Below are 71,355 nucleotides of genomic sequence, written 5' to 3' on the forward strand. Positions count from 1 at the left end.
TTTTCTACTTGCGCTCCTTTGCATTAATGTGATGGAGTAAATTGATGTTGTATAATGTGCCCTGGGAAGTGCATATTAACCGAGATGACTCTGTTGCTTCGTTCCTATACTATCAAGGTTTACATGGAGTTTAATATGCTTCAACTGGACTGAGAATTGTTTAATGCATTCTTGGAAAAATGTGAAGTTATGAAGATGACAAAGCTTCTGAGCTCCACCGCAAAGGATCTTCCATGTAGATAGGATGAGAACCACTTTAAAGCAACCCTGTCAATCCCACTCCTGCGAATGCTCAAGAAAAATCGCATTATCTCCACGGTGTCAAACGTGGATCCAGAAGCACCAAAACAGCACAATTCCCAGCGTCTACAGATAACAAATCAATATTGACTACCTTTTTGTTCAGGGAAGTTTGTTCTCTTAAGATTGTACATAAGTGCTCAAAGTCGTGGTGTTGTTTTCCCAAGTAACTTTAATCTACAATGCTTTGACTTAAGCTTTCCTGGAAAACGGGAAGTTTAACGCTTCTCTTTTTGCCCGTCCATGTTGAGTTTTTGGACATGACGAGACCAAGGTCCAGTTACTATGTGTGTTTGGGTGTTGAAGTTTCCCTCCCTCAGCTTTTTCACCAGATCGACGGGTGAGTGTAATGCCAATCTCTATCCAGTTAGTCTATTGTACGCCATCCCTAATGCTTCTATACCACTGTTTAGATGCCCTTACCAGGACGACCGTTACCTGACTACACTGGTTCCAGTGACTGGATCGTCTGGTCTTCAGTTCCCAACCCACTACAAGCGTTTTGTTGTCAAGATGTTCACATTTGTAGATCCGGCCTCGCTCACTCCTCTGCAGGAAACGGTATTGGTACCCACTTTACCAGGTTTACACTCAGCCTCTTGACGCTTTTGTAATGGGTGGTTTTGCTTCTCTCAGATCTTCATCCACTGCAGTACAGAGGTGTGTCATCCCTCTTCTGGCTCCTGTGAGCAAAGCTGCACCAGGAAAAGTGAGTACTTTCTATAATTTTGCTTAATCTGTGACTACTAGTTGTGGGTTGTTTCACTACTTTCCACCTTTCCCTTTAGGAAGAGATGTTGCTGTGAAGACTGCCACTACTGTGGTTTCTAGTGGAGAAGTGAGACTGATTCTATGATTTATTAATCTTTCAATAAACTGTCTGAGAATATTTTGTGCAGCGCTACCCAACCTGAAGTTGCTCCCATGTTGATGTAAGGGTCAACTGACTCCCAGGTGTTGCTACAAATCTCCCTTCAATCATTTGCTTTATCAACTCTTGGACCTGTTTGGGTTCTCAAAGGAATTTCTAGAGACCCTGAAGGTTCCATGTGTTGAGACTTTCAAAACTAACATTGTGCTGAACAATCTTAAGTAAATCCAAGTTCTCAGTTTATTTAACCGGGACACACTAGGCATTGTCACAGACAACCGACGCAGTATACATGGGGCATAAAGCAAGTTTGCAACCCTCATCCCTGGTTAGGCTTTTACATAATCAAAACCAAAACAACAAGCACTTTCATCACAAGAAACATGTACAAATAAACAACTAGGTGGTACGTTGTCATACTAAAGCCCGTATGCAACTTTACAGTCATAAACCCCAAAATGTAAATCAACCTGCATACAGAAATAAAATGTAAACTAACCAGCACTCAACGTTCACATTGCTGTAACGATTTTGGGTTTAAGTTTTGGTTGTGACTTTAAATCAACAGGCATGGTATTCCATAAATGTGAGCCTTTTGCTGAGAAGGATTGACCCACAGTAGTTCCGCAACTCTACAATTCCCACTTGCTGCCCCTCTGGTCTTTGCCCCATCTCACACACACTACAGTTTTTGTATCAACTGACAGACTATATCAGGGGCAAGGCCTTGTATACTGTTTTTATAAATAAACTTTTAAGAGATTATCAACTTAATAAACTATACTTTTGAAGAATTTGATGCTACTTCATTGGTTTCTGATCCATTACTTTTAAAGTTTGTTTATATAGTGACCTCACATGCTTAACAACTGATTGAGAAGCTTGACCCCAAATTATCGCACAATAGGTCATATGTGATGATATAGTATGAATAAACACTTGAGCTGCTTTAAAAGATATACATGGTCTTATAAGAAAAGTTCAAATTATTCTTAATAGTCTTAGACATTTTCTTAATATGGGTATCAAACTTGAGCTTAGTCGACTATAACACATTTAAGTTTACTCTCTTTCCTTTTGGTTACTTTTGATTTTAAATGCATTTAGTGCTTTGTTCTTTAATGAAAAAAACATTGAAACTGTTTTAAACAGTTATCCTGCAGCCACTGGAAAATACAGACCAGTTGCCTGGTTAACATTTCTGCAGCCATATGAGAAGTTTCTGCGGTTACATAAATGGTCACCTGCATACATTTGACAATCAATCTCCTTGCAACTTTAAGGTAAATCATTTATATACAAACAGAAGAGCAACGGACCTAATATTGAACCTTGTGGTACACCTAGTTTGCATTTTTTTTAATCGATGACTTCACACCATTCATTTTAACACATTGCTGTCTACAATCCAGGTATGATTTGAACCAGTTTAGAGCTTGTTGAGAAAAGTTAATTTGTATCAATGTATTTATTAAGTAAGTTTATATGGTCCAGTAAGTTAAATGTGCTTCGTAGTAGAAATTACAAGTGGCACAAACAGTGTTGGCATGATGTGTTTCGAAGTTTGCAGGTTGAGTTTATGGCCAGGTAAACAGGCCTATTTATAAAATCTAGCATCCAATAGCACTGCAAGCCTAAACAATAAACATTTATATGCAGATGATACTCAGTTATATATCCCAGTAGATCCAAGTGCATCTCAATCTTTTGAGGAACTTGTTCAGTGTTTAGGTGAGATAAAAGCCTGGTTGGCAAGCAACTTTCTTCATCTTAATACTAATAAGACTGAGTGTGTTATTTTTGGACCTTCCTCTGCTTCCAAGGAAATTATAAGTAGGTTGGCCTCTATGAAGATAAGTGTTTCAGATCATGTTAAGAATTTGGGTGTTACAATGGATTCAGCTTTAGTTTTAGATAAACAGGTTTTTAGTGTTGTGAAGGCTGCCTTTTATCAACTTAGAATTATTTCTAAACTGAAATCTATTCTTTCTTTTAAGGATCTGGAGACTCTTATTCATGCTTTTGTGTCATCACGCATCGATTACTGTAATTCTGTATATATAGGTATCTCACAGGGTCAGTTATCTCGTCTTCAATTAGTACAAAATGCTGCTGCCAGACTTTTGACGCATACAAAGAAGAGAGAGAGAATTATTCCAGTTTTGGTTTCTTTACACTGGTTGCCTGTAGAATTTAGAATTGAATTCAAGGTTTTGTTGATGGTTTTTAAAGCGTTGCATGGCATTTCTCCAAAATATATCGCTGACCCTTATCAAAATTCAAGAAACTTGAGATCTTCGACTCAGATGATTCTTCATGTTCCTAAAACGAGATTAAAATCTAAAGGCAATAGGGCCTTTTCAGTGGCTGCTCTCTGTTTATGGAACCCTCTCCCAATGCATATTAAATCTTCCCCATCTGTGGATGCTTTTAAGTCTAGATTGAAATCGTACCTTTTTAGTAGAGCTTTTGGAGTTGATTAGAGGGATCAGGTTGTACTTTTTAATGTTAAATTTAGTTGAATTGTTGTTGAATTTAGTTTCTGTGACTGTATATATTACATTTACATTTATGCATTTAGCAGATGCTTTTATCCAAAGCGACTTACACTGCATTCAAGTAACAGTTTTTACATTTTATCAGCTCTTGCTTTCCCTGGGAATCAAACCCATGATCTTGGCGTTGCTAGCGCCATGCTCTACTATTTGAGCTACAGGAAAGCTGTAAGATTAAGTAACACTTTACAATACAACCAATACAACCTGCATATTGATGCTGGTAAGCACTTTGGTCAACGGCAGTTGTTTTAAATGTGCTATAAAAATAAAATTTGTATTGTATTGTAATAGAGCCTATTAGTTGTGTAAATGTGGTCTTGGAGGGTAAAACACACAAGCATTATTTTAGTCAAGCTAAAACTGTTGTAATATTACAACAGTGGGCCTTACAGGTTAAGCTACAAGTAAGTTCGGTAACACTTTACAAACGGTGCACAAAAGCATTAAATAATGCTTAACTAATGCACAGATAATCATGAGTTAATGTGCAACTCATGAACTAAACCATTTAATGATTACTGCATATGAACATTCTATGTGAGTCCTAGATTAAGTAATCAAATTGTTATTAGTTAAATGTGTCAATGTATTAATTCCCTAATATAGTAACTAATGAAGTAAGTTCATATGTTAATTACCACACTGGGTCGAAGCCATGCCTTTCAACTTCCAGTTGTCTGCTTTAATCATTAGCTAATGATTTGCAAAGGTATCATGTTATGACTTTACTTGTTGAGGCACAGGACTATTAACTAATTAAGTAATTAAGTACATTGTGGTTATGGATTTTGAATTAGTCATGTGCCTCAACAAGTAAAGTCGTAACATAACGATGCCTTTGCAAATCATTAGCTAATGATTAAAGCAGACAAGTGGAAGTTGAGATGCATGCTTCAACCAATTGTGGTAGTTAACATGAATTTACACTATTAGTTAATACATGTTATTAGGGAATTAATACTTTATGACACATTTGATTTAAAAATAATTTGATTACTTAATCTATGAATCATATAGAATGTTCATTTGTTGCTGATGCAGTAATTATTAATAAATGGTTTAGTTCTTCATGAGTTATATATTAACTCATGATTATCTGTGCATTAGTTTAGCACAAATTAATGCATTTTAGTGCCACCGTATTGTAAAGTGTTACCGTAAATTCTCCAAAAGTAAGTTTATACGGTCCAGTGTGTTAAATGTGCTTCATAGTAGAAATTACAAATGACACAAACTGTGTTGGCATGTCTTCAGTGGTGTATCTTTTTCTGAATTAGGCTTAATGGTGTGTGCTGCAGTAGCTTTTTTGTTGTTGGTGAAACTTTCCAAACATATATGCCACAATATGGCAATGTTCTAGTTTTCTGGAGTTTAATAGGAAGACAAGTGGATCATAAAGCACATGTCAGTCATCATAGTGAAACAGCCAATCCAATGCATGCACTGTTGACCCAATTATGCGGCATTGCTCATGTGGTGGGCCAGTAGAGGGGTCGAGCACAGGGTGGGCTTAATTCACTGCGAACAAACAACATTGATCCTATTGCCAAAAGGGAAAAGTTTCTTCGGATTTCTTTGACACTTGTAGATTATTTTAAGGAGTTACTTGGATTATTCGAGCGCCACCTAACTGAATGGCTGTTCAGTGGTTGATGCATTAAAATGCAGTGGGCTCTGGAGAAAGTGCATGTGTGCAGCGGATGGACAGCGGCTCTGGTTCACTCTCGACATGAAGAGATTCATCCGTGTGTCGCAGCTGGCCGTGATTCTGCTCTACATTCCTCTTGTACAGGTAACTTCATGAGTTCCATTGTAAACCGTTGTTACTACAGTTATTCAAGTCACTGGCTTAGAAGTCAGTTAATGTGATACATTAAATAGTGTTTTTAAGAGTGTTCCTGTCATTCTAATTAATGCAATTAATTGCAACTACTTCAGTTTTATTCTTGTTAGTGGTGGCTTATGCTGAGTTATAGATAACTAAAGTAACGTATTTGCACTGCAAAAAGTGATCCTCTTAGTATTTTTGTCTTGTTTTCTAATATAAACATCAAAAAATTCTTGAATCAAGATGAATTTACTGTACAAGTAAAATGACTTAAGATATTTTGTATTTTTTTCTGTAAAAAGAAAAAATTCAGTATTTTGTTCATTTTTCCTTAAAACAAGCAAAAATATCTGCCAATGGGGCAAGAAAAATTATTTGAACAAAATTTTGATAATTATTATTATTTTTTTTAGAAAACCTCTTAATATCTTAAATCATTTTACTTTAGTAAATGCATCTCGATTCAAGAATGTTATCTATACTAGAAAACAAGAAAAAAAAATAAATACTAAGAAAATAATTTTTTGCAGTGTAGGAGTTGATAAACACTGCGAAAACAATTTTTTTCTTGTTATCCAGTACAAATATCTAAACGTTCTTTAAACAAGATAGACTTACTTGAGAGATGCCTTAAGATATTAAGTCAAAATGAAGTAGTTTTTACATAAAAGAGAAAAATATCTTCTAATGGGGGTCAGAAAGCAAATTATATTTTTGACCCTATTGGCAGATATTTGTTCTTATTTCAAGCAAAAAAAAAAAATAAAACCTCAAAACAAAACTTAATATCATGCTTCTCAAGTGAATGCATCTTGATTTAAGAGTTTTAGATATTTGTAATGGAAAACAACAAAAATACAAAGTAAAAACATTCTGAAATTAACTAGTTATTGTAAAGTATCACCTAAATTTAGCTAATTGTATTATCAAAAATTGTTAAAAATAACACTTTCATACTTCTTTAAGAGCTTGCTCGTTCATTTACATAAATAGAAATGACAAAAGTAAAATTGAACTACAGCAACTGTTCGGTCCTCTAGATATAAGAATGAATCTTTAAATAAGAGGCCTGACGTTTATAAGAAGGGTGTGTGTGGCAGGTCTCTCTCAGGTCCAGTGTTTTGCAGTGAGTGTGCTCATTTGGCTCTTATCCTCCAGTGTTTAGTATCTGTGGTAATTAAGCAGCCGTCATGCTGATCAGAGCAAAACATTCCTGGAAATATTGGTTACAGTCAGGGGCGTCGCTAGTTGGGGGAAAAGGGTGACAGAGTGCATAGGGCCCAGAGATCTGGGGGGCCCGCAATTGCCTACTGACATTCCATTCATTTAGTGGGCCAATCGGCGAAACGAGGGAGACCTCCCTGATATTAGACGCTGTTTTTAAATTACAGTGCATGTAAAACCGCATAAAGTAAATTAGTGGTCGACCGATATTGGTTTTTTGACAGCCGATGCAGTTGCCGATATCTTGGAAAGCAGGGTGGCCAATGGCCGATATAATTAGGACAGTGGACAAATGCATAAAGCGCAGCATAATTTGAAATCATGAGTTTAAAGTTTGTCGATCACTCTCCTCCTGTCATCATTCAACTCGCAAGGATCGACCGTCACGCAGAGAACACGCGATTTTGTGTTTGGCCAAACAGAAAAACTTATCGGCCAATGCTGATATATTAAAAATTCCAAATATCGGCCGATATCAGTCAAGCACTAAAGCAAATACTCCAAAAGTGTGAAGCAGCGCTGCCAAATGCATCCACCAGCAGCGCGTCAAAGCAGAGCGCGATCAGCGCTGACGAACGTGCATTTGTCGTGAATTCAATAATATCTATCAGTATTTGTTTCTGTCCTGACTTATGTATTCATTTATGTACTACAATTGAAGGCCCTATGACCCACCATGAGCAAATGTTTTCTGCTTTTACTGCATCCGAACAGACACTATATATATATATATATATATATATATATATATATATATATATATATAGGAGTTAACCAGACAGCCTTAGTGCGTTTGCAGGCAGTTCAAAATGCGGCAGCTAGGCTGCTGACAGGAACACGCAAGTGTAACCCTGCTCTCAGGTTAGTGTAACCGATAACTAATTGAATTAGCTATAAATTGGATTTGGGCTAATATCAGAAACTCTAGGTACGACTATGGAGCCTGAAATATTAAAAGGTCAGCAGAGAACAGATAACACAAAACAGGTAAGTTTGAGAAATGTATTATACAAAATTAAAGACAATTACATACATTCCCTGCCTACCTAAGCCGGCTTCCTGAGTGCTCAAGTGCACAATAAAAAACCCCAAAATAAACAAACTCAAACAAAGAAAGAGTCCATGAAAGTTCTTGGTGTGTGTGTGTGTTTTTCTTGGAGTATGTACGGTATGTTCTTTTCACTACCGGGTAGGTTTATGTGTGTTCTTATCTGTTTTTCAAATGGAGGCACGGGATGATGATGGTTCCAAAGATGCCACGGCTGGCCACACCAGGCTCTTGGTCCGTTCTCTGACTTCTGCGGTTGGCTCGCCACTGACCACCAGGGTCAGATTCAGATGATCTATCCCTCTCTTAAAACCAATCTGGTATTTTGCGCCATAACGGAGCTAAAAGTCAGCATAACACTCGCATTAGTATTATCATCCTTACCGGAGGTATCTTGAGGAGCTCGCAGTGTCAACGCGGCTTAAAAGTTTTCCATAGTTGTTCTCTCAAAGCTTTCAACCTAATGGACACACACTATTTTAATATTTGTTATTCAATGTTATTTAAATTCCTATCCCTCAGAGGATATTTCCATACCAGTCCTTGATGCTTTCTAGCAGCGTCTTCACCGGAGGAAAGGTGTTTTTATTTTCTTATTTAGAACATTTCCTGGGGTGTATGCGCCACCCTCAGGCAGAGTAGAGAATTGCACTCCAGTACCCTTATGTGGGTTACACTCTCCCTTCAAACTTATGCACGTCCCTGTGCATGGCAATGTTCACACGGTTATAACCGGAGGGGACAGAACAGGGAATGAGTTGACGCATCACTCTCACTTATAATGTCGTTCCACACAGTAGTCAGCCCTTGAAAGAGTGACTTCACCACTGTGACTAAGGGGGTTCCCAGTTCAGTGTAATCCAGCCGCCTAGGTGGCTGACGATTCCTCTCAGATCTCCTGACTAGGTCATCAGTATGTGCTTGTTCCTCCGTCTCCTTAATCTCCTCTTCTCCTTCATTTTCATAGACATTTGTCTCATCACATTCTGGCATATCGGAGGGACTGGAAGTTGTTCAGGACAGTCCTCATCCGAGCCTTCCACAAGATCATCACTGTCAGGTAAGTTTGTCTCTCTTTCCACAGGTTCATTTCCAGGTAAGTTCAGGTCCAGTGTTACTCGGTTGACTGGAGTAACATCAGGTAGGCTACTCACATTATCTGGAACATCATCAGTCACCTTGTTGAGGTCTGTCATCAGATTCTCTTTAGAATGGCTTGGACCATGGTGTCTTGGAACATCTCGCGAGACAATATATCTGGTTACCTCTTGAACTGGTTCTCCTTGGGACCAGGTAACAGGAATAATATCATCCTCATCTGAGGACTGATCAACTTCTCTTGGGTCACTGCGAATGTTCTGGCGTGTCTTGCGGCGCCGAGTGGTTTGGGTTGCTCTTCTGGTGTTACATGGAGGAACCCACATGGGAGCAAGAGGTCTCGATGCAACGTCGCCAGGGCCTTCTCCGGTCTCTGGTTTTACTGTATAAACGGGGAGGTCTCCAGCTTTCCTCACTACCACATGGACAGTGGACTCCCATTTATCAGCGAGCTTGTGCTTTCCACGAATACGTACATTCCTGACAAGTACTCGGTCTCCAATGTCCAGAGCAGAAGGAGTCACACGCTTGTCAAACCTCGTTTTGTTCTTTTCAGCTACCTTGGCAGCACTCCTTGTAGCTATTTTGTAGCTCTCCTCGAGGTGGGATTTGAGGTGCTTTACATACTGGGAGTGTGACTTCTGTTGCTCTTCTTTGACAGGTAAGCCGAATGCAAGGTCAACCGGCAGGCGTGGCTGGCGTCCGAACATTAACTCATACGGTGTGAACCCAGTCACTTCACTCCTGGTACAATTGTACGCGTGGACCAAAGGCTTTACTGAAGTCCTTCCAGTGTGACTTATCCTGGTTTTCCAGAGTACCAAGCATGTCTAACAGAGTGCGGTTAAAACGTTCCACCGGGTTGCCCCTAGGGTGGTATGGAGTTGTTCGAATTTTCTGTATGCCTGCAACTTCACACAGTTGTTTGATTAGCCGCGACTCAAAATCAGGACCTTGGTCACTGTGCAGTTTCTCTGGAATACCATAATGGACGATGAAATTGTCCCATAAGCATTTTGCAACTGTTTGAGCCTTTTGGTTTGGTGTTGGGATAGCCACTGCGTACTTTGTGAAGTGATCTGTGATCACGAGAATGTCCTTTGTGTTACTTCTGTCCGGTTCAATGGACAAGAAGTCCATGCAGACCAGTTCAAGCGGTCTTGTTGACATGATGTTCACTAAAGGTGCTGCCCTCTCAGGTAAGGATTTCCTGAGCACACACCTGTTACACTTTTTGACTTTCCTCTCAATGTCAGAGGCCATCCTCGGCCAGTAGAATCTGGCTCTGACCAAGTCCAGCGTGCGGTCTTTTCCCATATGACCCATGTTGTCATGCAGGCTCATTAAGACTGTCTCACGAAGTTCTTCAGGTAAGACTAGCTGGTACTGTATGCAACCTTCTTCTTGGCGTGTTCTATAGAGGATGCCGTTCCGCAGTTCAAGTCTGGTCAACTCTCTCAACAACAGAGGTAGGTCCGGAAGCAAAGCTCTCACAGCGGGTGGTGGTTTCTCGTCACGCTCAATCTGCGAGATGACATGTTTAATGCACTGGTCAGCTCTCTGTTTGTCTCTGAGATCTGCCTCTGATAGGTGCGGACGATGGGAAGCCCTCAAGCTCATCTTCCTGCTCAAAGCTGTCAGGTACAGCCTCCCAGAGATGGCAAGGCTCTCGACGAGGAGATACTTCCATCACTACCCATTCCATCATTGGCACAATAAATAAGTTGTCTCTCACAGATGGCACGAACGACCCCCTGATCCACAGCCTCAATGTTACCTGGATCTGATAGATGGTGTTGTGTGAACTGGCGGATCCTATCCCACTCTTTTTGAGATGAGGGGTCATCACGCAGGTCGCCATGGGGACGTCGTGATAGTGCGTCAGCATCTCCATTCTGCTTTCCGGGGCGGTACTGAAGCTTAAAGGAGAAGGTAGAAAGAGCAGCTAACCACCTGTAGCTGGTTGCATCGAGTTTGGCTGAGGTAAGTATATACGTAAGGGGATTGCTGTCGGTGACTACTGTGAACTGATTGCCATAGAGGTAGTCACTGAACTTCTCTGTAACAGACCATTTCAGCGCTAAAAACTCAAGCTCTGCTCGCGTAAGCGATGACACGCAGCTGTCCCTCCTGCTCCTGATATAAGGCCGCTCCGAGGCCGGTGGAACTTGCATCCGTGTGAAGGATATAAGGGAGTGCAGGATTTGCGAAGGCCAGAACTGGGGACGTTGTCAACTTTCCAATGATCGTCTCGAATGCCTGTTGGCAGGCGGGAGTCCAACGGTTCAGAAATGGAGTTTTGGGGTGGTAGTATTGGCCACTCCTTTCTTTGGATTTGGGGTGCTTCCCTAGAGGTGGGTAGCCAGATGTTAAGTCGTTCAGGGGTTTCATTATACTTGAATAGCCTTTAATGAACTTCCTATAGTACCCACAGAATCCGAGGAAGGCTTTCAACTCTTTTAGATGCTGAGGGACTGGCCAGGTCTTTAGCGCCGCAATCTTTTCCGGTCGGTCTCCACTCCCTGCTCTGAGACGACATGCCCCAAGTACCGGACTGAGGACTGAAAGAATCTACATTTTTCCAGGGACAGCTTGAGCCCATACTCCTTCAGGCGGTTGAGAACCTTGGTGAGTCTGGCTTCATGATCTTCTAAAGTTTTTGAGAAGACTATCAAGTCATCCAGGAAAACGACAACTTCCTTCAAGTTCATGTCTCCCATGCACTTTTCCATCAGTCTCTGGAAAGTACTTGGGGCGTTTGTCACTCCCTGAGGCATTCGATTAAACTCCCAGAAACCAAGTGGGCATACAACGCGGTCTTTGGCTTGTCAACCTCGTTGACTTCGATCTGATAGTAGCCAGACTTTAGATCGAGGACGCTGAACCACTTGGAACCGGAGAGTGCTGTGAAAGTGTCATCCATCCTTGGGAGTGCATAGGCGTCTTTCACTGTCTGCAGGTTCAGTTTCCTGTAGTCAATACAGAGGCGTACCTGGCCATTCTTTTTCCTGACTACAACAATTGGAGAGGAGAATGGAGACTCACTTTCACGAATCACCCCAGACTCAAGAAGCTCTTGAAGATGTTGACGAACAGCTTCTACATCGTGTGGGTGTATTGGCCGAGCTCTGAGTTTGAATGGGGTTTCATCGGACAGTTTGATGTGATGCTTGACTTTGTCTGTCCTTCCAAAGTCAGTGTCGTTCTGGGCGAAGACCTCAGGCATGCTATTCAATTTTCGGGTAATTCTGTCTTTCCATTCTGGAGGGACCGGGGACTCACCAAAGTCAAAGGCTAGGTCAGCTGCCTTGGAGGGTTCTGGTTCAGATGGATTGGTCACGCTCTGTTTGTGAGACAGAATGGCCTGGATTGAACTGAGCTCAGCAATCACACTCTTAGCTGGGATAATAATGTCGTGTTCTGACTCATTTGAGACCACAACTGGTAGTCTGACTGGTAGATCAACAAGACAGGGCTTTACAAGCAGCCCTCCAGGCAGAGAAGAGGATGAAGGGTACTCCATGATAGCGGACCTCTCAGTATGGAACTCTTTCACTGATGCCACACCCTCCAGAACAACTGTTCGTCCAGCTGGAATGAGTTTTCTGTCTCGGCCTTGCATCCTCACCAGTCCGATGTTACTGTCATGGCTTTGTTCCTGTCGTAGTTGAAGTACTTTCAGCACCGTCCTGTAGCCGTTTGGGACAGAGTGGTAGCTTGCTGGACTTTTCTCTTTGCACATACCATATGCTACATCGAGTGTGTTTGTACCAACCAGTATCTGGTACCCTGAAGTGCCGGTGTCTGGAACAACCAAGGCCAATGTTGGGACTTCATATTCGGCTCCAAGGAACTGTTTTGGGAAGGTGATTGTGACTTCAACATATCCAAGGTAGGGCACAGATTGACCATTGGCCCTTCAACTTCCAGCAGGTTATAGAGTGGTTCGATCTGTTGCTCAGGTAGGTATTCTTCATAGAAGGACTTGGTGACTGTAGTTACTTGTGAACCCGTGTCGAGGAGACAGCTGAACTGCTTGCCTTGGATGGTAACTTGGGCGGTACTTTTCGTGCCTATAAGTTTTGCGGGACTCTGAAGGGTGTTTTCTAACACTAGACTGGTTCAAGGCAGCACTGAACTTGGGTTCGGCATCACTTTTATTCTTAGCAGGGCGTTGGTGAACTGCTCCAGCCTCAGTTTGCCCTGCAACTGAGACTCCATCTAAAAATCCCTATTGTCTGGTGAATGTTCTTTAGCCTCCCAGAGGCGCTGCTTTTCTCTCAATTGATCTCTTTTTTCATTGACGAGAGTGGGGTTTGGATTGTTACTGCAAGCTGAGGAGATGTGACCGTCTTCGCCGCAGTTGAAACAATACCAAGGTCTTGGTTGGGTGCTTGTTTTTGAGTTGGTAGGTTTCCAGCTTGGTGCTCTAGGGTCAAGTCTAGAAGCTGGCCCACCTGATGGCTGCTCAGTGTTCCCCTTGGTCTTGAGTCTTCTTGGCTTTCTTAGACATCAGCGTGGTGAGTTGGCTCTGCAGCGGCGCCACCTGCTGTTTAAGCTCTGTCAATGGGTCAGACTCAGGCTGGAATGCTGCTTGTTGACTGCAGATGCACACCCTGAGAACTTGCCATAACCCGCTGCCGGTGTGAGCCAAGGTGCTTCTTCATACGTGTGGCTTTAGCTGCCTGCCTATCCTCCTCAGTGCGGATTAATAACAGGAGCTCTGAAAATGCTGATGGGTGACTTTTCTTTTCTTGAGGTTGAGGTCAGAGAGCAAGTGGTTGTCCCAACACCCGCGACAAAACTGTTTGAGAATGTGTCTATCTGCTTCTCCGGCAGCAGCTCCTCCTCTCTTAACAGCAAGGTTCAGGGCAGCTTGAAGGCGGCAGAGGTGCGTGAGGCCTTTTCACCAGGATCCTGAAGAGTATTCATAAACTGGGCGAAGCTCCTCGCCGTCTTCGACGGTTCCAAAGGCTGCGTCCAGCAGTTGAAGGTAGGATTCAGGAGTAGCTTCAGGGCTTAGTCTTTTGACAATATCTGCTGCAGGGAAGAGCAAACTTTCAAAGATTTTACGTGATTTCTGAAGATTAGACAGGGTGGGGTCTTTCCTGAGAAGCTCAACATGTGAACGCCATGTGTCGTAGTCTGTCTCACCATTGGGTCTGGGGAGCTTGCCTGAGAATGAACGAAGCTTGATGGGAAAGTGTGAATGTGTGTTTAATTCATCTCTCCTCACAATGTGCTCAACAATGACCTTTTGAATTTCAGGTGGATTCAGGTTGCTCTCTACAACAGACAGACTTCGCTTCACATCAGCTCGTGGGCATGGCTCAGCACCACTATGAACGAACCTTTCCCGAGAAGAATCTGGGAGCAGCTGGGGATGTGGGGCTCAAAAGTGTCAAGAGACGTGCGGAGTTGTCTGGCTTCAAACTCATTATCACCACTGCCATCAGTCTCGATTGTCTCACTGATCTCTGACATCATGTCTTTCAGCACCTCTTGAGCCTCGTCCACTCAATTTCGCTAACTTCTTTATTTCATCAAGGTAGGCTTTGGTAACACTGCAGCCAACTTTAGTGGTGTACACACTTGCTAGAGCTTGAACATAATATTTTCCGTCTGGATGGTCCTTAAGTTCATGTGAGTAGGGCAGAAGAGGGGCTAAGGCTTCAATAGCAACAGCATCTTGATACTCAACAATCAGGTTTTTATAAAACTCTGAGTTAGTATCAGTAACTGGGACAAGTCTCGTGGAGCCATACTTCCTAAGGAAGTCTATGATCTCCTCATCTTCTGGTGATTCAAGCAAACCACTCACCATTACTGCATTGGGGACTTTGATTCCTGAGCTCGTTATAAACTCCATCTTTAGTAAAGAGTGATCTATAAACAGATAACAAAGAGCTTACACACGTTCGCTCGTTAAATCGTTTCACACACTTGTAATGTGGTTCACTGCTAACATATAACCAGACTCCTGGCTGGCTCGCCACTTGTAACCCTGCTCTCAGGTTAGTGTAACCGATAACTAATTGAATTAGCTATAAATTGGATTTGGGCTAATATCAGAAACTCTAGGTACGACTATGGAGCCTGAAATATTAAAAGGTCAGCAGAGAACAGATAACACAAAACAGGTAAGTTTGAGAAATGTATTATACAAAATTAAAGACAATTACATACATTCCCTGCCTACCTAAGCCGGCTTCCTGAGTGCTCAAGCGCACAATAAAAAACCCCAAAATAAACAAACTCAAACAAAGAAAGAGTCCATGAAAGTTCTTGGTGTGTGTGTGTGTTTTTCTTGGAGTATGTACGGTATGTTCTTTTCACTACCCGGGTAGGTTTATGTGTGTTCTTATCTGTTTTTTCAAATGGAGGCACGGGATGATGATGGTTCCAAAGATGCCACGGCTGGCCACACCAGGCTTTTGGTCCGTTCTCTGACTTCTGCGGTTGGCTCGCCACTGACCACCAGGGTCAGATTCAGATGATCTATCCCTCTCTTAAAACCAATCTGGTATTTTGCGCCATAACGGAGCTAAAAGTCAGCATAACACTCGCATTAGTATTATCATCCTTACCGGAGGTATCTTGAGGAGCTCGCAGTGTCAACGCGGCTTAAAAGTTTTCCATAGTTGTTCTCTCAAAGCTTTCAACCTAATGGACACACACTATTTTAATATTTGTTATTCAATGTTATTTAAATTCCTATCCCTCAGAGGATATTTCCATACCAGTCCTTGATGCTTTCTAGCAGCGTCTTCACCGGAGGAAAGGTGTTTTTATTTTCTTATTTAGAACATTTCCTGGGGTGTATGCGCCACCCTCAGGCAGAGTAGAGAATTGCACTCCAGTACCCTTATGTGGGTTACACAAGCATGAGCATATTACACCGATTTAGTTTTCTCTCAAATGGTTGCCGGTTTGTTTTAGAATAGAATACAAACTTTTAGTGTTTGTTTTTAAATCCTTAAACGGTTTGTCTCCCTCATATCTTGATGCCTTAGTGAAACGTCACACTTCTGCTGGATCCTTGAGGTCTTCTGATCAGCAACTTTTAACACTTCCCAGATCTAGATTAAAACTTAAGGGTGATCGCGCTTTCTCAGTTGCTGCCCCGAAACTGTGGAATTTGTTACCTGTGAATATTAGATCAGCTCCGACTATCTCTAGTTTGAAATCATTGTTAAAAACTTTTAATTTCTTTGGGTGCTGAGATTTATGTTCTTTATGTTTTGTGTTCTTTGTGTCTTTTCTGTGTGATGTTATTGTCTTTTGTATATTCATGATTTTTTTTTTATCTATCTTTGTACAGCACATTGGGCAACAATGGTTGTATTAATTTGTGCTATAGAAATAAATGAAGAAAGAAGGAAAGAAAGACACGGAAAATTACAGATTTTGTGAAAACCTTATCTATCTATAAACGTGTGTTTAAATGCAGTATTCAAACATTTTCGTTGTGAATTCAAAGTTAAAGTATGTGTTTTGAATATAGCATTTGACATTTGTCAGTTTTGGTCATTTTGATAAGTGTATTAAAGCTGATACATATGTGACCCTGGAGCACAAAAGCAGTCATAAGCAGCACAGGTATATTTGTAGCAATAGCCAACAATACATTGTACGGGTCAAAATGATCCATTTTTCTTTTATGCCAAAAATCATTAGGATATTAAGTAAAGATCATGTTCCATGAAGATATTTTGTGAATTTCCTACTGTAAATATATCAAAACTTCATTTTTGATTAGTAATATGCATTGCTAAGAACTTCATTTGGACAACTTTAAAGGCGATTTTCTAAATTTTCAAAGGCGGTTCCAGATTTTCAAATAGTCATATCTCAGCCAAATATTGTCCGATCCTAACAAACCATACATCAATGGAAAGATTATTTATTCAGCTTGCATAAATGCATTAATTCCAATTTCAAAGAATTGACCCTTATGACTGGTTTTGTGCTCTAGGGTCACACATATGTATTTAAAAAACTTGTTCTTATTTTTTTATTGTGTATTTATTGATATTTTAACTCAAATTTTTTGCAAATTACTTTTCAAGAAGCATGGTTGTTATTTTCCCCTAAGATATGAAATCGTTGACACACTGTGGCAGTTTTGATTGTTTAAGGGTTTTTTTAACAAACAAAAGTGACACTAATTTAAACTAAAGTGTAAGGAAGATCTGAAAGCTGCAACTTTATTATAATGATTTTATGGTGTCATTTGACAGTTGTGGTCGTTGTATGGAAAAGAGTTGCATGAAGATTATTCAGTTTTCAATATATATATTTCTCTTTTTGTGTTTCATCTGCGTTTGGAACACGATGAAAGCCTCATTGCAATAGTGGCAGAGCTGCACGTCTCCTGGCTAAAGTTAGTCCCTCTCTTATGGAGATCTGAGACCCTGTGCACTCTAATGAATGTACAGCTCCTGTGTGTAGGCGTACAAACGGCCCTGACGATGGGCGGGAGCCAAGATTGGCCCACTGACGAGCATCCAGGGCCCTTCAGTCAGGCTCGGTTCAGTGCACATACACAGTGGGATAATCTCATTGTCCTCTCTCAAGCGGATGCGCAGAGACGTGCCTGTTCTCGAGTCCGTGTGTCTGCGCACACTAAATAAAAGCAAACGTGCCATGCTGCGAGATGCTCTAGGTTTGAGCCTGTTACCGTGGCGACAGACCCAGTTTTAGTGCTGTATGAAGATAAACGGGATTGAATGGCTAATATTAAGAATTAGTTATGAAGCGGTGAGACTAGACAACAGTCGAAAACACTTGTGCTGCCCAATTATTTTGTGGAAACTGTAATGCATTCCATTTTTTGGAAAGTTCAAAAGAACAGCATTTATTTGAAATAGAAATATTTTGTTACATTATAAATGTAACTTTTGATCAATTTAATGCACTGCAGAATAAAGGTGTTCATTTCTTACTGAACCCAAATTATTGAATGGTTATGTATCACGGTTTCCACAAAAATATTGTGCAGCACAACATTGATAATAATCAGAAATGTTTCTTGAGCAGCAAATCAGCATATTAGAATGATTTCTGAAGATCATGTGACACTGAAGACTGCAGTAATGATGCTGAAAATACAGCTGCGCATCACAGAAATAAATTACAGTTTAATACATATTCACATAGAAAACAGCTGTTTTACATCGTAATAATATTTCATAATTTTTACTGTATTTTTTTAGCTTACTGTATAAATGCAGCCTTTGTGAGCAGGAAAGACTTATTTAAAAAAAAGCTCAACTGCATTTCTCACAAATTTTTGGATACAAACAGTTGCTTTTCTTGTTCTTTTGATGCAAAGATGCATTTTAGCTTTATTTCTTGATAAAGATTAAAAACTATATGAGTTTTGTTAAAAAGTAGTTTTTAATTTTTTATTATAAAACGATTTGAGTTGCACTTCTTGTATGAAATGTGCTATACAAATAATGTTTACTATCATTAATTACCCTTTTCTTTTAAACAGGTTTTTGCTATTCTGGCCAATTCCCACTCCAAAGGTAAGATTATTTTCCGTGTTAAACTCTACACTCCTAATCAGTGGTGGAAATGGCCAAAAGTCAAGGGGTGGGGAGGGGTCATTTATTGTTGACCCTTTGTGTTTTATAAAAAAAAAAAAAGGAGCACAGTCAAAACATTAGGAGCACCTTCTGATCAATGACAAAAATTAACTTTAACATTATGAGCTGATATTTGACTCCTAGTTCAAGTTCCGTTTATTTCTAAAGCACATTTACTAATGGCCGCTGGCCGACCAAAGTGCTGTACACTAATTACAATACAAATACACAGAAAAAAGAGACACAAAAATCACTAACCAATAAAAAATAAAAACAGGATAAAATTACATGTTAAAAGCCAAGACAAACAAATGAGTTTTGAGAGTGGATTTAAACTCAATTTGGGTCGGGAGATTCAAAGGCCACTTCAAAGGCTCTATTGCCCCTTGTTTTCAATATAGAGAGTTGCAATAATCCAGCTGAGATGTAATGAAGGTGTGGATAGCAACCTCTAAAGAGGTTTGAGATATTAGCGAAATGTGAGATAAATCAATCGTGACATAAATAGTCAAAATGACCTTTTTCATTTTTTTTTTTTAATTCTGTGGTGGAAATAAGCTTCCATATACTTAAAATAATTTACTGCTTAAAATAGTATTCTCGTCATATCTGTTAGAGCACACCTGTCTGCAGTGAGTGGTGAGGACAACGGCACCAAAGTTGAACATCTACTATTGGCTAGTTCCAGTAACTAACCTGGGCTTGAACCTTTCTTATTTGTTGTCAATATGACATTGGAATCAAGAAACACCATGTTAACAGAATTTAAGAACCAATTACAATCATATATTTTGAATTAAGTTTGAACATTTATGTTCAAAATGGGAAAAATAAGAATTGAATCTTGAGATCCAATGAGAATCACCCAGTTGCATGAGCTCCCATTTGTGTGAGTCTGGCGAATCAGAAAGAAGAAAGAAAGAAGACTTGAACTTTGAGAACCAATGATATATAAACTCCCACTTGTGCAAGTCTGGCGAATCATTACAGTTAATGAAGAGGGTGGGACTATCATTAATTAGCTGAAATCTGTAGAGTACAAAAAGACCAAAGGGCAGTCTCTCCACTTTGTGACTAGCTATTGAACAATGGCTGGAAGTTGGTGTTTGGGGCAGATTTTGGCAGTTTGTGCTTTGTGTCATGCTGTTCCTCAGCGGAATGATCTGCCCAGAAACCCTCAAGCTCTGATGTTCCAGCAAACTGACCAGCGGTTTCAGAAGCCAGTTCAACAGCAAACTGACCAGCGGTTTCAGAAGCCTGTTCAACAGCAAACTGACCAGCGGTTTCAGAAGCCAGTTCAACAGCAAACTGACCAACGGTTTCAGAAGCCAGTTCAACAGCAAATTGACCAGTGGATTCAGAAGCCAGTTCAACAAACTGACCAGCGGTTTCAGAAGCCAGTTCAACAAACTGACCAGAGGTTTCAAACGCCAGTTCAACAGCAAACGCCAGTTCAACAGCAAACGCCAGTTCAACAGCAAACTGACCAGCGGTTTCAGAAGCCAGTTCAACAGCAAACTGACCAGCGGTTTCAGAAGCCAGTTCAACAAACTGACCAACAGTTTCAGAAGCCAGTTCAACAAACTGACCAGAGGTTTCAGAAGCTAGTTCAACAGCAAACGCCAGTTCAACAGCAAACTGACCAGCGGTTTCAGAAGCCAGTTCAACAGCAGACTGACCAGCGGTTTCAGAAGCCAGTTCAAGAGCAAACTGACCAGCGGTTTCAGAAGCTAGTTCAACAGCAAACACCAGTTCAACAGCAAACTGACCAACGGTTTCAGAAGCCAGTTCAACAAACTGACCAGAGGTTTCAGAAGCTAGTTCAACAGCAAACGCCAGTTCAACAGCAAACTGACCAGCGGTTTCAGAAGCCAGTTCAACAAACTGACCAGCGGTTTCAGAAGCCAGTTCAACAAACTGACCAGCGGTTTCAGAAGCCAGTTCAACAAACTGACCAGAGGTTTCAGAAGCCAGTTCAACAAACTGACCAGAGGTTTCAGAAGCCAGTTCAACAAACTGACCAGAGGTTTCAGAAGCCAGTTCAACAAACTGACCAGAGGTTTCAGAAGCTAGTTCAACAGCAAACGCCAGTTCAACAGCAAACTGACCAGCGGTTTCAGAAGCCAGTTCAACAGCAAACTGACCAGGGGTTTCAGAAGCCAGTTCAACAGCAAACGCCAGTTCAACAGCAAACAGACCAGCGGTTTCAGAAGCCAGTTCAACAGCAAACTGACCAGCGGTTTCAGAAGCCAGTTCAACAGCAAACTGACCAGCGGTTTCAGAAGCCAGTTCAACAGCAAAAGCCAGTTCAACAGCAAACTGACCAGCGGTTTCAGAAGCCAGTTCAACAGCAAAAGCCAGTTCAACAGCAAACTGACCAGCGGTTTCAGAAGCCAGTTCAACAGCAAACTGACCAGCGGTTTCAGAAGCCAGTTCAACAAACTGACCAGCGGTTTCAGAAGCCAGTTCAACAAACTGACCAGCGGTTTCAGAAGCCAGTTCAACAAACTGACCAGCGGTTTCAGAAGCCAGTTCAACAAACTGACCAGCGGTTTCAGAAGCCAGTTCAACAAACTGACCAGCGGTTTCAGAAGCCAGTTCAACAAACTGACCAGAGGTTTCAGACGCCAGTTCAACAGGAAACGCCAGTTCAACAGCAAACTGACCAGCGGTTTCAGAAGCCAGTTCAACAGCAAACTGACCAGCGGTTTCAGAAGCCAGTTCAACAGCAAACTGACCAGCGGTTTCAGAAGCCAGTTCAACAGCAAACTGACCAGAGGTTTCAGAAGCCAGTTCAACAAACTGACCAGTGGTTTCAGAAGCCGGTTCAACCGCCAACGAAGCCGGTTCAACCGCCAACGAAGCCGGTTCAACCGCAAACCACGCCAGTTCAACCAACAACCACGCCAGTTCAACCAACAACCACGCCGGTTCAACCGCCAGCCACGCCAACAACCACGCCGGTTCAACCGCCAGCCACGCCAACAACCACGCGGTTCAACCGCCAGCCACGCCAACAACCACGCCGGTTCAACCGCCAGCCACGCCAACAACCACGCCGGTTCAACCGCCAGCCACGCCAACAACCACGCCGGTTCAACCGCCAGCCACGCCAACAACCACGCCGGTTCAACCGCCAGCCACGCCAACAACCACGCCGGTTCAACCGCCAGCCACGCCAACAACCACGCCGGTTCAACCGCCAACCACGCCAACAACCACACCACTCTAACCGCCAACCACACCACTTCAACCGCCAACCACGCCACTTCAACCGCCAACCACGCCACTTCAACCGCCAACCACGCCACTTCAACAGCAGACTGACCAGCGGTTTCCTCAGCAGTTTCAGCTTCAGAAGCCAGTGGCGCAGGCAGAGCCCCTTGATAAATGTGCTGTAGCTGATTATGAGCAAATCCAATGCGGACAACCTGGGATCAGTGGTGCTGAGTGTGACGCAATGAACTGCTGCTTTAATGGACAGCAGTGTTCCTATGGGAGAGCAGGTAAGTGTTCTCGGTCTTATTCTGTTGCTGTTATTCTGTTATGGCTTAACTCTTTTCCCCTCTCAGATCTTCATCCACTGCAGTACAGAGGTGTGTCCTCCCTCTTCTGGCTCCTGTGAGCAAAGCTGCACCAGGAAGAGTGAGTACTTGCTGTAACTTAACTTGATGAAACGAGTGTTTTTGAAATGCCCCTCACGCTTTTACCAACTTCTCCTGCAGGGAGAGACACTCATGCCAAGACCATCTCGAGTGGACAGACGGTGGTTTCTAGTGGAGAAGTTACTCTGGTCATGTGAATTCAGTGATTTTAATAAACTGCATGTAACTTCAAGATTCTTGTTTCTCTGGCTTTTGTTAGCTGAGTCTCAAACACTGTTTATAGTCTGGTTTAAAGGGACCCTCTACTAAACTGGTGCTCCGTTTGCTTTAGTAAGGTCTCCCATTCTCACCAACAAAGTGACATCTTGCTAAAGCTGAGCATCTACAAAACTTAATTTGGCCAACTGCTTGTTAAGCTCCAATGGCAGACCTAGGACCCACCACTCAAATCGTCAAAATGCCTTATGAAATTAAAGGCTATGACCGAGTGCTATACGGATTTCTCTGGCCAGTGTTAACACCATTCCTGCTTCCTGGCTGGTGTGCAGTGATGGTCAGTCATGACCAATGTTCCCTCTAAGCCGTGCACTTCCGCGCAGAAGTTACAGCTTTACTTCACAGGAATAAATAACACTTTAAAGCATATTAAAGAACTTTACTGATTCCAAACTTTTGAACGACATTGTATTATACTGTAAAAATGTTTTTTCGGGTAACCGAAAATGTACATTTAGTTACATCAAGGGTCAAATCAAATATAAATGGCAAATTAAAGTTAAAATTCACACACGTTTTTGTGCGCGCTGTACAGGTCTGGTATAAAGAGTATTTTTGCTCAGGTGTCTGAAATCTCTGCCCAATAAAGAAAAGTTTTACTCAGCAAGAAAAATTTCGAGGGAACATTGATCATGACCAATAAAACCGATCTCCAAAGAAAGCAAACAACACCACCCTGACCAAACTTCTCTCCTTGCTCTTTTACGACCCCCTGCCTCTGACTCTCCTCCCTCGCTCTTCTTCCCCAAAAGCAAGAATATCCATATGCCACAAGTGTTATATCTTGTGAATGTTGTTTGTCCCCTTTCATGTTTGGTGTCATTTTAAAGGTCTCTGTGTGATGGGTAAATTGGTGTGAATTTCACAGTAGCCCCTTGTATTATGAGAAATATTGAAAACTTAAGTTAACTCTGTACTTCTGTCATTTTAGTCTAGCTCCGTGTTCAATCTGACTTCAATTCCAAGTGATCATTAAATTTAGACAATATTTATAATTAAAAACTGATCACAGACATCGATTGTATATTAATTTAGATATTTGATTATTCTGGAAATCCCATACTTTAAATTCTTCGTTCATTAGGGACCAGGTATCGCACAGGAATTACACTTTGACCGATAGTGAATCCACGGACACAAACTTGTCAGTTCTGAACTTATTCAGAGGGTGCAGAGTGGTTATAACTGCGCCTGCATACTTTCCTATATACTATATACTAAAAACAGTATATTCACAAGATACAGTCTAACACATAGGGCATGTGGATATCCTTGCTTTTTGGGGAAGAAGAGTGAGGGAGGAGAGGCAGAGAGGGCAGGGGGGAGAAGGGGGTGGTAAATGATCAAGGAGATAAGTTTGGTCAGGGTGGTGTTGTTTGTTCTCTTTGGAGATCTCTTCTCCAGATTAGTTTCATGGTTTTATTGCATGGCATCTGTCTTTGCGAGAGTTCCTGAGTTTTGGCCTCAGAATTAAATTTATAAGGAAATGAATTCACTCCTTGCACACCAATGGATGAACCATGGGGAACGCCGTGAGGGACTTTGGATTTCTGTTTGTCACTGGCTTAACACGGTGTAGCTCTCGTGGTTATAGGAAAAAATACACTTTTTGTTATGAGTATGCAGAACTGACGAGTTTGTGTCCGTGGATTCACTAAAATCGGCCAAAGTGTAAATCCTGTGCGAGACCTGGTCCCTAATGAATGAAAATTTGAAAGTATGGGATTTCCAGAATAATCAAATATATAAATTAATATACAATCGATATCTGTGATCAGTTTTTAATTAAGAATATTGCCTAAATTTAATGATCACTTGAAATTGGAGTCAGATTGAATGCGGAGCTAGACTAAAATTGAAACTAAATCCAGATAAATTCAGAGGCGCAAGTAAAAGACCGAACATGCATTAAACCTACGAGCAGGCCGCTGGATTCCACTGTTTGGGCTGGCGGGTGGAACCTTACACATAAAATATTTAGATTATAGTAGTAACTTTTAATTCAAGAATTTCCAAACTGGTTTTAGAAAGCTAGGACAAAGACGCTTTGACTGGCTCCTTTGACCCCAGCGCCAAAAGCAATCAAAGCTGGTGCACAGAATGTTTCAGTTGAAGAATTTACCTGTTGCATTTGTTTCCAACCATTTTTCCCAGACGTGTCCTGGGCAGGATTTCTATATTGCTTTGATTAAAAGTACCACGAGAGAGTTTCGAAAACATAAGGAATCGATGTCATACACAACGATCGGTCTGCACACGCAAACAAAGCCAAATCCTAGATCAGGGGTCACCAAACTTGTTCCTGGAAGGCCAGAGTCCTGCAGAGTTTAGCTCCAAAGTTTCAAAAGTTCAGTGCTTTTGAAAGTGAAGTCAAGTTCTTTTAATTGTATAGTGTATTTCATTCCCCCAGTTTCATTCCCCACTGTTAAAGTACCAATTCTATTCAACCAGTGTAGTACAAAGGATAAGACCAAGGCTGAATCGGGAGTGCATGCTACCATACTAGTTCTTCCATAAATAATTATATGACAGAAATGGTAAAGTTAGTAAGATTTCCTGAATTCAGCTTAAGTTTGTATCTATATCCATATTCAAAATAAGAAAGAAAACTTGAACTTTGAGAACCAATGATATATAAACTCCCACTTGTGCAAGTCTGGCGAATCATTACAGTTAATGAAGAGGGAGGAGCTATCATTAATTAGCTGAAATCTGTAGAGTACAAAAAGACCAAAGGGCAGTCTCTCCACTTTGTGACTAGCTATTGAACAATGGCTGGAAGTTGGGGTTTGGGTCAGATTTTGGCAGTTTGTGCTTTGTGTCATGCTGTTCCTCAGCGGAATGATCTGCCCCAGAACACTCAAGCTCTGATGTTCCAGCAGACTGACCAGCAGTTTCAGAAGCCAGTTCAACAGCAAACTGACCAGTGGTTTCAGAAGCCAGTTCAACAGCAGACTGACCAGTGGTTTCAGAAGCTAGTTCAACAGCAAATGCCAGTTCAAAAGCAAACTGACCAGTGGTTTCAGAAGCCAGTTCAACAGCAGACTGACCAGCGGTTTCAGAAGCTAGTTCAACAGCAAACGCCAGTTCAACAGCAGACTGACCAGCGGTTTCAGAAGCTAGTTCAACAGCAAACGCCAGTTCAACAGCAGACTGACCAGCGGTTTCAGAAGCCAGTTCAACAGCAGACTGACCAGTGGTTTCAGAAGCCAGTTCAACAGCAGACTGACCAGTGGTTTCAGAAGCCAGTTCAACAGCAGACTGACCAGTGGTTTCAGAAGCCAGTTCAACAGCAGACTGACCAGTGGTTTCAGAAGCCAGTTCAACAGCAGACTGACCAGTGGTTTCAGAAGCCAGTTCAACAGCAGACTGACCAGCGGTTTCAGAAGCTAGTGCAACAGCAAACGCCAGTTCAACAGCAGACTGACCAGCGGCTTCAGAAGCCAGTTCAACAGCAAACTGACCAGCGGCTTCAGAAGCCAGTTCAACAGCAAACTGACCAGCGGTTTCAGAAGCTAGTTCAACAGCAAACTGACCAGCGGTTTCCTCTGCAGTTTCAGCTTCAGAAGCCAGTGGCGCAGGCAGAGCCCCTTGATAAATGTGTTGTAGCTGATTATGAGCAAATCCAATGCGGACAACCTGGGATCAGTGGTGCTGAGTGTGACGCAATGAACTGCTGCTTTAATGGACAGCAGTGTTACTATGGAAGAGCAGGTAAGTGTTCTCGGTCTTATTCGGTTGATGTTAAACAGATTCTCAGAATTAACCTTCTCTTGTACCCTTGTTCCAGTGACTGTCCAGTGTATTAGAGATGGTCAGTTTGTGGTAGTGGTGTCTAGAGACGTTACTCTGCCTCGACTGAGTCTGGATTCGGTTCGTCTACTGGGTGGAAACGACCCACCTTGCGGTCCTGTGGAGTCCACACCTTCTTTTGCTATATACCAGTTCCCTGTGACCGCATGTGGCACGAGCATGATGGTGAGCAGCTGCTTCTGGTGTTATTCTGCTTTGCTTATGATGGACTGGATGCTAACACTGTTCCTATTCACAGGAGGATAGTGGATATGTGGTGTATGAGAACAGCATGACCTCCTCATATGAAGTAGGGATTGGACCGTTCGGTGCCATCACAAGGGACAGTCACTTTGAGTAAGTGATCTATGACTTGGGTGAATTTTAATCTCTGATAAATGCTACAAGCTCACCGTCTGTTGTCCAGGCTTCTCTTCCAGTGTAGGTACTCTGGAACTTCTGTTGAAGCTCTGGTTGTGGAGGTCAACTCTGTTCCTCCACCTCCACCAGTAGCTGCTCCTGGACCTCTCAGGGTGGAGCTCAGACTGGCCAATGGCCAATGTGTCACCAAAGGCTGTGCTGAAGGTAAGGTCTTGTCCTGTGTCTTCCTAAAGCCTTTCAAACTTGAGTCCGCTTAAACCCCAGTGTTCCTCAGGGGATGAGGCCTACACGTCCTACTACAGTGATGCTGATTATCCTGTCACAAAAGTCCTGCGAGAGCCTGTGTATGTTGAGGTGCGCATTATGGAGAGGACTGACCCCAACATTTTCCTGATACTGGGACATTGTTGGGCGACTTCAACCCCCAGTCCACTCAGTCTCCCCCAGTGGGACCTTCTGATCGATGGGTGAGTGTAATGCCAATCTTTATCCAGTTAGTCTGCTGGGAGACACTTTCTAACCTCTTTCCCTTTCAGATGCCCTTACCAGGATGACCGTTATCTGACCACACTGGTTCCAGTGACTGGCTCATCTGGTCTTCAGTTCCCAACCCACTACAAGCGCTTTGTTGTGAAGATGTTCACATTTGTAGATCCAGCTCCTCTGCAGGAAACCGTATGCTCTCTAGCTCTTCCTGAACCCTTAATATTACACTTAATTCTTAAATGGATTCTATGGCTTAACTCTTTTCCCCTCTCAGATCTTCATCCACTGCAGTACAGAGGTGTGTCATCCCTCTTCTGGCTCCTGTGAGCAAAGCTGCACCAGGAAGAGTGAGTACTTGCTGTAACTTAACTTGATGAAACGAGTGTTTTTGAAATGCCCCTCACGCTTTTACCAACTTCTCCTGCAGGGAGAGACACTCATGCCAAGACCATCTCGAGTGGACAGACGGTGGTTTCTAGTGGAGAAGTTACTCTGGTCATGTGAATTCAGTGATTTTAATAAACTGCATGTAACTTCAAGATTCTTGTTTCTCTGGCTTTTGTTAGCTGAGTCTCAAACACTGTTTATAGTCTGGTTTAAAGGGACCCTCTACTAAACTGGTGCTCCGTTTGCTTTAGTAAGGTCTCCCATTCTCACCAACAAAGTGACATCTTGCTAAAGCTGAGCATCTACAAAACTTAATTTGGCCAACTGCTTGTTAAGCTCCAATGGCAGACCTAGGACCCACCACTCAAATCGTCAAAATGCCTTATGAAATTAAAGGCTATGACCGAGTGCTATACAGATTTCTCTGGCCAGTGTTAACACCATTCCTGCTTCCTGGCTGGTGTGCAGTGATGGTCAGTCATGACCAATGTTCCTCTAAGCCGTGCACTTCCGCAGAAGTTACAGCTTTACTTCACAGGAATAAATAACACTTTAAAGCATATTAAAGAACTTTACTGATTCCAAACTTTTGAACGACATTGTATTATACTGTAAAAATGTTTTCTCAGGTAACCTAAAATGTACATTTAGTTACATCAAGGGTCAAATCAAATATAAATGGCAAATTAAAGTTAAAATTTACACACGTTTTTGTGTGCGCTGTACAGGTCTGGTATAAAGAGTATTTTTGCTCAGGTGTCTGAAATCTCCGCCCAATAAAGAAAAGTTTTGCTCAGCAAGAAGAAAATTTCGAGGGAACATTGATCATGACCAATAAAACCGATCTCCAAAGAAAGCAAACACCACCCTGACCAAACTTCTCTCCTTGCTCTTTTACGACCCCCTGCCTCTGACTCTCCTCCCTCGCTCTTCTTCCCCAAAAGCAAGAATATCCATATGCCACAAGTGTTATATCTTGTGAATGTTGTTTTTCCCCTTTCATGGTTGGTATCATTTTAAAGGTCTCTGTGTGATGGGTAAATTGGTCTGAATTTCACAGTAGCCCCTTGTATTATGAGAAATATTGAAAACTTAAGTTAACTCTGTACTTCTGTCATTTTAGTCTAGCTCCGTGTTCAATCTGACTTCAATTCCAAGTGATCATTAAATTTAGACAATATTTATAATTAAAAACTGATCACAGACATCGATTGTATATTAATTTAGATATTTGATTATTCTGGAAATCCCATACTTTAAATTCTTCGTTCATTAGGGACCAGGTATCGCACAGGAATTACACTTCGACCGATAGTGAATCCACGGACACAAACTCGTCAGTTCTGAACTTATTCAGAGGGTGCAGAGTGGTTATAACTGCGCCTGCATACTTTCCTATATACTATTTTTGGTAACACTTTATTTTGATGGTCCCTTTTGAACATTCTGTTGACACTAAGTAATGTTGCAACTACATGTCAGCAAACTCTCATAAGAGTATTAGTAGACTGTCTGCTTCATATCTACTAACTCCTTATTGTGTTGGTCTCCCAACAGATATTCTATTGACTATAAGTAACTTTGCAAGAACGTGCCAACTTAATCTAACCCTAACCCTACCAGTCAACTAATACACTACTACCACTCTAATGAGAGTTAGTAGAAATGTAGGTGCACCATTACTTCTAATCAATAGAATGTGTTAAAGGGACCATCGAAATAAAGTGAAACCCTATTTTTCCTATAACCACGAGAGCTAAACCGTGTTAAGCCAGCGACAGTCAGAAATCCAAAGTCTCCTTCATGGTGTTCATCCATTGGTGCTTTGGTATGATCTGTCCTGAACGCAAATTTGCGGAAATACCACTACAAATTAATCTACTGGAAAAATGATTTCTGAAGAGATCATTCAGAATATAAGTCAAAAATAACATTTTATTATCAGTCAGGTAAATATGTATTAATTATGCCAATTGCATAGCCAATTCAAAGATGTCAAGTCATATCAATACAAAACATCAAATTCTCAAAGATTAATCTAAGAGTAAAAGATGCATACCAGACCCTAGAACAGGGGAGGTGTCCCTACCAATATCCAGCGACTACCAAACTGTCCCTGGCAATAATTTTGACTATATGTTTTTGTAATTTCAGACGCATCTGAAAGGTGCCGGACGAGGAGAGCAGCGCAGCATTTAGAACAACTCACAGGGATTGCACCCAATTCAAGACCGCAGTCTAAAACAGTAGATATAAAAGCCCACTTCTGGAATTAACAAAGCTGCATCGATGAGTGTGAAGTACGCTGTTTGACAAAACAGAGCAAATGGAAAGAGAAAGCGCGACCTATGGCTCTTATTAGATACAGACAGAAAGACAAACGTTGTGCGGAAAGATACACAATCTTCCAGCCTGGGATAAAGTCATTATGAACATTAACAATAATTTGGGACAAATATAATGTGGATTTTATGGTAAACTACGTAAGTGGCACTCTGTGGTGCAGCAAGATTTGGAACATGCGTCCTGAGTCGTCTTTAACTTTAAATTAATGATGTTCAACTGTTTGTGTTGGGTTTATGTCCCCACCAATGTCAGAAACAAACCTACGCCCTTGGTACTAATTGTCACATGGCCTATCAAGCCATTTCCCATTATAATCCATGTAAACACAAAGTTCCTTTCCACCACTGTTGTCTGGCTCATGATGCCAGTTTCTGAAATCTCTCTGTCCTTCCTGATAGAAATCATTGTCTTCCAGTGACCATCTCCAGATGTTCTTCAGCACATCATCATACAGTCCAGTCCAGTCCAGGCTGAGCCGCTGTAACTCCCATCAACTGTGTTAATCAGCCTGTTCATTTCCTCCATGTTATCAATGGTGGCCAGATCAGTGTAATTCTGTCTGCAGTATCTCTGAGCTTCAGTCCAGGTCTTAGACTCGTTCACAAAGTGATACTCACGGGATGATGTCAAAGATGAAACTGTGGGGAAAAGTGTAAAATTGTAGCTTTTAGAAATTTTAGTTTGATAACAACAAGACATCTACTCGCAGCTGTAGAAAAGAACAAGACAACTTGTACCATTTCAGTTAATGTAATTTAATGGATTACAGTCCAGGTTGAGAAATATACATACCACTGTAGCAAATAAAAGGAAATGTAGAAAAGCCGTATTCATCAGTCCATTTCCCAGAGACTCTAAATGAGACGCAGTACAGGATCCTGCAACATTATCTGGCCGTCCTGTCCTCCAGTTACTGAATGAAGAGTTGCTCTGATCTGACCAAGTTCTGGTTCTGTACAGACCGATCCAAACAGAGGAAGGATATTGTAATAACGACTGAACTTTGAAGTTTTCAGTCTCATTCCTGATACTGACGAGGTCTGTGTGATGTTCTCTGCAGTAACTTTGAGCTTCAGTCCAGGTTTTGGACTGGTCAACAAATACATAACCTGCACTAGCACTCACTCTTCCTGTAGAAAACAATTTTAATGTTAGAAGTATGCCACAAAGCCATTATCTGTATCTGTAGCAAATCGCGAAATAAGGCTCAAACCGGAAGTTCTTCATATGAAATTAAAAGCATGTTTTCAATTCATTTCTTTTCTCTTCATTTGTATTTGCTCCATTTTCATTTAACAGATGTCTTGTATTACTAAAATTATTCATGTTTATTACACTATAAAGTTTCTTTAAAAGTTCATAAGTATAATAATTGTCTATTTGATTTGCAATTGTGCTGTTCTCATATCATGCATAGAGTTTACATTCATGCACATCGCACATTCATTATTGTGTAGTGAGTTTAGAGGGTTATGCATAACACTGTGTAGTCATCCACCAAAAATGATTATATTTATCATAACATATTGCGATTATTGGATGGCAGGCATCCTACAAATAATGATTATTGAAGATCGCACATCAACAGAAAACAGCCTATATAAAAATAATTTTCCTTGAGATTTAAGAATCCATATCATTATCAAGCAAAAATGAGAAATCAATATTGTTAATGCAGCACTAGCATCCACACAGCTGACATTTTTAGCTATTGTAGTTTATCCACAAAGTGTGCATGAAATAGTCACGTTAATTAAAACACCACTGTTTCGGTCAATGATTTTGGCTGGTTTCAGCTGAAAATAATAGGTTGCCAAAATTTTGATGCATTACTAATGCTGTGCTATCTCTGGCTCACCTGTTATCCAGCAAACACATGAAGTTTAAGGATAGTTCACCCAAAAATGAAAATTCTGTCATTAATTACTCACCCTCATGTCGTTCCAAACCCATAAAACCTTCGTTCATCTTTGGAACACAAATTAAGATATTTTTGATGAAATCCGAGAGCTCTCTGACCCTCCGTAGACAGCAAGGATCCTAACGATCAAGACTCAGAAACGTAGCAAGGAGATCGTTAAAATAATCCATGTGACATCAGTGGTTCAACCGTTATTTTACGAAGCTACGAGAATACTTTTTACGTGCAAAGAAAACAAAAATAATGACTTAATTCAACAATTCGTCTCCTCTGCGTCACCCTATAGTGCCATTTTGGAGAGCATCACATACATAAACAACATATGCAACGTATATATGTGGATACGCTGTTTACGTTCAGATCAAAGCGTAAACAACGTAAACAGCATATCTGCGTACGGTGCAGCTGACGCAGAACAGCATACATGGTTTACGTATGTTGATCCTCAAATCTGGCTCACGAGATCCACTTTCCTGCAGAGTTTAACTCTAACCCTGATAAACTTTCTGCATTTTTAGATTTTCAAAAAACTTCATTCTGTGTGATTTATTAGCTTGTTCACCTGTGACACGAGTCCCCATGAGTCTGTGTGTATTCAGGTTTAAGTCCCCACCTGAATAGAAAAACAGGTACACACACACACACTCACACACACACACTCTCTCACACACACACACACACACTCACACACACACTCACAACTTACCTTTGGATGTGTAGACGTGTCTTTTCTCTTGCTTGTCATTTTGGTGGTAGTTTATCATCTACATATACAGTATATAATAACTTTTAAAATATGGGTGTGATCATGGCAGTAACACGCATGACCTCAGAAGACATGTCTGATCACATAACTGCCCTGTTTGTTTTGGGTGTACATACTGTACTTACAGACTGAAGAATGTGCTCCAAACCCTGTTCTAACTCTCTCTGAACATCTGTGCGTTGATGTCTCTGTTGGTTTAGTCCCTGTGCACAACTCTGGGTATAGAATTTATTGAATTTATTTTAATAAATAAACTTGCAAATGGGATAATCAGAGAATATCCTATTACCATAAAAAAATAAAATAAAAGCTTTTAAAGAACTTGAGCACTGGTTATTCTTGCAATCCTTACAGTATATACAGTAAAACTTCCACCTATTTGTTCTATTTTTCTGTGACTGTGTGTTGCTCTGTTATATAATTTAATTTTTTTTTTAAATGTATTACTATTTGATGGATCTTTATGATCTGTAATTCATGTCAGATGTCTGTCTTCATCTGGTTGTTTCACTGTAACATTCTGCTGTACTGTAGACCAGAGTCGTTGAAAACCAGGGTTGCGATATTCCCATAAACCTTCATAGAAACGGAGGAACGCGGAAGAAGTGCGTGTCATGGAGCAGCCAATACGTCCAGCATGAAAACACATTTATTTCAGTGCTTCTCAAGGCCACTCACTGGTAAATTGAGGAAATTACAGCATTTTTTTTAATATTTGAATACATTTGGTGACCTCTCAGGAATCCCCGTAGCCAGTCTAGTAGAGGATGGGGTTCTCTTTTTTTCAAAAAGTGGACCTTTTTCATTATTCCACCCATTTTGTATTTAATTATAAGGTTCAAATACTTCATTCTGGCAACATTTTATGCACTAATTTGTGCTGGATTAGCATTCTGCATGAAAAAATACTATAGTAATTATAGTGTTTTTGAACCATGCTATAGTCAAATACTTGAATTAATGTGTTGTGGTGATTCTATAGTTGCTGTGGTAATAAACAAATGACTTTACCCAATACTGTACTATGTTTTCTACAACTATAGGGTATATTATACCACAATACACTATAGTTTACTATAGTAAAAACTAAAGTATACTGTACAGTATTTATTAGTTTTATTACTACAGTATGCTGCAGCATTCATTAACAAAGTGTTGTAAATAATACTATACAGTATAACACACTTTACTATAGTATCTTTCAAAAACACTATAGTATTTACTATAAATTAAAACAGTATTTTTCATGTCTGCTGGTATCTTAATGAGCATGATTTTTGATGCACCAAAAATATTTACTACAATGTAGTCAAATTGTTTACTAAGATCATGGACCACCTTCTTCAGTCCAGTTTGAAGACCACACTAAAAACAGAATGCATTTCAGGAACTTTACTGGAATATTATTAAAATACAAGTTCATCTCCTCTCGTCTTTCTGTCGAAGCCTCTTCACTTGTTGCTGTATTTGTCTCCACACGCATGGAATGAGATCACCGGTCAGTTCCAATCTTCTGGGGTACAGTTTGGAGAATATGTTCACAGCTTCGTCCAGCAGGTGGACTGAAGTTCTGAAGAAGTCACTCAATTTAAATGAGCTAACATTTGTAGGATCACTAACATAAACTAAGTTTGTTTTAAAGGGTTATAGTGCTTTATTTATTTGGCCTGTATGGTGTCTGGGGCTCACGTCATGCTCATGTAAGGACTCTGCAGGATTTTTTAAATCAAATTTAAGGCTTTTTGTTACCTTTTTAAGACCTGCACAAATAAAATGAATATGGTATGAGCGGGATAGAGCAATGTCTATAGTAACATATTAAACCAATAACATGATTTACAGGTTTTCACAAAAACAAAGTCTTATAAAATGATAAACATCACATTTCAACCTTTAAACCATTTTTTAAAGGAGCCAAATGTATAAATTATTAATGTAAAACATAAATGTGTGTCATGTAGAGAATTGTCGAGAGGCCTGGGAGAAGTTAGGAAGGCTCAGTACAATGGAGTGTTTTCCAAAATGCCAGTTGTGATTTATTTTTGCAGTGGAATTTTATAAGAAGCAGTCCACAGAGTACAACAACAAAAAAACAAACACTTAATGCCACATATACTGGTGCTAAAAACAAAAGAAAAATGCTGTGAGCAGAAAAACTGGCACTAAACAATGCCTAGTGGCACATCCGCAAAAATTATCAGCATGTCTCACCTCAGACATGTTCAAGCGTTTGCACCGTACACAGAATGCAACATTTTTTCCCCAAGCATGCTCAGACAATGGTTTAAATGTACAAGTTTCCCGCCAAACACTAGTGGGACGAACCATTATCACGGGGTGGAACCTTTCCCCGTAACCCTCATTACTGACTTCCACAGCAAAACATTACATAATAATATAACTACTGTTCAAGAACTCATTTCTGACATGCAATAATCATAATACCCACATGCATAACATACAACCAAAAACTCAAACATTTAACACCTCATAGCACTCATGTCTCCCTCCATTTTGTAAAATGGTACATTCTGGCCATGCGCACTTCCAGAAGCCACCTCCAAAACACTGGTTCAGACAGGTAAGATCTAACATGTGCAAAAAGAATGCAAACTTACACAATAAAGAAATCATTTAAAACAGCCAAAGACTCTATTATCCGTCAAAACATTAACATGTTGAACACTCGATGTTGGTACTGTCCATCCACATATACATTGTCAACATACAATACACAAACTATTCCTGTAAGCAAATAAATTCAAAATAGCAGACTGGCACTCCAGTGATGATGTCATTGACCTGGCTCATCATCACATACCTCCCTCCTCAAGACAGCCACTCTTCACGAGAGGCATGACAAAAAGTCTGCAATCACGTTCAATGTTCCAGCCCTATATTGGACTTTGAACTTAAAAGGTTGGAGGGAAAGATACCACCGTGTAATTCTTGCATTACTGTCTCTCATTTTATTGATCCATTGCAAAGCCCTATGATCAGTCTGAAGAACAAAGTCTTTGCCAATCAAATAATATTTTAAAGTGTCCAGGGCCCATTTAATGGCCAGAGCTTCTTTTTCAACAGTTGAATAGTCTCCCGAGGAAACAACTTCCTGCTAATGTACTGCACTGTGTGTCGACCTTGTCCTTCACCCTGTAACAGTACTGCACCCAATCCCAGCCCAGATGCATCGGTTTGAACTACAAAAGGAAGGTCAAAGTTTGGGCTCTGTAGGACAGGGTCTTTGCACAGACAAGCCTTTAAATCTTGAAAAGCTTGCTCACACTCTGAGGTCCACTTGACTTTTACGGGGCTACTCGTCCTTGTAAGATCAGTTAACGCTGCAGGTCTGCAGGCAAAATTAGGAACAAATCTCCTGTACCAGCCCACCAAGCCCAGAAATGATCGAACACTCTTCTTCGTTGTTGGGGGTTGACATGACAAGATAGCTTGCACTTTATCTACCTGAGGCCTGATTGATCCTCCTCCCACGACGTAGCCTAAATAAGAGACTTCCTGCTTGGCAATCTGGCACTTTTTGGCATTGACAACCAAACCTGCATGTTGGATCTTATTGAACACTTCAGCAAGATGATCCAGATGTTCTTCCCATGAATCGCTGAAGATGACAATGTCATCTATATAAGCTGCTGCAAAACTGTCCACTCCTCTCAGCACCTGGTCTACCAAGCGCTGAAAGGTTGCTGCTGCCCCCTGCAGGCCAAAAGGCATAAATTTAAAATGATATAATCCAGAAGGAACACGGAAAGCAGTCAATTCTTTAGCCGAGTCAGTCAATGGCACTTGCCAATATCCCGTGCATAAGTCGAGAGTTGTTAAATACTTAGCTTTGCCCAGTCGTTCAATTAGCTCATCAACTCTTGGCATCGGGTATGGATCAAAGGCTGACACTGCATTAAGCTTCGAAAAGTCCACGCAGAACCTGAGTGAACCATCCTTTTTTGGCACAAGTACCACTGGACTACACCATTCGCTCCTAGATGGTTCTATGATGTCTAAATCAAGCATCACTTTCACTTCCTCTTTCAAAGCAGGAATCAGGCGCGCGGGTACTCTACAATGAGTCTGCCTAATGGGCTCTGTCGGCAGAAGGCGAATATCATGCTGTAGAAGATCGGTTTTTCCAGGCTGATCACTGAAGAGATTCTCTGGTACTCGTTTCAGGAACTCTCTCTGCTGCTTAGATGTAAGATGATCTACTGCTGGAAAGGTAATTGACTTTTGATCAACTGGGAAGTATTGCTCCTCCAGTTCCTCTTCTTCATCCACCTTTCTTGCCCACAGCTGCTCTGACCATGAGCCTTTTCTCTCATGCCACGGTCTTAAGAGGTTAATATGAAAAACTTGAGACTTCTTCCTGCGATCCGGTAGAGAGATCTCATAGTTAGTAGCACTTAATTTCCGTAACACTTCATACGGCCCCTGCCACTTGGCCAGTAATGAACTGTCAGATGTGGGAAGCAGCAGTAGCACCTTCTGACCTGGACTTAATGTTCTCTTCCTACTTGACTGATCGTACCATTGTTTTTGATGTTGTTGCGCATTAGTCATGTTGACTCTTACAAACTCTGCCAACGAGTTCATTTTCTCCCTCATCTTAATGACATACGACAAGATATTGGTTTGCTCACTTGCATTGTCTCCTTCCCAGGCCTCCTTTAAGACATCCAAAGGTCCACGAACCTGACGTCCATAGAGCAGTTCAAAAGGTGAATAGCCTGTAGAGGATTGTGGAACTTCACCATAGGCAAACATCAAGTACGGTAACCACTGGTCCCAGTCCGCACCTGTATCAGACACAAACTTGCGCAACATTGTTTTCAATGTCTGATTGAATCTTTCTACCATACCGTCCGTCTGAGGATGATAAGGAGTGGTCTTAATAGGATGTATACGCAACATTGAATACACTTGGTTAATTTGTCTGGACGTAAAGTTGGTTCCCTGATCTGTAATTATCTCTTTGGGTAAGCCTACCCGTGAAAAGAGCTGAACAAGGGCATTCACAATTTGTCTCGTCTTTGTGTTTTTAAGAGGAAAAACCTCTGGATATCTAGTAGCATAATCTGCAACAACCAGAATATACCGATTTCCTGTTCTACTCTTTTCTAAAGGACCCACTATATGCATAGCAATACGAGAAAACGGGATATCAATAATAGGGAGACTCACAAGAGGTGCTTTATCACCCTTTCTAGCTGAACTCACCAGCTGACACTCTGGACAAGACTACAGCCTGGGCCAATAAAATCTACTAGCAATTCTGGCCAGCGTTTTCTGCTGGCCTAAATGTCCTGCCCACGGTACTGAATGACCCAACTGCAATACCTTCAGTCTCATGGATTCAGGGACCACCAATCTCTCTCCCTCAACGCTTACCAGGTACAGCCTATCATCTTTAATCACAAAATACTCTTTCTGCAGCAAAGCTGACACAGTGTCTCCCTTGTCTACCTTCTCAAACAAGGGTTTCAGAGTTTTATCCTGCCTTTGAAGTTCCACTATATCATGAGGAATGCATTCCATATCATCAGCATGAGGTTCAGGCAACTTTTCGACTATTTCTGTACCCCCAACTTTGTTCTGACGCCTCTCACGTCTAGATTTCCTAGTTTTAGGACCCCCACCAAAAGGTAAATCTTGCAGCAGCTGTTTACAGGTCTTATCATGCTTAGCCTGGGCTCTTGTTACCACCCTAGCTTCCGCTATCTCCCTGTGACTCTGCAAAAGATCTACAAGCACGGGCACATCTCTACCTAAAATAACTGTATAGGGCGCCTGGTCCATTACCCCAACCGACAGATAATAAGCCTGACCACTTATTTCAATTACCACATCAGTTTTGGGGTATTCTTTTTCATCACCATGAATACAGCAAACTCTCAATTTGTCCTGCATCAATGTGCTACCCTCACCCAAACATTCAGTCCTTACTAACGTTTGGCTTGAACCAGAGTCAACTAAAGAGTTTACAAAATTAGTACATAATTACAAATTCGGGTCCAAAATGTTTGTAAGCGTTTGTCATAGACACACAATAGCATTTAACTAACTGGCTACTAAAGCCAGCGTTGGCATTTGTTTACGTCCTTGATAAAACTAAAACATTACGTCTGAAATTATACATGCAAATACATTTAAAATTATGAAATCTTACTTACAGGTTGTGGCCCAACAACTGCTGCCTCTGGTTTTAAAGTTGGAACCGCTCCATGTTTTAGTAATAGTTTGTGTGTGAATCCGGCATTGAACTCGTGTAGATTCTGGAAGCTGTCTTCCGTAAAATGCACAGCACAGAGAGCTGAATTAGGATTGTAATTGTCAGGAACATAATCAAACATAAATTTTAACCATTGTTGACGAACTGCAGCGTCCGTAGGAAGCCCGAACACAGAAGACCTGACAGCTGGGTGAAAATAACACCGTTTCGACGGCATGGCTACAACTCTCCACTATGACTCTTCCTCTTCGACAAAGCCGCAGAACATGGCCTTGCCCCCTCTTTGGCATGTTCCGGAGAGAGGGGTTGATGCAAATTTATGGTTTTTTTACGTATGCAACCCGGGAAGTATCTCGTTGTAGTCCCATATGAGTGGTTTTTGTAGGCATTAAATTTCCTGATTTTTAAAAGACGATATCTCCGCTTACGTTGAACTTTCAGCGCAGCAACTTTGCAGATACTGTTCATGCACCACCAGCAACATTACACACTATTTAAAATGAATAAAGTGAAATCACAGTATACCACCCCTTTAAGTGAACGTCATTTATCAGATTAGCCTAATTTAAACCGGTTTTTACACCACTGACATACAGTCCTGTGAAACTCCTCTTTGACGGATTTGTACCCAGGAAAAACTTCTCAGAATGAGTGTGAGAGGGATGCACACTTTCCTTAAAATCTGCATACAGCGGACTTATAATGTGTTCTGCATCTCCGATGTTTTAAAGTGCATTTTTCTTATTTTGCAAATTATCTTCCAATGGGGTAAGCAATTAAAAATATTCTTCTTTCCGTTTGCATTAAGATTATTTTTCTTACCCTATGGCAGACAATTTTACTTATTTTATGTAATATGCACTTAAAAGGAAAATCCCCCAGGAAACAAGACTAAATATAGACCATTTTTCATATATAGAATGCAAATAAAGAATTTTTTGATATTTGTACTTGAAATAAGACAAAAATACTCAGTAAGAAAAGCAATTTTGCAGCGTGAATGAATGAATAAAGTATTTAAACTTCCCTAACACTATAAAAAGGGGGAGGAGACGGAAAGAAACTTCGGGTTTACCGAAGAAAACCTGCTCCCGACCAGGTTAGGTTCACAGAGTAAGTTACCACGTTGACTTACCCTGCTTTCTCGGGTTTGACAAACCTCCCATTTTGAAACAGAAAACCCAGAGATTCCCTCATTTCAGGGATAACATACTCAGAGTTTTCACTTAACCTCCTTTCTGAAACGGGCTCCTGGTGTAGAGCAATGTTTATCAGATTTTGAAAGGAGACCACCCACAACAGAAGTACAGAATTCACTTCATAATATAGGTGACTACTGTAAAATTTAGACCAATTTACCAATCACACAGAGACCTTTAAAATGATACCAAACATGAAGGGGAAAAACAGTATATTCACAAGATACAGTCTAACACATAGGGCATGTGGATATCCTTGCTTTTTGGGGAAGAAGAGAGGGAGGAGAGGCAGAGAGGGCAGGGGAGAAGGGGTGGTAAATGATCAAGGAGATAAGTTTGGTCAGGGTGGTGTTGTTTGTTCTCTTTGGAGATCTCTTCTCCAGATTAGTTTTATGGTTTTATTGCATGGCATCTGTCTTTGCGAGAGTTCCTGAGTTTTGGCCTCAGAATTAATTTTATAAGGAAATAAATTCACTCCTTGCACACCAATGGATGAACCATGGGGAACGCCGTGAGGGACTTTGGATTTCTGTCTGTCACTGGCTTAACACGGTGTAGCTCTCGTGGTTATAGGAAAAAATACACTTTTTGTTATGAGTATGCAGAACTGACGAGTTTGTGTCCGTGGATTCACTAAAATCGGCCAAAGTGTAAATCCTGTGCGAGACCTGGTCCCTAATGAACGAAGATTTGAAAGTATGGGATTTCCAGAATAATCAAATATATAAATTAATATACAATCGATATCTGTGATCAGTTTTTAATTAAGAATATTGCCTAAATTTAATGATCACTTGAAATTGGAGTCAGATTGAATGCGGAGCTAGACTAAAATTGAAACTAAATCCAGATAAATTCAGAGGCGCAAGTAAAAGACCGAACATGCATTAAACCTACGACCAGGCCGCTGGATTCCACTGTTTGGGCTGGCGGGTGGAACCTTACACATAAAATATTTAGATTATAGTAGTAACTTTTAATTCAAGAATTTCCAAACTGGTTTTAGAAAGCTAGGACAAAGACCCTTTCCCCCCCCCCCCCGAGCGCCAAAAGCAATCAAAGCTGGTGCACAGAATGTTTCAGTTGAAGAATTTACCTGTTGCATTTGTTTCCAACCATTTTTCCCAGACGTGTCCTGGGCAGGATTTCTATATTGCTTTGATTAAAAGTACCACGAGAGAGTTTCGAAAACATAAGGAATCGATGTCATACACAACGATCGGTCTGCACACGCAAACAAAGCCAAATCCTAGATCAGGGGTCACCAAACTTGTTCCTGGTGGGCCAGAGTCCTGCAGAGTTTAGCTCCAAAGTTTCAAAAGTTCAGTGCTTTTGAAAGTGAAGTCAAGTTCTTTTAATTGTATAGTGTATTTCATTCCCCCAGTTTCATTCCCCACTGTTAAAGTACCAATTCTATTCAACCAGTGTAGTACAAAGGATAAGACCAAGGCTGAATCGGAAGTGCATGCTACCATACTAGTTCTTCCATAAATAATTATATAACAGAAATGGTAAAGTTAGTAAGATTTCCTGAATTCAGCTTAAGTTTGTATCTATATCCATGTTCAAAATAAGAAAGAAGACTTGAACTTTGAGAACCAATGATACATAAACTCCCACTTGTGCAAGTCTGGCGAATCATTACAGTTAATGAAGAGGGAGGAGCTATCATTAATTAGCTGAAATCTGTAGAGTACAAAAAGACCAAAGGGCAGTCTCTCCACTTTGTGACTAGCTATTGAACAATGGCTGGAAGTTGGGGTTTGTGTCAGATTTTGGCAGTTTGTGCTTTGTGTCATGCTGTTCCTCAGCGGAATGATCTGCCCCAGAACACTCAAGCTCTGATGTTCCAGCAGACTGACCAGCAGTTTCAGAAGCCAGTTCAACAGCAAACTGAACAGTGGTTTCAGAAGCCAGTTCAACAGCAGACTGACCAGCGGTTTCAGAAGCTAGTTCAACAGCAAATGCCAGTTCAAAAGCAAACTGACCAGTGGTTTCAGAAGCCAGTTCAACAGCAGACTGACCAGCGGTTTCAGAAGCTAGTTCAACAGCAAACGCCAGTTACACAGCAGACTGACCAGCGGTTTCAGAAGCTAGTTCAACAGCAAATGCCAGTTCAACAGCAGACTGACCAGCGGTTTCAGAAGCTAGTTCAACAGCAAACGCCAGTTCAACAGCAAACTGACCAGCGGTTTCAGAAGCCAGTTCAACAGCAGACTGACCAGTGGTTTCAGAAGCCAGTTCAACAGCAGACTGACCAGCGGTTTCAGAAGCTAGTTCAACAGCAAACGCCAGTTCAAAAGCAAACTGACCAGTGGTTTCAGAAGCCAGTTCAACAGCAGACTGACCAGCGGTTTCAGAAGCCAGTTCAACAGCAGACTGACCAGTGGTTTCAGAAGCTAGTTCAACAGCAAACGCCAGTTCAACAGCAGACTGACCAGCGGTTTCAGAAGCTAGTTCAACAGCAAACGCCAGTTCAACAGCAGACTGACCAGTGGTTTCAGAAGCCAGTTCAACAGCAGACTGACCAGCGGTTTCAGAAGCTAGTTCAACAGCAAACGCCAGTTCAACAGCAAACTGACCAGCGGTTTCAGAAGCCAGTTCAACAGCAAATGCCAGTTCAACAGCAGACTGACCAGCGGTTTCAGAAGCCAGTTCAACAGCAAATGCCAGTTCAACAGCAGACTGACCAGTGGTTTCAGAAGCCAGTTCAACAGCAGACTGACCAGTGGCTTCAGAAGCCAGTTCAACAGCAGACTGACCAGTGGCTTCAGAAGCCAGTTCAACAGCAAACTGACCAGCGGTTTCCTCCGCAGTTTCAGCTTCAGAAGCCAGTGGCGCAGGCAGAGCCCCTTGATAAATGTGTTGTAGCTGATTATGAGCAAATCCAATGCGGACAACCTGGGATCAGTGGTGCTGAGTGTGACGCAATGAACTGCTGCTTTAATGGACAGCAGTGTTACTATGGGAGAGCAGGTAAGTGTTCTCGGTCTTATTCGGTTGATGTTAAACAGATTCTCAGAATTAACCTTCTCTTGTACCCTTGTTCCAGTGACTGTCCAGTGTATTAGAGATGGTCAGTTTGTGGTAGTGGTGTCTAGAGACGTTACTCTGCCTCGACTGAGTCTGGATTCGGTTCGTCTACTGGGTGGAAACGACCCACCTTGCGGTCCTGTGGAGTCCACACCTTCTTTTGCTATATACCAGTTCCCTGTGACCGCATGTGGCACGAGCATGATGGTGAGCAGCTGCTTCTGGTGTTATTCTGCTTTGCTTATGATGGACTGGATGCTAACACTGTTCCTATTCACAGGAGGATAGTGGATATGTGGTGTATGAGAACAGCATGACCTCCTCATATGAAGTAGGGATTGGACCGTTCGGTGCCATCACAAGGGACAGTCACTTTGAGTAAGTGATCTATGACTTGGAGTGAATTTTAATCTCTGATAAATGCTACAAGCTCACCGTCTGTTGTCCAGGCTTCTCTTCCAGTGTAGGTACTCTGGAACTTCTGTTGAAGCTCTGGTTGTGGAGGTCAACTCTGTTCCTCCACCTCCACCAGTAGCTGCTCCTGGACCTCTCAGGGTGGAGCTCAGACTGGCCAATGGCCAATGTGTCACCAAAGGCTGTGCTGAAGGTAAGGTCTTGTCCTGTGTCTTCCTAAAGCCTTTCAAACTTGAGTCCGCTTAAACCCCAGTGTTCCTCAGGGGATGAGGCCTACACGTCCTACTACAGTGATGCTGATTATCCTGTCACAAAAGTCCTGCGAGAGCCTGTGTATGTTGAGGTGCGCATTATGGAGAGGACTGACCCCAACATTTTCCTGATACTGGGACATTGTTGGGCGACTTCAACCCCCAGTCCACTCAGTCTCCCCCAGTGGGACCTTCTGATCGATGGGTGAGTGTAATGCCAATCTTTATCCAGTTAGTCTGCTGGGAGACACTTTCTAACCTCTTTCCCTTTCAGATGCCCTTACCAGGATGACCGTTATCTGACCACACTGGTTCCAGTGACTGGCTCATCTGGTCTTCAGTTCCCAACCCACTACAAGCGCTTTGTTGTGAAGATGTTCACATTTGTAGATCCAGCTCCTCTGCAGGAAACCGTATGCTCTCTAGCTCTTCCTGAACCCTTAATATTACACTTAATTCTTAAATGGATTCTATGGCTTAACTCTTTTCCCCTCTCAGATCTTCATCCACTGCAGTACAGAGGTGTGTCATCCCTCTTCTGGCTCCTGTGAGCAAAGCTGCACCAGGAAGAGTGAGTACTTGCTGTAACTTAACTTGATGAAACGAGTGTTTTTGAAATGCCCCTCACGCTTTTACCAACTTCTCCTGCAGGGAGAGACACTCATGCCAAGACCATCTCGAGTGGACAGACGGTGGTTTCTAGTGGAGAAGTTACTCTGGTCATGTGAATTCAGTGATTTTAATAAACTGCATGTAACTTCAAGATTCTTGTTTCTCTGGCTTTTGTTAGCTGAGTCTCAAACACTGTTTATAGTCTGGTTTAAAGGGACCCTCTACTAAACTGGTGCTCCGTTTGCTTTAGTAAGGTCTCCCATTCTCACCAACAAAGTGACATCTTGCTAAAGCTGAGCATCTACAAAACTTAATTTGGCCAACTGCTTGTTAAGCTCCAATGGCAGACCTAGGACCCACCACTCAAATCGTCAAAATGCCTTATGAAATTAAAGGCTATGACCGAGTGCTATACGGATTTCTCTGGCCAGTGTTAACACCATTCCTGCTTCCTGGCTGGTGTGCAGTGATGGTCAGTCATGACCAATGTTCCTCTAAGCCGTGCACTTCCGCAGAAGTTACAGCTTTACTTCACAGGAATAAATAACACTTTAAAGCATATTAAAGAACTTTACTGATTCCAAACTTTTGAACGACATTGTATTATACTGTAAAATGTTTTCTCAGGTAACCTAAAATGTACATTTAGTTACATCAAGGGTCAAATCAAATATAAATGGCAAATTAAAGTTAAAATTTACACACGTTTTTGTGTGCGCTGTACAGGTCTGGTATAAAGAGTATTTTTGCTCAGGTGTCTGAAATCTCCGCCCAATAAAGAAAAGTTTTGCTCAGCAAGAAGAAAAATTTCGAGGGAACATTGATCATGACCAATAAAACCGATCTCCAAAGAAGGCAAACAACACCACCCTGACCAAACTTCTCTCCTTGCTCTTTACGACCCCTGCCTCTGACTCTCCTCCTCGCTCTTCTTCCCCAAAAGCAAGAATATCCATATGCCACAAGTGTTATATCTTGTGAATGTTGTTTTTCCCCTTTCATGGTTGGTATCATTTTAAAGGTCTCTGTGTGATGGGTAAATTGGTCTGAATTTCACAGTAGCCCCTTGTATTATGAGAAATATTGAAAACTTAAGTTAACTCTGTACTTCTGTCATTTTAGTCTAGCTCCGTGTTCAATCTGACTTCAATTCCAAGTGATCATTAAATTTAGACAATATTTATAATTAAAAACTGATCACAGACATCGATTGTATATTAATTTAGATATTTGATTATTCTGGAAATCCCATACTTTAAATTCTTCGTTCATTAGGGACCAGGTATCGCACAGGAATTACACTTCGACCGATAGTGAATCCACGGACACAAACTCGTCAGTTCTGAACTTATTCAGAGGGTGCAGAGTGGTTATAACTGCGCCTGCATACTTTCCTATATACTATTTTTGGTAACACTTTATTTTGATGGTCCCTTTTGAACATTCTGTTGACACTAAGTAATGTTGCAACTACATGTCAGCAAACTCTCATAAGAGTATTAGTAGACTGTCTGCTTCATATCTACTAACTCCTTATTGTGTTGGTCTCCCAACAGATATTCTATTGACTATAAGTAACTTTGCAAGAACGTGCCAACTTAATCTAACCCTAACCCTACCAGTCAACTAATACACTACTACCACTCTAATGAGAGTTAGTAGAAATGTAGGTGCAACATTACTTCTAGTCAATAGAATGTGTTAAAGGGACCATCGAAATAAAGTGAAACCCTATTTTTCCTATAACCACGAGAGCTAAACCGTGTTAAGCCAGTGACAGTCAGAAATCCAAAGTCTCCTTCATGGTGTTCATCCATTGGTGCTTTGGTATGATCTGTCCTGAACGCAAATTTGCGGAAATACCACTACAAATTAATCTACTGGAAAAATGATTTCTGAAGAGATCATTCAGAATATAAGTCAAAAATAACATTTTATTATCAGTCAGGTAAATATGTATTAATTATGCCAATTGCATAGCCAATTCAAAGATGTCAAGTCATATCAATACAAAACATCAAATTCTCAAAGATTAATCTAAGAGTAAAAGATGCATACCAGACCCTAGAACAGGGGTCACCAGACACGTGTTTTGTCACTTACCTTATATACCCAGATAACAAAGACAAAGAAATCTTCAAATCAGTTGTAAAAACATAAAAGACCTTTTGGTTTTTTGGTTCCCGTGCTCCAGGGGCGTAGAATTAGGGGGGGACGCAAGGGAGGTGTCCCTACCAATATCCAGCGACTACCAAACTGTCCCTGGCAATAATTTTGACTATATGTTTTTGTAATTTCAGACGCATCTGAAAGGTGCCGGACGAGGAGAGCAGCGCAGCATTTAAAACAACTCACAGGGATTGCACCCAATTCAAGACCGCAGTCTAAAACAGTAGATATAAAAGCCCACTTCTGGAATTAACAAAGCTGCATCGATGAGTTTGAAGTACGCTGTTTGACAAAACAGAGCAAATGGAAAGAGAAAGCGCGACCTATGGCTCTTATTAGATACAGACAGAAAGACAAACGTTGTGCGGAAAGATACACAATCTTCCAGCCTGGGATAAAGTCATTATGAACATTAACAATAATTTGGGACAAATATAATGTGGATTTTATGGTAAACTACGTAAGTGGCACTCTGTGGTGCAGCAAGATTTGGAACATGCGTCCTGAGTCGTCTTTAACTTTAAATTAATGATGTTCAACTGTTTGTGTTGGGTTTATGTCCCCACCAATGTCAGAAACAAACCTACGCCCTTGGTACTAATTGTCACATGGCCTATCAAGCCATTTCCCATTATAATCCATGTAAACACAAAGTTCCTTTCCACCACTGTTGTCTGGCTCATGATGCCAGTTTCTGAAATCTCTGTCCTTCCTGATAGAAATCATTGTCTTCCAGTGACCATCTCCAGATGTTCTTCAGCACATCATCATACAGTCCAGTCCAGTCCAGGCTGAGCCGCTGTAACTCCCATCAACTGTGTTAATCAGCCTGTTCATTTCCTCCATGTTATCAATGGTGGCCAGATCAGTGTAATTCTGTCTGCAGTATCTCTGAGCTTCAGTCCAGGTCTTAGACTCGTTCACAAAGTGATACTCACGGGATGATGTCAAAGATGAAACTGTGGGGAAAAGTGTAAAATTGTAGCTTTTAGAAATTTTAGTTTGATAACAACAAGACATCTACTCGCAGCTGTAGAAAAGAACAAGACAACTTGTACCATTTCAGTTAATGTAATTTAATGGATTACAGTCCAGGTTGAGAAATATACATACCACTGTAGCAAATAAAAGGAAATGTAGAAAAGCCGTATTCATCAGTCCATTTCCCAGAGACTCTAAATGAGACGCAGTACAGGATCCTGCAACATTATCTGGCCGTCCTGTCCTCCAGTTAGTGAATGAAGAGTTGCTCTGATCTGACCAAGTTCTGGTTCTGTACAGACCGATCCAAACAGAGGAAGGATATTGTAATAACGACTGAACTTTGAAATTTTCAGTCTCATTCCTGATACTGACGAGGTCTCTGTGATGTTCTCTGCAGTAACTTTGAGCTTCAGTCCAGGGGCCCGTTTCAATAAGGAGGTTCAACCAACTCTGAGTTTAAACTTGAACTCAGCGTTGACTTACTCTGAGATGGGAAACTCTGAGTTTTCGCACAGAACAGCTGAACTGAGATAGTTTACTCAACTCTAAGTAGGTTGACTCTGAGTTAAGCGCGTGCACCACGACTATGAAAAGTCATGATCAGTGGAGCGTCGAAATTACGATTCACCATGGCAACAGCTCCCGCCAAAAAGATGTCAGCGCGCGTACTTCCGTCAATGCGTAACTTTAATTCTTAATAACTGTCAATAATTTAATAACTGTTATAATATCAGAGGTGAAAACTGTAAATTATTGAACTAATATTCATTTTAATGGCATCCCATGGCCACAAAAAAAAAAAAAGGAACACAACAGAAAAAGAAACAAGAATGTGGCAGCAGTTGTAAAATGAAGTATAAAACACAATTCAATCACGGTAAAGTTTTAAGCATGAAAGGTTCATGGATGTGGGCTAAATTACCTTACAAACATTTGACATTAAATATCATTCAATGTCTATTTCGATGCGCTGCAGCTTTTTCCACATAGTCTAACACTCTTTTCACATAATTAAATATTCTCTAATCCAACCTGTTACATTTCTTAATTAATAAAATGAACTACTGACTTGTCGACAGCAAGAAGGCAGAGGAGAACCTGCAACAGCGCCACTGACAGATGAAGAGGAGACGGTCAAGTATTGAAGATTTCTAAAATCCAAAAGTAAAAAGAATAACTTTTGCTTTTGTATTAGGAAATAAAGATGACCAAAAAATTTTGAATAATTTCTTTATTTAACAGCTGTGGTGATGGTTACGGCTCGTACTACCCCTCCATCTGGCATCCTTCCATTCCATACAGTAATCAGTTTCATTTTTAGAAGGTGAGATGGTGGAGATATGCTTGTCATCAATGCATCCAACCACACTGGAAATTCTGATTATTGGGTTACTTCCAGACGTCACAGAAAGATGTTAAGTGAACGTCATTTATCAGATTAGCCTAATTTAAACCGGTTTTTACACCACTGACATACAGTCCCGTGAAACTCCTCTTTGACGGATTTGTACCCAGGAAAAAATTCTCAGAATGAGTGTGAGAGGGATGCACACTTTCCTTAAAATCTGCATACAGCGGACTTATAATGTGTTCTGCATGTCCGATGTTTTAAAGTGCATTTTTCTTATTTTGCAAATTATCTTCCAATGGGGTAAGCAATTAAAAATATTCTTCTTTCCGTTTGCATTAAGATTATTTTTCTTACCCTATGGCGGACAATTTTACTTGTTTTATGTAATATGCACTTAAAAGGAAAATCCCCCAGGAAACAAGACTAAATATAGACCATTTTTCATATATAGAATCCATATAAAGAATTTTTAGATATTTGTACTTGAAATAAGACAAAAATACTCAGTAAGAAAAGCAATTTTGCAGCGTGAATGAATGAATAAGGTATTTAAACTTCCTAACACTATAAAAAGGGGAGGAGACGGAAAGAAACTTCGGTTTATCAAGACAACCTGCTCCCGACCAGGTTAGGTTCACAGAGTAAGTTACCACGTTGACTTACCCTGCTTTCTCGGTTTGACAAACCACCCCAAGCTTGGTGCACAAACTCTGCTATTGTTGGGAGTCATTGTTCAGCTAACCTTGAGTTTCTCATGGTTAAATGTAGACCGTTTATCTACCGCGGAGTTCACTTCCACCATTATAACTGCAGCCTATATTCCCCGGATGCTGATGCCAAGCTTGCTATGAAAGAACTTCACGCAGCCATCAGTAAACAACAGACTGATCACCCGAAGCGGCTTTTATTGTTGCAGGTGACTTTAATCACTCAAACTTAAAGTCAGTGCTACCCAAGTTTCACCAGCATGTTTCCTGTCACACCAGAGGAAACAAAACCTTAGACCATGTTTACACAAACATGGCTGGAGCTTACGTTGCGACACCCCTCCCCCACCTGGGACAGTCAGATCACCTTTCTTTGTTCCTCACCCCCAAATATGCACCCCTCATCAACCGTGTGAAGCCATCAGTGAAGACCATCAAGGTGTGGCCTGCGGGGGCAGATTCCACACTCCAGGAAAGGTTTCTACACACAGACTGGAGTATGTTTGCTTCTCAAGCCACCAGTGGCGCTCACACAGACATTGACTCTTACACCTCCTCTGTATTGGATCATATCAATATCACCATTGACAGTGTTACAACCCAGAAACAGATCACCACATATCCAAATCAGAAGCCTTGGATGAACAAGGAAGTGCGACTCCTGTTGAAGTCACGCAACACTGCCTTCAGATCAGGAGATGCACAAGCCTACAGCACATCCAGAGCAAACCTGAAGAGGGGCATCAAAAAGGCCAAGCACTGCTACAAGCTAAAGATAGAGGGACACTTTTCCAACTCTGACCCTCGACGCATGTGGCAGGGCATTCAGGCCATCAGTAACTACAAACCCACCCACTCCACCCCCGCAGCCACTGATGTCAACTTCCTGAACGAGCTAAATTACTTTTATGCTCGCTTTGAAAGAGACAACAGAGAAACTGCCACCAAGCTCAATCCCTCAGCTGACCACCCACCAATCATACTCTCCTCCACAGATGTCTGCAAGGAACTGAGCCGGATCAGCGCGCACAAGGCTGCTGGACCAGACAACATCCCTGGTCGTGTTCTCAGGGCATGTGCGGAGCAGCTCGCTGGGGTTTTTACAGACATTTTCAATCTGTCTCTTGCCCAAGCAGCCATACCAACATGCTTTAAATGCACTTCCATTGTGCCAGTGCCAAAACACTCTAGTCCGAGGTGCCCTAATGACTACCGCCCTGTAGCACTCACACCCATCGTCATGAAGTGCTTTGAGCGGCTGGTCCTGGAACACCTAAAAGACTCTCTACCATCCACATTGGACTCACACCAGTTTGCCTACCGTAGCAATAGGAGCACAGAGGATGCAGTTTCCATAGCACTGCACTCTGTGCTCACTCACCTGGACAATAAGAACACTTATGCACGTATGCTGTTTGTTGACTTCAGCTCAGCATTCAACACTGTCATCCCAACCAAGTTAATAGCCAAACTTGGAGACCTGGGCATCAATACCTCAATGTGCAACTGGATTTTGGACTTCCTGACCAACAGACCCCAGAATGTTCGATCAGGATTCACCTGCTCCACATCCATCACACTTAACACTGGTGTACCACAGGGCTGTGTGCTAAGCCCGTTTCTCTACTCCTCTTCACCTCCGACTGCAAGCCTGTGTATGGATCTAATTCCATCGTCAAGTTTGCAGACGACACCACGGTGATTGGCCTCATCAGTAACAACGATGAGACTGCCTATAGGAGGAGATCCAGCACCTGGCCACATGGTGCAGTGAAAATAACCTGCTCCTCAACACCACCAAAACGAAGGAGCTCATCGTGGACTTCAGGATGGAGTCAAGAGGCACACACGACACCATCCACATCAATGGAATGGCTGTTGAGCGTGTCTCCAGTTTCAAGTTCCTGGGGATCCACATCTCGGCGGACATGTCGTGGAAAACCAACACCTCCAGCCTGGTCAAGAAGGCTCACCAGCGCCTCTTCTTTCTGAGGACACTGAGGAAGAATCAGCTCTCCTCAGCTATCCTGGTGAACTTCTATCGCTGCGCAATAGAAAGCATCCTGACCAACTGTGTCACAGTATGGTATGGGAGCTGCTCTGTTGCGGAGCGCAAGGCACTGCAGCGGTGGTGAAAACTGCCCAGCGCATCACAGGGACTCCACTACCTGCCATCGAACACATCCAGAGGAAACGCTGTCTGCATTGAGCTCACAGCATCCTTAAGGAATCCTCTCACCCAGCCCACAGACTGTTTTCTCTCCTGGCACGTTTCAGGTGCCTCCGGACCAGGACCAGCAGATTAAAGAACAGTTTCTTCCCAGAGCTGTCTCTTTACTGAACCCTAACCCCGTTGATCCACTTCCTCATATATTATTAACTCTTCTCTCCTACCTCACATCGGCCTTATTTGCACTACTGAATGTAAATTTTATTACAGTAACAACTGTTTACTTTTAATTCAAGAATTTCCAAACTGGTTTTAAAAGCTAGGACAAAGACCCCCAAAAGCAATCAAAGCTGGTGCACAGAATGTTTCAGTTGAAGAATTTACCTGTTGCATTTGTTTCCAACCATTTTTCCCAGACGTGTCCTGGGCAGGATTTCTATATTGCTTGGATTAAAAGTACCACGAGAGAGTTTCGAAAACATAAGGAATCGATGTCATACACAACGATCGGTCTGCACACGCAAACAAAGCCAAATCCTAGATCAGGGGTCACCAAACTGGTTCCTGGTGGGCCAGAGTCCTGCAGAGTTTAGCTCCAAAGTTTCAAAAGTTCAGTGCTTTTGAAAGTGAAGTCAAGTTCTTTTAATTGTATAGTGTATTTCATTCCCCCAGTTTCATTCCCCACTGTTAAAGTACCAATTGTATTCAACCAGTGTAGTACAAAGGATAAGACCAAGGCTGAATCGAGTGCATGCTACCATACTAGTTCTTCCATAAATAATTATATGACAGAAATGGTAAAGTTAGTAAGATTTCCTGAATTCAGCTTAAGTTTGTATCTATATCCATGTTCAAAATAAGAACGAAAACTTGAACTTTGAGAACCAATGATATATAAACTCCCACTTGTGCAAGTCTGGCGAATCATTACAGTTAATGAAGAGGGAGGAGCTATCATTAATTAGCTGAAATCTGTAGAGTACAAAAAGACCAAAGGACAGTCTCTCCACTTTGTGACTAGCTATTGAACAATGGCTGGAAGTTGGGGTTTGGGTCAGATTTTGGCAGTTTGTGCTTTGTGTCATGCTGTTCCTCAGCGGAATGATCTGCCCCAGAACACTCAAGCTCTGATGTTCCAGCAGACTGACCAGCGGTTTCAGAAGCTAGTTCAACAGCAAACGCCAGTTCAACAGCAAACTGACCAGTGGTTTCAGAAGCCAGTTCAACAGCAGACTGACCAGTGGTTTCAGAAGCCAGTTCAACAGCAGACTGACCAGCGGTTTCAGAAGCCAGTTCAACAGCAAATGCCAGTTCAACAGCAGACTGACCAGTGGTTTCAGAAGCCAGTTCAACAGCAAACTGACCAGCGGTTTCAGAAGCTAGTTCATCAGCAAACGCCAGTTCAACAGCAAACTGACCAGCGGTTTCAGAAGCTAGTTCAACAGCAAACGCCCGTTCAACAGCAGACTGGCCAGTGGTTTCAGAAGCTAGTTCAACAGCAAATGCCAGTTCAACAGCAAACTGACCAGCGGTTTCAGAAGCTAGTTCAACAGCAAATGCCAGTTCAACAGCAGACTGACCAGTGGCTTCAGAAGCCAGTTCAACAGCAGACTGACCAGCGGCTTCAGAAGCCAGTTCAACAGCAAACTGACCAGCGGTTTCAGAAGCTAGTTCATCGGCAAACGCCAGTTCAACAGCAAACTGACCAGCGGTTTCAGAAGCTAGTTCAACAGCAAACGCCCGTTCAACAGCAGACTGGCCAGCGGTTTCAGAAGCTAGTTCAACAGCAAATGCCAGTTCAACAGCAAACTGACCAGCGGTTTCAGAAGCTAGTTCAACAGCAAATGCCAGTTCAACAGCAGACTGACCAGCGGCTTCAGAAGCCAGTTCAACAGCAGACTGACCAGCGGCTTCAGAAGCCAGTTCAACAGCAGACTGACCAGCGGCTTCAGAAGCCAGTTCAACAGCAAACTGACCAGCGGTTTCAGAAGCTAGTTCAACAGCAAATGCCAGTTCAACAGCAGACTGGCCAGCGGTTTCAGAAGCCAGTTCAACAGCAAACTGACCAATGGTTTCAGAAGCCAGTTCAACAGCAGACTGACCAGCGGTTTCAGAAGCTAGTTCAACAGCAAATGCCAGTTCAACAGCAGACTGACCAGCGGTTTCAGAAGCCAGTTCAACAGCAAATGCCAGTTCAACAGCAAACGCCAGTTCAACAGCAAATGCCAGTTCAACAGCAGACTGACCAGTGGTTTCGGAAGCCAGTTCAACAGCAGACTGACCAGTGGTTTCGAAGCCAGTTCAACAGCAAACGCCAGTTCAACAGCAAACTGACCAGCGGTTTCAGAAGCCAGTTCAACAGCAAATGCCAGTTCAACAGCAAACTGACCAGTGGTTTCAGAAGCCAGTTCAACAGCAGACTGACCAGTGGCTTCAGAAGCCAGTTCAACAGCAAACTGACCAGCGGTTTCCTCCGCAGTTTCAGCTTCAGAAGCCAGTGGCGCAGGCAGAGCCCCTTGATAAATGTGTTGTAGCTGATTATGAGCAAATCCAATGCGGACAACCTGGGATCAGTGGTGCTGAGTGTGACGCAATGAACTGCTGCTTTAATGGACAGCAGTGTTACTATGGGAGAGCAGGTAAGTGTTCTCGGTCTTATTCGGTTGATGTTAAACAGATTCTCAGAATTAACCTTCTCTTGTACCCTTGTTCCAGTGACTGTCCAGTGTATTAGAGATGGTCAGTTTGTGGTAGTGGTGTCTAGAGACGTTACTCTGCCTCGACTGAGTCTGGATTCGGTTCGTCTACTGGGTGGAAACGACCCACCTTGCGGTCCTGTGGAGTCCACACCTTCTTTTGCTATATACCAGTTCCTGTGACCGCATGTGGCACGAGCATGATGGTGAGCAGCTGCTTCTGGTGTTATTCTGCTTTGCTTATGATGGACTGGATGCTAACACTGTTCCTATTCACAGGAGGATAGTGGATATGTGGTGTATGAGAACAGCATGACCTCCTCATATGAAGTAGGGATTGGACCGTTCGGTGCCATCACAAGGGACAGTCACTTTGAGTAAGTGATCTATGACTTGGAGTGAATTTTAATCTCTGATAAATGCTACAAGCTCACCGTCTGTTGTCCAGGCTTCTCTTCCAGTGTAGGTACTCTGGAACTTCTGTTGAAGCTCTGGTTGTGGAGGTCAACTCTGTTCCTCCACCTCCACCAGTAGCTGCTCCTGGACCTCTCAGGGTGGAGCTCAGACTGGCCAATGGCCAATGTGTCACCAAAGGCTGTGCTGAAGGTAAGGTCTTGTCCTGTGTCTTCCTAAAGCCTTTCAAACTTGAGTCCGCTTAAACCCCAGTGTTCCTCAGGGGATGAGGCCTACACGTCCTACTACAGTGATGCTGATTATCCTGTCACAAAAGTCCTGCGAGAGCCTGTGTATGTTGAGGTGCGCATTATGGAGAGGACTGACCCCAACATTTTCCTGATACTGGGACATTGTTGGGCGACTTCAACCCCCAGTCCACTCAGTCTCCCCCAGTGGGACCTTCTGATCGATGGGTGAGTGTAATGCCAATCTTTATCCAGTTAGTCTGCTGGGAGACACTTTCTAACCTCTTTCCCTTTCAGATGCCCTTACCAGGATGACCGTTATCTGACCACACTGGTTCCAGTGACTGGCTCATCTGGTCTTCAGTTCCCAACCCACTACAAGCGCTTTGTTGTGAAGATGTTCACATTTGTAGATCCAGCTCCTCTGCAGGAAACCGTATGCTCTCTAGCTCTTCCTGAACCCTTAATATTACACTTAATTCTTAAATGGATTCTATGGCTTAACTCTTTTCCCCTCTCAGATCTTCATCCACTGCAGTACAGAGGTGTGTCATCCCTCTTCTGGCTCCTGTGAGCAAAGCTGCACCAGGAAGAGTGAGTACTTGCTGTAACTTAACTTGATGAAACGAGTGTTTTTGAAATGCCCCTCACGCTTTTACCAACTTCTCCTGCAGGGAGAGACACTCATGCCAAGACCATCTCGAGTGGACAGACGGTGGTTTCTAGTGGAGAAGTTACTCTGGTCATGTGAATTCAGTGATTTTAATAAACTGCATGTAACTTCAAGATTCTTGTTTCTCTGGCTTTTGTTAGCTGAGTCTCAAACACTGTTTATAGTCTGGTTTAAAGGGACCCTCTACTAAACTGGTGCTCCGTTTGCTTTAGTAAGGTCTCCCATTCTCACCAACAAAGTGACATCTTGCTAAAGCTGAGCATCTACAAAACTTAATTTGGCCAACTGCTTGTTAAGCTCCAATGGCAGACCTAGGACCCACCACTCAAATCGTCAAAATGCCTTATGAAATTAAAGGCTATGACCGAGTGCTATACGGATTTCTCTGGCCAGTGTTAACACCATTCCTGCTTCCTGGCTGGTGTGCAGTGATGGTCAGTCATGACCAATGTTCCTCTAAGCCGTGCACTTCCGCAGAAGTTACAGCTTTACTTCACAGGAATAAATAACACTTTAAAGCATATTAAAGAACTTTACTGATTCCAAACTTTTGAACGACATTGTATTATACTGTAAAAATGTTTTCTCAGGTAACCTAAAATGTACATTTAGTTACATCAAGGGTCAAATCAAATATAAATGGCAAATTAAAGTTAAAATTTACACACGTTTTTGTGTGCGCTGTACAGGTCTGGTATAAAGAGTATTTTTGCTCAGGTGTCTGAAATCTCCGCCCAATAAAGAAAAGTTTTGCTCAGCAAGAAGAAAAATTTCGAGGGAACATTGATCATGACCAATAAAACCGATCTCCAAAGAAGGCAAACAACACCACCCTGACCAAACTTCTCTCCTTGCTCTTTTACGACCCCCTGCCTCTGACTCTCCTCCCTCGCTCTTCTTCCCCAAAAGCAAGAATATCCATATGCCACAAGTGTTATATCTTGTGAATGTTGTTTTTCCCCTTTCATGGTTGGTATCATTTTAAAGGTCTCTGTGTGATGGGTAAATTGGTCTGAATTTCACAGTAGCCCTTGTATTATGAGAAATATTGAAAACTTAAGTTAACTCTGTACTTCTGTCATTTTAGTCTAGCTCCGTGTTCAATCTGACTTCAATTCCAAGTGATCATTAAATTTAGACAATATTTATAATTAAAAACTGATCACAGACATCGATTGTATATTAATTTAGATATTTGATTATTCTGGAAATCCCATACTTTAAATTCTTCGTTCATTAGGGACCAGGTATCGCACAGGAATTACACTTGACCGATAGTGAATCCACGGACACAAACTCGTCAGTTCTGAACTTATTCAGAGGGTGCAGAGTGGTTATAACTGCGCCTGCATACTTTCCTATATACTATTTTTGGTAACACTTTATTTTGATGGTCCCTTTTGAACATTCTGTTGACACTAAGTAATGTTGCAACTACATGTCAGCAAACTCTCATAAGAGTATTAGTAGACTGTCTGCTTCATATCTACTAACTCCTTATTGTGTTGGTCTCCCAACAGATATTCTATTGACTATAAGTAACTTTGCAAGAACGTGCCAACTTAATCTAACCCTAACCCTACCAGTCAACTAATACACTACTACCACTCTAATGAGAGTTAGTAGAAATGTAGGTGCAACATTACTTCTAGTCAATAGAATGTGTTAAAGGGACCATCGAAATAAAGTGAAACCCTATTTTTCCTATAACCACGAGAGCTAAACCGTGTTAAGCCAGTGACAGTCAGAAATCCAAAGTCTCCTTCATGGTGTTCATCCATTGGTGCTTTGGTATGATCTGTCCTGAACGCAAATTTGCGGAAATACCACTACAAATTAATCTACTGGAAAAATGATTTCTGAAGAGATCATTCAGAATATAAGTCAAAAATAACATTTTATTATCAGTCAGGTAAATATGTATTAATTATGCCAATTGCATAGCCAATTCAAAGATGTCAAGTCATATCAATACAAAACATCAAATTCTCAAAGATTAATCTAAGAGTAAAAGATGCATACCAGACCCTAGAACAGGGGTCACCAGACACGTGTTTTGTCACTTACCTTATATACCCAGATAACAAAGACAAAGAAATCTTCAAATCAGTTGTAAAACATAAAAGACCTTTTGGTTTTTGGTTCCCGTGCTCCAGGGGCGTAGAATTAGGGGGACGCAAGGAGGTGTCCCTACCAATATCCAGCGACTACCAAACTGTCCCTGGCAATAATTTTGACTATATGTTTTTGTAATTTCAGACGCATCTGAAAGGTGCCGGACGAGGAGAGCAGCGCAGCATTTAAAACAACTCACAGGATTGCACCCAATTCAAGACCGCAGTCTAAAACAGTAGATATAAAAGCCCACTTCTGGAATTAACAAAGCTGCATCGATGAGTTTGAAGTACGCTGTTTGACAAAACAGAGCAAATGGAAAGAGAAAGCGCGACCTATGGCTCTTATTAGATACAGACAGAAAGACAAACGTTGTGCGGAAAGATACACAATCTTCCAGCCTGGGATAAAGTCATTATGAACATTAACAATAATTTGGGACAAATATAATGTGGATTTTATGGTAAACTACGTAAGTGGCACTCTGTGGTGCAGCAAGATTTGGAACATGCGTCCTGAGTCGTCTTTAACTTTAAATTAATGATGTTCAACTGTTTGTGTTGGGTTTATGTCCCCACCAATGTCAGAAACAAACCTACGCCCTTGGTACTAATTGTCACATGGCCTATCAAGCCATTTCCCATTATAATCCATGTAAACACAAAGTTCCTTTCCACCACTGTTGTCTGGCTCATGATGCCAGTTTCTGAAATCTCTCTGTCCTTCCTGATAGAAATCATTGTCTTCCAGTGACCATCTCCAGATGTTCTTCAGCACATCATCATACAGTCCAGTCCAGTCCAGGCTGAGCCGCTGTAACTCCCATCAACTGTGTTAATCAGCCTGTTCATTTCCTCCATGTTATCAATGGTGGCCAGATCAGTGTAATTCTGTCTGCAGTATCTCTGAGCTTCAGTCCAGGTCTTAGACTCGTTCACAAAGTGATACTCACGGGATGATGTCAAAGATGAAACTGTGGGGAAAAGTGTAAAATTGTAGCTTTTAGAAATTTTAGTTTGATAACAACAAGACATCTACTCGCAGCTGTAGAAAAGAACAAGACAACTTGTACCATTTCAGTTAATGTAATTTAATGGATTACAGTCCAGGTTGAGAAATATACATACCACTGTAGCAAATAAAAGGAAATGTAGAAAAGCCGTATTCATCAGTCCATTTCCCAGAGACTCTAAATGAGACGCAGTACAGGATCCTGCAACATTATCTGGCCGTCCTGTCCTCCAGTTAGTGAATGAAGAGTTGCTCTGATCTGACCAAGTTCTGGTTCTGTACAGACCGATCCAAACAGAGGAAGGATATTGTAATAACGACTGAACTTTGAAATTTTCAGTCTCATTCCTGATACTGACGAGGTCTCTGTGATGTTCTCTGCAGTAACTTTGAGCTTCAGTCCAGGGGCCCGTTTCAATAAGGAGGTTCAACCAACTCTGAGTTTAAACTTGAACTCAGCGTTGACTTACTCTGAGATGGGAAACTCTGAGTTTTCGCACAGAACAGCTGAACTGAGATAGTTTACTCAACTCTAAGTAGGTTGACTCTGAGTTAAGCGCGTGCACCACGACTATGAAAAGTCATGATCAGTGGAGCGTCGAAATTACGATTCACCATGGCAACAGCTCCCGCCAAAAAGATGTCAGCGCGCGTACTTCCGTCAATGCGTAACTTTAATTCTTAATAACTGTCAATAATTTAATAACTGTTATAATATCAGAGGTGAAAACTGTAAATTATTGAACTAATATTCATTTTAATGGCATCCCATGGCCACAAAAAAAAAAAAAGGAACACAACAGAAAAAGAAACAAGAATGTGGCAGCAGTTGTAAAATGAAGTATAAAACACAATTCAATCACGGTAAAGTTTTAAGCATGAAAGGTTCATGGATGTGGGCTAAATTACCTTACAAACATTTGACATTAAATATCATTCAATGTCTATTTCGATGCGCTGCAGCTTTTTCCACATAGTCTAACACTCTTTTCACATAATTAAATATTCTCTAATCCAACCTGTTACATTTCTTAATTAATAAAATGAACTACTGACTTGTCGACAGCAAGAAGGCAGAGGGAGAACCTGCAACAGCGCCACTGACAGATGAAGAGGAGACGGTCAAGTATTGAAGATTTCTAAAATCCAAAAGTAAAAGAATAACTTTTGCTTTTGTATTAGGAAATAAAGATGACCAAAAATTTTGAATAATTTCTTTATTTAACAGCTGTGGTGATGGTTACGGCTCGTACTACCCCTCCATCTGGCATCCTTCCATTCCATACAGTAATCAGTTTCATTTTAGAAGGTGAGATGGTGGAGATATGCTTGTCATCAATGCATCCAACCACACTGGAAATTCTGATTATTGGTTACTTCCAGACGTCACAGAAAGATGTTAAGTGAACGTCATTTATCAGATTAGCCTAATTTAAACCGGTTTTACACCACTGACATACAGTCCTGTGAAACTCCTCTTTGACGGATTTGTACCCAGGAAAAAATTCTCAGAATGAGTGTGAGAGGGATGCACACTTTCCTTAAAATCTGCATACAGCGGACTTATAATGTGTTCTGCATGTCCGATGTTTTAAAGTGCATTTTTCTTATTTTGCAAATTATCTTCCAATGGGGTAAGCAATTAAATATTCTTCTTTCCGTTTGCATTAAGATTATTTTTCTTACCCTATGGCGGACAATTTTACTTGTTTTATGTAATATGCACTTAAAAGGAAAATCCCCAGGAAACAAGACTAAATATAGACCATTTTTCATATATAGAATCCATATAAAGAATTTTTAGATATTTGTACTTGAAATAAGACAAAAATACTCAGTAAGAAAAGCAATTTTGCAGCGTGAATGAATGAATAAGGTATTTAAACTTCCTAACACTATAAAAAGGGGAGGAGACGGAAAGAAACTTCGGTTTATCAAGACAACCTGCTCCCGACCAGGTTAGGTTCACAGAGTAAGTTACCACGTTGACTTACCCTGCTTTCTCGGGTTTGACAAACCACCCCAAGCTTGGTGCACAAACTCTGCTATTGTTGGGAGTCATTGTTCAGCTAACCTTGAGTTTCTCATGGTTAAATGTAGACCGCTTTATCTACCGCGGAGTTCACTTCCACCATTATAACTGCAGCCTATATTCCCCGGATGCTGATGCCAAGCTTGCTATGAAAGAACTTCACGCAGCCATCAGTAAACAACAGACTGATCACCCGAAGCGGCTTTTATTGTTGCAGGTGACTTTAATCACTCAAACTTAAAGTCAGTGCTACCCAAGTTTCACCAGCATGTTTCCTGTCACACCAGAGGAAACAAAACCTTAGACCATGTTTACACAAACATGGCTGGAGCTTACGTTGCGACACCCCTCCCCCACCTGGGACAGTCAGATCACCTTTCTTTGTTCCTCACCCCCAAATATGCACCCCTCATCAACCGTGTGAAGCCATCAGTGAAGACCATCAAGGTGTGGCCTGCGGGGGCAGATTCCACACTCCAGGAAAGGTTTCTACACACAGACTGGAGTATGTTTGCTTCTCAAGCCACCAGTGGCGCTCACACAGACATTGACTCTTACACCTCCTCTGTATTGGATCATATCAATATCACCATTGACAGTGTTACAACCCAGAAACAGATCACCACATATCCAAATCAGAAGCCTTGGATGAACAAGGAAGTGCGACTCCTGTTGAAGTCACGCAACACTGCCTTCAGATCAGGAGATGCACAAGCCTACAGCACATCCAGAGCAAACCTGAAGAGGGGCATCAAAAAGGCCAAGCACTGCTACAAGCTAAAGATAGAGGGACACTTTTCCAACTCTGACCCTCGACGCATGTGGCAGGGCATTCAGGCCATCAGTAACTACAAACCCACCCACTCCACCCCCGCAGCCACTGATGTCAACTTCCTGAACGAGCTAAATTACTTTTATGCTCGCTTTGAAAGAGACAACAGAGAAACTGCCACCAAGCTCAATCCTCAGCTGACCACCCACCAATCATACTCTCCTCCACAGATGTCTGCAAGGAACTGAGCCGGATCAGCGCGCACAAGGCTGCTGGACCAGACAACATCCCTGGTCGTGTTCTCAGGGCATGTGCGGAGCAGCTCGCTGGGGTTTTTACAGACATTTTCAATCTGTCTCTTGCCCAAGCAGCCATACCAACATGCTTTAAATGCACTTCCATTGTGCCAGTGCCAAAACACTCTAGTCCGAGGTGCCCTAATGACTACCGCCCTGTAGCACTCACACCCATCGTCATGAAGTGCTTTGAGCGGCTGGTCCTGGAACACCTAAAAGACTCTCTACCATCCACATTGGACTCACACCAGTTTGCCTACCGTAGCAATAGGAGCACAGAGGATGCAGTTTCCATAGCACTGCACTCTGTGCTCACTCACCTGGACAATAAGAACACTTATGCACGTATGCTGTTTGTTGACTTCAGCTCAGCATTCAACACTGTCATCCCAACCAAGTTAATAGCCAAACTTGGAGACCTGGGCATCAATACCTCAATGTGCAACTGGATTTTGGACTTCCTGACCAACAGACCCCAGAATGTTCGATCAGGATTCACCTGCTCCACATCCATCACACTTAACACTGGTGTACCACAGGGCTGTGTGCTAAGCCCGTTTCTCTACTCCTCTTCACCTCCGACTGCAAGCCTGTGTATGGATCTAATTCCATCGTCAAGTTTGCAGACGACACCACGGTGATTGGCCTCATCAGTAACAACGATGAGACTGCCTATAGGAGGAGATCCAGCACCTGGCCACATGGTGCAGTGAAAATAACCTGCTCCTCAACACCACCAAAACGAAGGAGCTCATCGTGGACTTCAGGATGGAGTCAAGAGGCACACGACACCATCCACATCAATGGAATGGCTGTTGAGCGTGTCTCCAGTTTCAAGTTCCTGGGGATCCACATCTCGGCGGACATGTCGTGGAAAACCAACACCTCCAGCCTGGTCAAGAAGGCTCACCAGCGCCTCTTCTTTCTGAGGACACTGAGGAAGAATCAGCTCTCCTCAGCTATCCTGGTGAACTTCTATCGCTGCGCAATAGAAAGCATCCTGACCAACTGTGTCACAGTATGGTATGGGAGCTGCTCTGTTGTGGAGCGCAAGGCACTGCAGCGGGTGGTGAAAACTGCCCAGCGCATCACAGGGACTCCACTACCTGCCATCGAACACATCCAGAGGAAACGCTGTCTGCATTGAGCTCACAGCATCCTTAAGGAATCCTCTCACCCAGCCCACAGACTGTTTTCTCTCCTGGCACGTTTCAGGTGCCTCCGGACCAGGACCAGCAGATTAAAGAACAGTTTCTTCCCCAGAGCTGTCTCTTTACTGAACCCTAACCCCCGTTGATCCACTTCCTCATATATTATTAACTCTTCTCTCCTACCTCACATCGGCCTTATTTGCACTACTGAATGTAAATTTTATTACAGTAACAACTGTTTACTTTTAATTCAAGAATTTCCAAACTGGTTTTAAAAGCTAGGACAAAGACCCCCAAAAGCAATCAAAGCTGGTGCACAGAATGTTTCAGTTGAAGAATTTACCTGTTGCATTTGTTTCCAACCATTTTTCCCAGACGTGTCCTGGGCAGGATTTCTATATTGCTTGGATTAAAAGTACCACGAGAGAGTTTCGAAAACATAAGGAATCGATGTCATACACAACGATCGGTCTGCACACGCAAACAAAGCCAAATCCTAGATCAGGGGTCACCAAACTGGTTCCTGGTGGGCCAGAGTCCTGCAGAGTTTAGCTCCAAAGTTTCAAAAGTTCAGTGCTTTTGAAAGTGAAGTCAAGTTCTTTTAATTGTATAGTGTATTTCATTCCCCAGTTTCATTCCCCACTGTTAAAGTACCAATTGTATTCAACCAGTGTAGTACAAAGGATAAGACCAAGGCTGAATCGAGTGCATGCTACCATACTAGTTCTTCCATAAATAATTATATGACAGAAATGGTAAAGTTAGTAAGATTTCCTGAATTCAGCTTAAGTTTGTATCTATATCCATGTTCAAAATAAGAACGAAAACTTGAACTTTGAGAACCAATGATATATAAACTCCCACTTGTGCAAGTCTGGCGAATCATTACAGTTAATGAAGAGGAGGAGCTATCATTAATTAGCTGAAATCTGTAGAGTACAAAAGACCAAAGGACAGTCTCTCCACTTTGTGACTAGCTATTGAACAATGGCTGGAAGTTGGGGTTTGGGTCAGATTTTGGCAGTTTGTGCTTTGTGTCATGCTGTTCCTCAGCGGAATGATCTGCCCCAGAACACTCAAGCTCTGATGTTCCAGCAGACTGACCAGCGGTTTCAGAAGCTAGTTCAACAGCAAACGCCAGTTCAACAGCAAACTGACCAGTGGTTTCAGAAGCCAGTTCAACAGCAGACTGACCAGTGGTTTCAGAAGCCAGTTCAACAGCAGACTGACCAGCGGTTTCAGAAGCCAGTTCAACAGCAAATGCCAGTTCAACAGCAGACTGACCAGTGGTTTCAGAAGCCAGTTCAACAGCAAACTGACCAGCGGTTTCAGAAGCTAGTTCATCAGCAAACGCCAGTTCAACAGCAAACTGACCAGCGGTTTCAGAAGCTAGTTCAACAGCAAACGCCCGTTCAACAGCAGACTGGCCAGTGGTTTCAGAAGCTAGTTCAACAGCAAATGCCAGTTCAACAGCAAACTGACCAGCGGTTTCAGAAGCTAGTTCAACAGCAAATGCCAGTTCAACAGCAGACTGACCAGCGGCTTCAGAAGCCAGTTCAACAGCAGACTGACCAGCGGCTTCAGAAGCCAGTTCAACAGCAAACTGACCAGCGGTTTCAGAAGCTAGTTCATCAGCAAACGCCAGTTCAACAGCAAACTGACCAGCGGTTTCAGAAGCTAGTTCAACAGCAAACGCCTGCTCAACAGCAGACTGGCCAGCGGTTTCAGAAGCTAGTTCAACAGCAAATGCCAGTTCAACAGCAAACTGACCAGCGGTTTCAGAAGCTAGTTCAACAGCAAATGCCAGTTCAACAGCAGACTGACCAGCGGCTTCAGAAGCCAGTTCAACAGCAGACTGACCAGCGGCTTCAGAAGCCAGTTCAACAGCAGACTGACCAGCGGCTTCAGAAGCCAGTTCAACAGCAAACTGACCAGCGGTTTCAGAAGCTAGTTCAACAGCAAATGCCAGTTCAACAGCAAACTGACCAGTGGCTTCAGAAGCCAGTTCAACAGCAAACTGACCAGCGGTTTCAGAAGCTAGTTCAACAGCAAACGCCAGTTCAACAGCAAACTGACCAGCGGTTTCAGAAGCTAGTTCAACAGCAAATGCCAGTTCAACAGCAGACTGACCAGCGGTTTCAGAAGCTAGTTCAACAGCAAATGCCAGTTCAACAGCAGACTGACCAGTGGTTTCAGAAGCCAGTTCAACAGCAGACTGACCAGTGGTTTCAGAAGCCAGTTCAACAGCAGACTGACCAGCGGTTTCAGAAGCTAGTTCAACAGCAAACGCCAGTTCAACAGCAAACTGACCAGCGGTTTCAGAAGCCAGTTCAACAGCAAATGCCAGTTCAACAGCAGACTGACCAGTGGTTTCAGAAGCCAGTTCAACAGCAGACTGACCAGTGGTTTCAGAAGCCAGTTCAACAGCAGACTGACCAGTGGCTTCAGAAGCCAGTTCAACAGCAAACTGACCAGCGGTTTCCTCCGCAGTTTCAGCTTCAGAAGCCAGTGGCGCAGGCAGAGCCCCTTGATAAATGTGTTGTAGCTGATTATGAGCAAATCCAATGCGGACAACCTGGGATCAGTGGTGCTGAGTGTGACGCAATGAACTGCTGCTTTAATGGACAGCAGTGTTACTATGGGAGAGCAGGTAAGTGTTCTCGGTCTTATTCGGTTGATGTTAAACAGATTCTCAGAATTAACCTTCTCTTGTACCCTTGTTCCAGTGACTGTCCAGTGTATTAGAGATGGTCAGTTTGTGGTAGTGGTGTCTAGAGACGTTACTCTGCCTCGACTGAGTCTGGATTCGGTTCGTCTACTGGGTGGAAACGACCCACCTTGCGGTCCTGTGGAGTCCACACCTTCTTTTGCTATATACCAGTTCCCTGTGACCGCATGTGGCACGAGCATGATGGTGAGCAGCTGCTTCTGGTGTTATTCTGCTTTGCTTATGATGGACTGGATGCTAACACTGTTCCTATTCACAGGAGGATAGTGGATATGTGGTGTATGAGAACAGCATGACCTCCTCATATGAAGTAGGGATTGGACCGTCGGTGCCATCACAAGGGACAGTCACTTTGAGTAAGTGATCTATGACTTGGAGTGAATTTTAATCTCTGATAAATGCTACAAGCTCACCGTCTGTTGTCCAGGCTTCTCTTCCAGTGTAGGTACTCTGGAACTTCTGTTGAAGCTCTGGTTGTGGAGGTCAACTCTGTTCCTCCACCTCCACCAGTAGCTGCTCCTGGACCTCTCAGGGTGGAGCTCAGACTGGCCAATGGCCAATGTGTCACCAAAGGCTGTGCTGAAGGTAAGGTCTTGTCCTGTGTCTTCCTAAAGCCTTTCAAACTTGAGTCCGCTTAAACCCCAGTGTTCCTCAGGGGATGAGGCCTACACGTCCTACTACAGTGATGCTGATTATCCTGTCACAAAAGTCCTGCGAGAGCCTGTGTATGTTGAGGTGCGCATTATGGAGAGGACTGACCCCAACATTTTCCTGATACTGGGACATTGTTGGGCGACTTCAACCCCCAGTCCACTCAGTCTCCCCCAGTGGGACCTTCTGATCGATGGGTGAGTGTAATGCCAATCTTTATCCAGTTAGTCTGCTGGGAGACACTTTCTAACCTCTTTCCCTTTCAGATGCCCTTACCAGGATGACCGTTATCTGACCACACTGGTTCCAGTGACTGGCTCATCTGGTCTTCAGTTCCCAACCCACTACAAGCGCTTTGTTGTGAAGATGTTCACATTTGTAGATCCAGCTCCTCTGCAGGAAACCGTATGCTCTCTAGCTCTTCCTGAACCCTTAATATTACACTTAATTCTTAAATGGATTCTATGGCTTAACTCTTTTCCCCTCTCAGATCTTCATCCACTGCAGTACAGAGGTGTGTCATCCCTCTTCTGGCTCCTGTGAGCAAAGCTGCACCAGGAAGAGTGAGTACTTGCTGTAACTTAACTTGATGAAACGAGTGTTTTTGAAATGCCCCTCACGCTTTTACCAACTTCTCCTGCAGGGAGAGACACTCATGCCAAGACCATCTCGAGTGGACAGACGGTGGTTTCTAGTGGAGAAGTTACTCTGGTCATGTGAATTCAGTGATTTTAATAAACTGCATGTAACTTCAAGATTCTTGTTTCTCTGGCTTTTGTTAGCTGAGTCTCAAACACTGTTTATAGTCTGGTTTAAAGGGACCCTCTACTAAACTGGTGCTCCGTTTGCTTTAGTAAGGTCTCCCATTCTCACCAACAAAGTGACATCTTGCTAAAGCTGAGCATCTACAAAACTTAATTTGGCCAACTGCTTGTTAAGCTCCAATGGCAGACCTAGGACCCACCACTCAAATCGTCAAAATGCCTTATGAAATTAAAGGCTATGACCGAGTGCTATACGGATTTCTCTGGCCAGTGTTAACACCATTCCTGCTTCCTGGCTGGTGTGCAGTGATGGTCAGTCATGACCAATGTTCCTCTAAGCCGTGCACTTCGCCAGCAGAAGTTACAGCTTTACTTCACAGGAATAAATAACACTTTAAAGCATATTAAAGAACTTTACTGATTCCAAACTTTTGAACGACATTGTATTATACTGTAAAAATGTTTTCTCAGGTAACCTAAAATGTACATTTAGTTACATCAAGGGTCAAATCAAATATAAATGGCAAATTAAAGTTAAAATTTACACACGTTTTTGTGTGCGCTGTACAGGTCTGGTATAAAGAGTATTTTTGCTCAGGTGTCTGAAATCTCCGCCCAATAAAGAAAAGTTTTGCTCAGCAAGAAGAAAAATTTCGAGGGAACATTGATCATGACCAATAAAACCGATCTCCAAAGAAGGCAAACAACACCACCCTGACCAAACTTCTCTCCTTGCTCTTTTACGACCCCCTGCCTCTGACTCTCCTCCCTCGCTCTTCTTCCCCAAAAGCAAGAATATCCATATGCCACAAGTGTTATATCTTGTGAATGTTGTTTTCCTTTCATGGTTGGTATCATTTTAAAGGTCTCTGTGTGATGGGTAAATTGGTCTGAATTTCACAGTAGCCCCTTGTATTATGAGAAATATTGAAAACTTAAGTTAACTCTGTACTTCTGTCATTTTAGTCTAGCTCCGTGTTCAATCTGACTTCAATTCCAAGTGATCATTAAATTTAGACAATATTTATAATTAAAAACTGATCACAGACATCGATTGTATATTAATTTAGATATTTGATTATTCTGGAAATCCCATACTTTAAATTCTTCGTTCATTAGGGACCAGGTATCGCACAGGAATTACACTTCGACCGATAGTGAATCCACGGACACAAACTCGTCAGTTCTGAACTTATTCAGAGGGTGCAGAGTGGTTATAACTGCGCCTGCATACTTTCCTATATACTATTTTTGGTAACACTTTATTTTGATGGTCCCTTTTGAACATTCTGTTGACACTAAGTAATGTTGCAACTACATGTCAGCAAACTCTCATAAGAGTATTAGTAGACTGTCTGCTTCATATCTACTAACTCCTTATTGTGTTGGTCTCCCAACAGATATTCTATTGACTATAAGTAACTTTGCAAGAACGTGCCAACTTAATCTAACCCTAACCCTACCAGTCAACTAATACACTACTACCACTCTAATGAGAGTTAGTAGAAATGTAGGTGCAACATTACTTCTAGTCAATAGAATGTGTTAAAGGGACCATCGAAATAAAGTGAAACCCTATTTTCCTATAACCACGAGAGCTAAACCGTGTTAAGCCAGTGACAGTCAGAAATCCAAAGTCTCCTTCATGGTGTTCATCCATTGGTGCTTTGGTATGATCTGTCCTGAACGCAAATTTGCGGAAATACCACTACAAATTAATCTACTGGAAAAATGATTTCTGAAATTATTTAACAGCTGTGGTGATGGTTACATTTTATTACTACGGCATCCTTCCATTCCATACAGTAATCAGTTTCATTTTCAGAAGGTGAGATGGTGGAGATATGCTTGTCATCAATGCATCCAACCACACTGGAAATTCTGATTATTGGGTTACTTCCAGACGTCACAGAAAGATGTTAAGTGAACGTCATTTATCAGATTAGCCTAATTTAAACCGGTTTTTACACCACTGACATACAGTCCTGTGGAAACTCCTCTTTTTGGTTGTACCCAGGGGAAAAATTCTCAGAATGAGTGTGAGAGGGATGCACACTTTCCTTAAAATGCATCCAGCGGACTTATAATGTGTTCTGCTGTCCGATGTTTTAAAGTGCATATTTTTTGTAATTTTGCAAATTATCTTCCAATGGGGTAAGCAATTAAAAATATTCTTCTTTCCGTTTGCTTTAAGATTATTTTTCTTACCCTATGGCGGACAATTTTACTTGTTTTATGTAATATGCACTTAAAAGGAAAATCCCCCAGGAAACAAGACTAAATATAGACCATTTTTCATATATAGAATCCATATAAAGAATTTTTAGATATTTGTACTTGAAATAAGACAAAATACTCAGTAAGAAAAGCAATTTTGCAGCGTGAATGAATGAATAAGGTATTTAAACTTCCTAACACTATAAAAAGGGGAGGAGACGGAAAGAAACTTGGGTTTATCAAGAAAACCTGCTCCGACCAGGTTAGGTTCACAGAGTAAGTTACCACGTTGACTTACCCTGCTTTCTCGGGTTTGACAAACCTCCCATTTTGAAACAGAAAACCCAGAGATTCCCTCATTTCAGGGATAACATACTCAGAGTTTTCACTTAACCTCCTTTCTGAAACGGGCTCCTGGTGTAGAGCAATGTTTATCAGATTTTGAAAGGAGACCACCCACAACAGAAGTACAGAATTCACTTCATAATATAGGTGACTACTGTAAAATTTAGACCAATTTACCAATCACACAGAGACCTTTAAAATGATACCAAACATGAAGGGGAAAAACAGTATATTCACAAGATACAGTCTAACACATAGGGCATGTGGATATCCTTGCTTTTTGGGGAAGAAGAGAGAGGGAGGAGAGGCAGAGAGGGCAGGGGGGAGAAGGGGGTGGTAAATGATCAAGGAGATAAGTTTGGTCAGGGTGGTGTTGTTTGTTCTCTTTGGAGATCTCTTCTCCAGATTAGTTTTATGGTTTTATTGCATGGCATCTGTCTTTGCGAGAGTTCCTGAGTTTTGGCCTCAGAATTAATTTTATAAGGAAATAAATTCACTCCTTGCACACCAATGGATGAACCATGGGGAACGCCGTGAGGGACTTTGGATTTCTGTCTGTCACTGGCTTAACACGGTGTAGCTCTCGTGGTTATAGGAAAAAATACACTTTTTGTTATGAGTATGCAGAACTGACGAGTTTGTGTCCGTGGATTCACTAAAATCGGCCAAAGTGTAAATCCTGTGCGAGACCTGGTCCCTAATGAACGAAGATTTGAAAGTATGGGATTTCCAGAATAATCAAATATATAAATTAATATACAATCGATATCTGTGATCAGTGTTTAATTAAGAATATTGCCTAAATTTAATGATCACTTGAAATTGGAGTCAGATTGAATGCGGAGCTAGACTAAAATTGAAACTAAATCCAGATAAATTCAGAGGCGCAAGTAAAAGACCGAACATGCATTAAACCTACGAGCAGGCCGCTGGATTCCACTGTTTGGGCTGGCGGGTGGAACCTTACACATAAAATATTTAGATTATAGTAGTAACTTTTAATTCAAGAATTTCCAAACTGGTTTTGAAAAGAAAGCTGGTGCACAGAATGTTTCAGTTGAAGAATTTACCTGTTGCATTTGTTTCCAACCCGTGTCCTGGGCAGGATTTCTATATTGCTTTGATTAAAAGTACCACGAGAGTTTCGAAAACATAAGGAATCGATGTCATACACAACGATCGGTCTGCACATAAACAAAGCCAAATCCTAGATCAGGGGTCACCAAACTTGTTCCTGGTGGGCCAGAGTCCTGCAGAGTTTAGCTCCAAAGTTTCAAAAGTTCAGTGCTTTTGAAAGTGAAGTCAAGTTCTTTTAATTGTATAGTGTATTTCATTCCCCAGTTTCATTCCCCACTGTTAAAGTACCAATTCTATTCAACCAGTGTAGTACAAAGGATAAGACCAAGGCTGAATCGAGTGCATGCTACCATACTAGTTCTTCCATAAATAATTATAACAGAAATGGTAAAGTTAGTAAGATTTCCTGAATTCAGCTTAAGTTTGTATCTATATCCATGTTCAAAATAAGAAAGAAGACTTGAACTTTGAGAACCAATGATACATAAACTCCCACTTGTGCAAGTCTGGCGAATCATTACAGTTAATGAAGAGGAGGAGCTATCATTAATTAGCTGAAATCTGTAGAGTACAAA

The 71,355-nt window shown here is 41.9% G+C and overlaps 3 protein-coding genes, 2 long non-coding RNA genes and 2 pseudogenes across 6 annotated transcripts; 5 read left to right on the forward strand and 2 right to left on the reverse strand.

The window, feature by feature from the left end:
- Positions 1-8,020: 8,020 nt before the first annotated feature.
- On the reverse strand, positions 8,021-8,478 carry LOC131527601 (uncharacterized). The gene is made up of 3 exons (XR_009267692.1): positions 8,367-8,478; positions 8,214-8,289; positions 8,021-8,146 (listed from the first exon to the last, which is right to left on the reverse strand). It is a non-coding gene; the product is annotated as an uncharacterized LOC131527601 (long non-coding RNA).
- A 6,119-nt stretch (positions 8,479-14,597) lies between these two features.
- Positions 14,598-15,779, reverse strand: LOC131527602 (uncharacterized). Its single transcript, XR_009267693.1, has 3 exons — positions 15,668-15,779; positions 15,515-15,590; positions 14,598-15,447 (listed from the first exon to the last, which is right to left on the reverse strand). It is a non-coding gene; the product is annotated as an uncharacterized LOC131527602 (long non-coding RNA).
- Positions 15,780-19,580: 3,801 nt separating this feature from the next.
- On the forward strand, positions 19,581-22,507 carry LOC131527597 (bromodomain-containing protein DDB_G0280777-like). 2 transcript variants are annotated; one of them, XM_058756806.1, is made up of 4 exons: positions 19,581-21,263; positions 21,300-22,026; positions 22,093-22,165; positions 22,246-22,507. In XM_058756806.1, exons 1-2 carry the CDS (start codon positions 19,609-19,611, stop codon positions 21,919-21,921), a joined length of 2,277 nt encoding a protein of 758 aa, XP_058612789.1. In that variant the 5' UTR covers positions 19,581-19,608; the 3' UTR covers positions 21,922-22,026; positions 22,093-22,165; positions 22,246-22,507. The 2 variants fall into 2 exon arrangements, with proteins under 2 accessions (XP_058612789.1, XP_058612788.1); XM_058756805.1 differs by having other exon boundaries at positions 19,581-22,026; positions 22,246-22,495.
- Positions 22,508-25,142: 2,635 nt separating this feature from the next.
- Positions 25,143-27,402, forward strand: LOC131527600 (zona pellucida sperm-binding protein 4-like). The gene is made up of 6 exons (XM_058756808.1): positions 25,143-26,115; positions 26,192-26,379; positions 26,453-26,550; positions 26,621-26,778; positions 26,849-27,041; positions 27,111-27,402. The coding sequence occupies exons 1-6, from the start codon at positions 25,173-25,175 to the stop codon at positions 27,385-27,387; spliced, it is 1,857 nt and encodes a 618-aa protein (XP_058612791.1). The 5' UTR covers positions 25,143-25,172; the 3' UTR covers positions 27,388-27,402.
- A 14,259-nt stretch (positions 27,403-41,661) lies between these two features.
- LOC131527491 (uncharacterized) lies at positions 41,662-44,184 on the forward strand. Its single transcript, XM_058756627.1, has 6 exons — positions 41,662-42,896; positions 42,973-43,160; positions 43,234-43,331; positions 43,403-43,560; positions 43,631-43,823; positions 43,893-44,184. The coding sequence occupies exons 1-6, from the start codon at positions 41,666-41,668 to the stop codon at positions 44,167-44,169; spliced, it is 2,145 nt and encodes a 714-aa protein (XP_058612610.1). The 5' UTR covers positions 41,662-41,665; the 3' UTR covers positions 44,170-44,184.
- An 8,432-nt stretch (positions 44,185-52,616) lies between these two features.
- LOC131527541 (trichohyalin-like) lies at positions 52,617-55,537 on the forward strand (annotated as a pseudogene).
- Positions 55,538-63,959: 8,422 nt separating this feature from the next.
- LOC131527550 (interaptin-like) lies at positions 63,960-66,935 on the forward strand (annotated as a pseudogene).
- The last annotated feature ends 4,420 nt before the right edge of the window (positions 66,936-71,355 follow it).

Source organism: Onychostoma macrolepis, chromosome 20 (assembly GCF_012432095.1).
Source record: "Onychostoma macrolepis isolate SWU-2019 chromosome 20, ASM1243209v1, whole genome shotgun sequence".
In the NCBI taxonomy this organism is placed as follows: domain Eukaryota; kingdom Metazoa; phylum Chordata; class Actinopteri; order Cypriniformes; family Cyprinidae; genus Onychostoma; species Onychostoma macrolepis.

What these genes read in the sequence shown, in the direction of transcription:
- LOC131527491 (XM_058756627.1), top strand. Translation starts at nt 41,666, where the DNA reads ATGGCTGGAAGTTGGGGTTTGTGTCAGATTTTGGCAGTTTGTGCTTTG. An exon ending in CATGTGGCACGAGCATGATG is followed by an intron (nt 43,161 to 43,233) that starts GTGAGCAGCTGC and finishes TCCTATTCACAG; the next exon opens with GAGGATAGTGGATATGTGGT. An exon ending in CACCAAAGGCTGTGCTGAAG is followed by an intron (nt 43,561 to 43,630) that starts GTAAGGTCTTGT and finishes AGTGTTCCTCAG; the next exon opens with GGGATGAGGCCTACACGTCC.
- LOC131527600 (XM_058756808.1), top strand. Translation starts at nt 25,173, where the DNA reads ATGGCTGGAAGTTGGGGTTTGGGTCAGATTTTGGCAGTTTGTGCTTTG. An exon ending in CATGTGGCACGAGCATGATG is followed by an intron (nt 26,380 to 26,452) that starts GTGAGCAGCTGC and finishes TCCTATTCACAG; the next exon opens with GAGGATAGTGGATATGTGGT. An exon ending in ACAAGGGACAGTCACTTTGA is followed by an intron (nt 26,551 to 26,620) that starts GTAAGTGATCTA and finishes TCTGTTGTCCAG; the next exon opens with GCTTCTCTTCCAGTGTAGGT.
- LOC131527597 (XM_058756805.1), top strand. Translation starts at nt 19,609, where the DNA reads ATGGCTGGAAGTTGGTGTTTGGGGCAGATTTTGGCAGTTTGTGCTTTG.